This window comes from Apteryx mantelli, chromosome 2, assembly GCF_036417845.1.
Source record: "Apteryx mantelli isolate bAptMan1 chromosome 2, bAptMan1.hap1, whole genome shotgun sequence".
Lineage (NCBI taxonomy): Eukaryota > Metazoa > Chordata > Aves > Apterygiformes > Apterygidae > Apteryx > Apteryx mantelli.
The window spans coordinates 10,451,486-10,523,574 of NC_089979.1; the positions used below are offsets into that span (position 1 = coordinate 10,451,486).

At 42.5% G+C, this 72,089-nt stretch overlaps 1 long non-coding RNA gene and 1 other non-coding gene across 4 annotated transcripts; both read left to right on the top strand.

Moving 5' to 3' along the window:
• Positions 1-2,936: 2,936 nt before the first annotated feature.
• On the top strand, positions 2,937-35,949 carry LOC106496246 (uncharacterized). 3 transcript variants are annotated; one of them, XR_001294564.2, is made up of 5 exons: positions 2,937-2,981; positions 24,556-24,649; positions 30,818-30,871; positions 32,666-32,760; positions 35,640-35,949. It is a non-coding gene; the product is annotated as an uncharacterized lncRNA (long non-coding RNA). The 3 variants fall into 3 exon arrangements; XR_001294562.2 differs by lacking the exon at positions 2,937-2,981 and adding an exon at positions 14,629-14,739; XR_001294563.2 differs by lacking the exons at positions 2,937-2,981; positions 24,556-24,649 and adding an exon at positions 16,787-16,837.
• On the top strand, positions 27,389-27,470 carry TRNAL-AAG (transfer RNA leucine (anticodon AAG)). The gene has a single exon. It is a non-coding gene; the product is annotated as a tRNA-Leu (tRNA).
• Positions 35,950-72,089: the final 36,140 nt, after the last annotated feature.

A 72,089-nucleotide genomic window follows, 5' to 3' on the forward strand; every position in this document is an offset into this window, starting at 1 on the left:
AAACTGTCCTCTGAAGTGGAAAAGTAAGAAGGTAATTCAGTCCATCTAACACAGCCATCTGCACACAGGGTCCCCATCTGTCACCACTTTGACAATATAGCAAGACAAGCATCTCTTTGAGACATTTCTATTATATAAGATGAGTTGCTCTGAGATGAATCCCTCTCCTTGAACTAGATGGAGTCCAGACAAAGCTTGGACTGGGCACCTTGTTTGTAAGCAACCAAAGACAGATGACATGAAGACTGTGCTAAATGTTAGAGTTATGTGTGGATCCTGGTATGATGATCTGCTCTGGATTAGTCCATACCGTGGGCAAAATGCATGTTTTTTTAAGAAAACAGAACTCGCAGGATGACAGTTCTTTTTGTTGGCCTCTGACTAGTGAGGTGGATGTGGACGATGGAGTGGGAAAATGTGTTGTACCCATGGCAGAGAACTAGCTAGACTCAGCTCAGGTAAACTTGTTGTTGACATGGCCAAAGGCAATTTGAAAATTTAGAGGGATTGATTTCAAAGAGTCTTTCTCACAAATCACAGGGCTGATTCCAGGAATAGTGGTGTCATCACAGGGCGTGGAGGAGACAATATCATTCTGCACACTCGTCTCATTGTTGTTTTGATTATGTAACATTCCCCTTAGCCCGCAACGCTTGGGTCAGTGTATCATAACCCACGAACTATTTTTCCCCTCAGTCGCATTTTATTGCTGTTATCCTTCAAGACAGTCAATATCTAATTGAATGTGGGTTTTGTTTTATGCTCAATGAATTCCATGTGTTTGTCTCTTAGAAGCAATTTGACAACAATGAAGACAAGAAAAATTGCAAAAATAATGAAGACTCCTTTTGGAGAAAAGTAATTGAAATGATACAAGCCCAAATCATGGTTGATGCTGAGTTTCTTCTATGTGGTCCCTCGCTTGACTTGAACAGGAGTTGCCAGAGATTCAGGTAGGATTTGGCCCAGAAAGCTATGAAAATACATCTAGGAAAAACTGCATGTGTCATATAGTGCACAGCTGATTCACTAAAATGCAGACACGGATTTAACCTCTCTGTCTCCTACTTGAGAAGACCTGAAAAGAGCAAGTGCAACAATTTAATTTACCTCATCTGAATTCATGTATAAAAATATAAAACAGCCCCAAGGTACTCCATTCAAAAATGGAAATTAAATAACTGTGCTCACAAAACCATGTAACTGTTTGAGCAGACAGAGAAAAGGATGTCTAGGTACCTTTCACAAAATATCGGTTTTCTATAATGATGTGGGATGTTATAAAGCATTGTTGCTAATCTTGTCTGATCACTGACAGGCCTGTAGTGCAGAAGGATAAACACTTGCACAGACAAAAACCCCAAACAGAACAACAAAAAAGATGCAAACAAACAAAAAAGGCAGGGGAAGCAATAACCTGGAAGTTAGTTGGGGACAGAATATATTTTGCTCTGAAGAGGAATCAGTCTCATTGCCAAAGGACAAGAAATTATCAAATCTACTATTTCTCTCAATTTCTTAATTAATCATGACTGAACACAAGCAATTCGTGTATTTCTTCTTTCAGCCTTTCTTTTTTTTCCTTTTATGCACATATTTTTTAACAGGATCTGGCTCATTAGGTGCTCTATGGGCTATTACATTATGCTAACCCATGGATTTCCAGTTTCTCACATTGCTCTCCCATATCCGCTCTGCTCGGTGTCTGCACTTCATGCAGTACTTGCAGTGAGAACTCACTCATTGAAGGTGTCTTGAAGGGCTGAATGCAAAATTCTTGTTTCTTTCCCCTCTCCTCACTTGCAACCAAATGCCTCCTCTTGCTCTTTGATTCTGGCTACATTCTTACTGGATTAAGGGTTTTCTGTTTCCTAGAAGGAATAAAATATGGTTATCTGAGCCAGAAGAGTAGGAAATCTGTCTATAAATTCCCTAATGGGGGGGTTTATGGGATATATTTTCACCTCATTTAGCTTTTATTTCAGTATCACTCTTTTGTCAGCCTGAGCACCTGAAGGAAATGACAACTTTTGGGGATACAAGGAGGAATCACTGAATTAAAAGAAGATATGAAAACAGAACTCAAGAAATGGAAAGGTTTAGGAAAAATAAAAACCTAATACAGAGATCACTGAAGTCAAAATAAGTATGTTCTTTGGATGGAGCCATTCCTATGAGACTCTATGTTGTGACTCAGGGACTGTATGTGATGGTCCATAAACATGGATAGATTAGTTTGTTCACAGGTTTTGAAGTCAGTAAAGGGGCATTCATACTGATTTCTTCTCAGCAAAGAGGCCTTGCCGTTCCTGTGTCATGGGACATATTTCCTTCAGCCAAGTCATGTCATTATAGGAGATACCTAGCCTGTCAGACCTTAGGAGATTTAGGAATCTACTTCTTTCCTAGTAAGTTTTTTCAGTGGCTATTTGAACTCATGATTAGAAAGGTGTGTCTTGCCTCATTTGAATCTAACTTCAAATTCTAGCTGCTCAGACATTGCAAGCCTTTGTCTGTTAAACCAAGAAACTTTCTATTATCAGAAATATTTTCCATTCCCCAAATACAGACTGTGATCCTGTTGCCTCTTAAGCTTTTCTTAGAGAAGTTAAAGACGTTGAGCTGCTTAAGTCTTTTGCTCTCAGGCAGAATTTCCAGCATCAAATCATTGTTTCAGCCTTTCTCTGATCCCTTTCCAGTGTTTCAGCCACCTCCTTGAAATGTGCATATTATTCCAGTAATGGTCTCACCAGTGCTATATGCAGAGATAGTAGTAATATTTTACTTTGGCAAAGTATGCTTTCTATGTAACCAAGCACTGTGTCTTCTGTTTTACTGGATCATATATCAGGTTTTTGGGATCACCTACTTCTGGACCTGCTTCACCTACATACATGCTCTAAGAGTGGCTTTGCTATTTGATGCGGGAATACTCTGTTAGGCTGAAGAGTGACGTTCAAAATAGCACAGTTTACCAAGCTGTAAGTAAAATTGACCCGTTCCCATTATTGTTTACTGTTCTCCAAATGTCTGTATCCTCTACAAACTTTACCATCCTGGCTAAAGATGTTGAATAACATTGGACAAAAGGAGATCTCTGTAGGACCCACAGAAAATACCCCCTTTGATGATGATTTCTCATCAACAATTGCTTTTTAGGAGTACAGCTCTGGAAGAGACCTCCTGGGCCACTTAGTCTAATCCCCAGCTATTTCAAGTAACCACATCATACAGTCCCTATTAGAAATCTAGCTCAATTTTAATCCATTTAATATGTGTTGCAGTGGTTTTTAATGTAGTGCTGCTTTTGTAATCTGAATGCCATGTGATAGTAAGTCATTAAGTCATTATTTTATTTCTAGTAATGACAAAAAACAGCTGAACTGATTTTTGTGTATTGCAACTTTAGGCTAGAAACAATGAACAGAGGGGGGAAAAAAAGAGCCTGAGGTTTTTCTTCTTCACTCATTTCAATGAAATGCTTTTTAAAATTAGAATAACAAATAAGATGCCACCAATAACACATTGAGACATGCTGCTAAAAAAATAACACATGGGATATTTTTTAGTAGGATGGTTTGAAGTTCCAAATAGATTTTTTCCTAAGGATGTTGATTCACAAGCACAGGGAAGATTAAACCTAGATGGCAGAGATAATTGCCTTCACCAAAATTTCCTTCCTTCCATCTCCCAGAGGTTGCTCCTTTCCTTTGCAGGGAAGCTAAATTGCCTATGAAATAGCTTTTGGACTATGGCCATTTGCATCTTGCTATGCTAAAATAACCCAGGTTGTAGACGATAGTTTGGGAACTGCAGTTTGGGAACTGCATCAGATACAGTTTGACTGTATCTACTGCAGTGCAGCAATCTCTGGAAAAGAGGCTGAATGGGCAGTTGAGGGAGGTACCTCCTTTAACTGTATAAGTTTAACCTGTGAGTTCCCATGAAGCAACAGTCCTAGGTCCCAGGGTTTTGTAGGGTGTATGATGCTGGAAAAGGCCAGGCAGTCTAAAGCGGTGTCCTGTAGAAGTTAATATCTGAAAGCATGAGTATTATATGGCCAATGTCATCTCTTGCTGAACTCGGTAACAGCTGATGGTACATCAACACCCTGTGGTACTGAAGTTCTGCTTCCTCCTCATGCGTGAGTGTTTATTCTTCTGTATTACATGTTGGTCAATGATAAAACAAGATGCCTTTGTGAGTTCTGGGAGGAATGAATGCAGTGCTCAAGCCATCTGCCTGTGTGTTTTGAGGATTTTGTTGTACATCATCCTTTTCTGTTTGGTAACTGGAAACTGGAGGGACCTTATTTGCTTGTGGAGATGTACTTTAATCTCTGGTTTGCCAAGTGGATTTAGGTAATATATTTCCCTTTTAAATGATGGAGACTGAAGCATTCTGAGCTCGCCCTTTAGAAGGGAGATGGAAGAAGAGTGGGAAAAATCTTTTGTTTGTTTTCAAAATTTCCAAACTGACCAGAGCAGTGATGCTATGGTTTGAATGATTTCCCACTATGTCTGAGGCAAATATAGCTCTGGCCTATTTCTGTGGTACCCTGAGCTAGTTACTGCTTTTTGATGCTTTGGGCCATATTTCTACATGAGATTATGAGTTACTGCAGTTCTGAGCAAAATTCACAGGCACAAGGTCTTTGGCATTGTGCCAGCGCGTTGAATCTGCATTGAATCCTACCTTTGTATGAACCCGACTGAATGACTCCTCCTGGTTCTCAGTCATATACTCAACCTCATTTCTTTGGCACGCTTAAAAACTAGCCCACATTATGCAAGATTTCCCTCACTTCCTGTCATATCACATATACTCAAATGAGATGCTTTCATGTCTGTGACACGAGTCCAAGCAAAGAAAAAATGCTTGGAAGCAGCAAAAAGAGAGTTATTTGCTCCTACTCAGTAACCTCAGAAATATCAGTCTTGCAGCTTCTATAAATATATTTCACCAGGGGCCTGTTCAGTCTGAGTGTCAGAGTGGAAAACACATAGGTATGTGATTGAGCTGAGTTAGGTTACTCAGGTGAGCCGTTCAGTGCACAGATGAACGCTTGTGGGATGGAGGCACTGGTGTGATGGCGTGGAACTGAAGGCGATGGTGCATGATTGCAACCTCCGAGCATTTTCCCTTCTAGTTGTTGGGTCCATTGCTGCTCCTGGGGGGCTCTGAGTTCATCACAGGCTTCCTCATTCACCTGAAGTGAAATTTTTAAGGCAGAAATTCATGGAGGCTGCTTAGGCAGAATTCAGTACTTTAAGGATCTCTGTGATCTGCTCAAGTGGTCAAAAAATTCAGTTGTTATCTAAATCTGTAAATTCACCAGCTGTATTTTGCTTGAATTTTGCCTGACAGCAGGGCTCTCCTGTCATTGCGAAGTGTCCTAACTAAAGTGCTGTGCACTCACAGTGTCCTTCTGGCGCAGTTAATACTGTTTTCCTTCCTTTACAATGGATATGTTTCCACAGGAAGGGTGGTGTCAGCCCTGGTTCCCACACAAACTCTTCCACAGCTGGGTGGCCAAGCCACTCCAGTGCAGTGGACATATGAGTTTGATTTGTATCAGGATTGGTGGTGTTGCTGCTACAGGCCTCCTACTTCCCACCTGAGTGCTGCAACTGCTGGGCGGGTAATGCCCAAGAGCACACATGTTTTTATAAGAATATGCCCTGCTCCATTAAGAGAGGACTTCATCTCACATGGTTGAGGGTTTCATAGGCAGCCCTGACAGGAGAACTTGAATTCCAGGGGAATGTGGCAGTCCTAGGGCATTTCTTTTTGTCTAAGATAGCTCTCCCTGCTCTGCTCACACACAGCGTTTCCTATCGACTGGTTAGGAAGCTGTCTAGCTCTGGCTCTCTTAAGCACTCTGATGTGGCCAAATGCCTAATTTCTAGGCATTGCAATATCCAAATTGAAGGCAGCTAGTGCACTTTATCATCCATAGCCTCTCTGCACCTTAGTTCCCACCTCAGCTTTGGGAATGGTAGCCCATCCTCCCTTCCAGGCATGTCGTGAGGATAAATACATTAAAAAAGGTGATGTGCTCAATTATTATGGTAATAGAACTCCTATAAATATCTAGGATGTATGTGTATATTTGGATTTTAGAAGAACCTAGGTTTCAACTGTGACTTAAAAAAACTACCATCAACCCCTATATAAATTCCATCTGTGAATATTTGATCAGATGCTATGTGGGTGGAAAAGTATGTTTCATTGCTATTGTGATTGCTTTCTTTCTTTAGCTTTTCATGAGTAATAAACGTGAAGAATGTCCCAATGCTTTTATGCTCTCCCAGTCAGTAATATTTTCTCTGAACCCCTATGCGAATGTTTAATTCATTAAATGGTATCATGCAACTTTATGGTGAAATCATAAATCTGTTCTGTTACACTGCTTATTGGAAAATCTTCAACCCCAAGCAAATCCTTAGCACTATAGCTCGCTTCCCTTGATTACATAAGTCTTTTATTGGATGCTTCCCACTTTCTCTTAGGTTGCTTTCTCCCTCTGGTTCTAAATTCTTCATGGTATTTTACAGCAGCAAATCTTGCTGTTTTGAGAAGAGGACTTCGCTAATGTGCATATAGCCAGAAAAAAAGGAAGATACAGTATGTCCTGCCTTTTAGTTCAGGGGGGTCTTGTGCTCACTGCTACTCATATTTTCAGGACAAAGGTCTATTCAGTGGCACTGAAAAATTCACTGTCCACTGACCTGGCTTGGGGATGTGAGACACCTGGGACAATATCTGGGGGTGGTGGGAAGAATGAATGTGCTCTTCTTACTTTCTTGTTTTCTTAAGGTAGCTGTTTCCAGTATTATCAAAACTGTGCAGGGTAGCATGCCGCATGCTACATCTCTCCTCAGTGACATTTTTTTGCTTTTCAATTGCTCACAGTCATGGCTAATGCTGTAGGGCCCTCAGGAAACCTCTTTGGAGACCTGGGATTGGGGATCACTGAAGCGCTCCTAGGAAAGCAGTTTGATAATGAGAACAGACTGCTTCAGTCTCTGCGGAAAACTCCAGCATACAGCCTGGACAATTAATCAGCCACCAGAGTCCAAGATTTGTCTCAGTGTTTGATTATAGACCAAATACCTGGGCAGATTGATAATAATCAGGCTTTTCTTCCTAGAGTACAGCAGCTTTACATTTTGCCAGAATCCCGATGAAACTGAGTCCTAAAGCCCAGCATGCCTGTGAATGGTTCCCCAAGGGGTAGGATGATAGGACGCTCCCTCCCTGGGGCTCTTTGCAGATGGTTTATCTGTGAGAACAACAATATGAACAGCTGCGGGACAAACAGGGCAAGCTGCCCAATGCTCAGCTGTCCCAGACTCTGTTAAAAGCTACCTTTGAATCTTGCTTCCTAAGCTGCATTGTGCTTTCTGTGGTCACAGCTGAGGCTGTGGGACAGTAGTCATTACTGAAAGAGCTGGTGGTGGATCTTCACCTAGTTCTTAGCGGTCAGGCACCTACATCTCAGAAACTGCTGAGGCCACTGAGGTTAGTTGGAAGCTCCTTGGCAGTGTCAGTAGAAGTACGCACAGAGAAAAGATTAATCCTTAACTCCAGAGTTGGCTCAGGACCTCCAAGTTAAAATAAAATTGCCCTTCTCTTGCTATGGCTACTGCTCATCCTGTGACTACTACTGTCTTGGATCTTTTCTGTTGCCATGCTCTGATTTCCAGAGCTGTCAGCATTAGGGTTTCAGTACAACAAGATATGTTGTCCCCACTATGGCATCATTGGACATAGTGGAACAACTCATATGTGTATCCCTAAGAGCTGTTTTTTCAAAGTGCCTAAGTACTACCGAGAGCAATAGGATACAACAATGATTAGTCATCTGAATACACAGAAAAAAATCCTGTTTCTTCTGTCCACACGTAACTTGAAGCTCATGCATAGTTTTATTAATCCAATGAGCTCCTTAGCTTTAAGGTGGGCATGTGCTTAAGTGCTCTGCTCTTTTTTTTTTTTTAAACCCTCCTGTACTTTAAAGCAATCATTATATTTACATCAAGGAGTGTCCTCTGTACAAAGGGTGGGATTCCAATATATTTTCAGGAAAGTAAACCAGGCAATTATCTTGCAGGACCAGTGCAGATGCCAGAACGAGGAGGTGTGGTAAAAGAGAATGCATGATTGATTTCCTTTCTATTCCAGAGCTGGACGAAATGCCTGACACAGCTGTTAGCTCACACTGCTTACAAGAACGAGGAATCAGTCTCACCAGATGTTGTTCATTTCCTCTGTTGCTGTGTGGCCAGCTCTGTTGTACAGAGGATGCAGGGGGCGGAGGGGAGGGAGGGAAAAGAAAGGGGAGAAAATCTGGGCCTGAATTACACAAGAAGGGCCCGCTGTGGGAATTTAAGTGAGTAATCTCGTAAGCGAGGAACACAAGAACGGGCCATGACTGGGAAAGTGGAAGCTGGAAAGACAGAGACCACTCATTTGCTAATCTGATTCATTCTCTGGGAGCACAGCAGAATCCCTTCCCCCATGGGTCGATACATGATCATCCTATGAGTTCTCCTGAAAGCTAATGTTTTCCATTAAAAGGATGCGGGAGGTACATGGGGAGGGTTTGGTAGCGAACAAGCCAATGATTCAAGGACACATCTGCCAGCTGCATTGTGCGCAGTGTCAGCCTGGTTTGTGGAGTGCTTACTCACATGTGTATAGTCTTTGAGCAACAACATTTGGGGACGGGATCACAGTGACAGTGTGATGTGCCGCTTCCCACAGAGAACTGACTTGGATGCTTGTGGTCCTGAGTGTGCCAGCACCATTTCAAACTATCATCTTCTTTCCTGAGGCTGGAACAGGGTCCTTTGCTGGTGGATGCAGCTGGGGACCCCAGTCATGAAATGGGAGGCACTGTGGTGCTGAGAGGCTGCTGAGATTTTATGCCATCTGCGCAAACTCTTTTCACCAGGGGTTTCCTCCAGGTGGAAAGGGGCTGTGGCATCACTCCTGCTCTGTGATTCCATGTGCTAAGTATGGCTCATCAGCAGGGATCCTGGGGAGATCTGAAGCCATCGCTCAGGGTATGAAATAGGAAAGGTCTGCCAGTTCCTCCACATGTGGGAAGAGGAGGGGGAAGAGAGAGCAGGTGTCTTTGGCAGATCACTTAAAGGATTCTTGGTCTGTATAACTGGTTTATGAGAAAACAAGCAGAGAGGCAGAGGAAAGGACCCTCAAATGAGGAAGGCACTTTAGCTAAGGGTAAATATTTCAGGAGGAGAGATGTGAAAAGAGAAATGTTTGCATATGGGCTCTGTAGGTGCCACAAGCCAGAGATGGCATGCTGATACCTGCTTCCCATGGAGAAAAGATATTGTATTAAGACAATTGAACCCTTAATTAATGTTGATTGTTTGTTCTGGAATACCCACTTCAAAGCGGATCTGTTGCTGTTGTATATTCTGTTTAAAACTTTTCTTTGCATGTCTTCATTTCTTTGCAAAATGCCCAAGCATGTCTCTCCCCTGCCCCAGCGTCTCAGTGGCTCTACCAGCCTTAGCAGGTATTAGGAGAAGGGGAGAGCCCAAGGAGCTGCTGCCACTGGAGATTAGAACAAGGTAGCTACAGCTCTCAAAAAAAGCTAGAATCAAAGCAAGATGGTCTCTATCATAAGATGCAAGAGGACAGAGAACCATTAGGAAGGCACATCACATTTAGAGATGAAACAGTCAGATCAAAATTATGTTCTCACCAATCTGAAGCCAAGAATTCAAAAGAAGTCCCTGTCTTTACTCTACTCAGCAGAATTTTTAGGACATATTCTGCCTTCAGCATAAACCTAAAGTAGCCTATTGAAGACATCTCTGGATTTGCACCAGCATAAGAGAAAGTGTCTCTGCACAGTGAAGTGTTTGCTGTTCTCTGGCCTGAGCTGCGTGAGGAAGGGCTAGTGCCATGTTTTGTGACCTTTGTGTCTAACACCTTAAAATAATCCCTGTTGCTGCCTTGCAACATTTAAGGCCTTACTGGTAAGAAACAAAGACCTAAAAACCAAACTAAATGAAAAACAAACCTTAAATAGAAAAAAGCACAAAGCTGTTTTGGTTTTGCCTGAAGTGTTTGGCCTACAATTGGGTAAAAGCACTCCATGGGAGAAAAAACAAACAATCTGTCACTGCCGATATTGTGGAGAGCGACAGGATCTTGGTGGATTGACATGTTCCTCTCCTGAGATACAGTCACCACCTATAAGCGCTTGCGCTGAGGAGGGGATCGCCAGCCTCTTGATGTTGCAGCTTAGAGTGGATACGTACTTGCTGAGGTGGGAGTAGGGGTGGAAAATGGACAATAATGCTCCTGATAACACTGTTATGTTGTGTGACGTGTTGCCGTGCCTGGTCTGCAGTTATGGAGAAGGATGGACCTACTCTAAGATGTCTTCTCATGAAGTATTTCTGGTGGGAGACTGGGTTATGAAGCACTCATTTTACTTCTTCACCAGCTTCTGCGGTTTGGGTTAACAAAAGGAGTTTAAATTAATTAAGGACCACTAGGTTGAAAATAATACAAAGATTCTGTACTCCAGTTGCAAGGATGTCAAGCTCTGAGTTAATCTATTGACATCTGTGGGGATAAGCTAAATTTAGCCCAGTGCAAAATGTTGTCCTTCAAATGGATTAGCTAGGATGATTCCTTACTGGTAAGGAAATAAAATCCTTTTGTAAGGCATGTTAGAGGCTCTGATGAAGGGAATTAGTGTATGGTACCTGTGAGTGTGGATGAGAAGCCCTAGTACTCTGTAGATGTATTTGATCATATCCTCACTGTTGTTCCAGGACAATATGGGAGTTATTCCTTAAAGTGGCATCTTATTTCCTTACCAGTTACCTATTTCACTGTAATTATATCCAGCTGAATTCTACCTAGCCGTGGTAGCCATGAATAGGCTGCTCTGAATATCACCTAGTGGATCGATTATTTGCAAACTCTCTTACCTAATTTGTCAGTTTTGCCAAGGGTACCTGATCCTTCAGCGCCAAGGCTGACAACTTCTGAGAAGTCCTCCACTTTATGCAAACCTCCCACTAACATCCCTGAAGAGCAGACAATGCATGTGCAGTTTGAAGTTACAGTTAAAATTACATGGAAAAAAATGACAGGAGCAGCTGTCATATTTTTAACAAAATTTGGTCACTGCGGATATGAAACCTGAGAACTTGCACAAGAGACCCGCTCCACTGAGCGTTGGTTTAGTCCACAGAGCAGCTGCACAAAGGGGGGCATTTCAGTGCTTTTCTGGAGCTCCTTGCCTGGGGAATTGTGGCTGCAGGTTCCCGAGGGCCCCCTGGTGTTTTGCGCAATCTATCTTTAGAGAACTGCAAGTTCATTTCTGAGAAGGGCACTGGCTTTGAGCAGGGACTACCTCTAAACTGACAAACCACTTCCTGCAATCGTTAACTGAATTAAGAGCTTGCTGTCCCCTTCATTCCCCTGCAGAGACCCCCCCCCCGCCCCTTCACCACCACCACCACCACCACCCTTTGGCTTGGCATCAAGAAATATTGGTAAAGACAAGAGGGCATGAAGGGTTGAAGTGATACTAATACACAGGCCTCCTTCCCCGCTAGCGTCGTCTACAAAGAGGTCCGATATCTCTCCCATTGGGATTTCTGCAGGAGCCAAAGCCATGACATTTCCAGAGTGTTTCCTAATCCCAGGAAAGAAGGCACCTCATATATCTGTGCATTTGATGCTTCCTTCGTATATTTATCAGCACAGATTCCCTCCAAAACCAACGTGAGAAGATGTTACAATTTTTGGCCAAATTCTGGGAATCAATACAACACCTCCAACTTTTGGGGCTTTATACCCTGCTAAAAATATCCCAGATCTTGTCTGAATCAGTTTGCATTATAGGATATGGCAAAACCTTGCAAACATCAGTGTTAAATTCAAAGATATGGCCACTGAGAAAAGGAGCTGCAAAGCTACTTTAAATTCTTCCTGTCCAGTTTTGTAGTTGTCCACCTCCTCCCCTAGTTTATAGTCTTTTAACATCTACTCTACCCAGGCTTTGAATACACGTATCTCCAAAACATCTTTTGTTTATTCAAATGGGTGAGATTTACAAGCATTTTCTTAGTGCACGTTCTTCTCTCTTTAGGCTCCTGATCCTACCTGTCTGAAGGTGTCCAGAAAGGCTTATTCACTGTGGGACTTACAGTTGCAGACTTGCATTTTTTCAAAAAGATGACAGTAATTGGAAAGATAGCTTAAAAATAATTTTTTCAAGAATATTTCAATTGTGGATAAGGCAATTTATTCAAATAACATTTTTTCTTGCCTTTTTAAGATACCAGTGACATTGTAGAATTCTACTGATTCTGGACACATGGAATACACAGGTATTATGTGACTATAAATAGATCTTAGCTCTTCCACCTGATTTTTATTAGATAAGCTCCATTAAAACATGAATTTTGTTTCATATCTTGAATGGTCATGAAAGATATTCTTCCTGCACACCCGTCTATCTCAAAAAATGATACAAAGGCTTTGTGTGTATTCCCATGCAAATATATACTTAAAAGAGTTTGCTTTGCAAACAAATATTTTCTCTCAAATCAAATATTTTGCTCTTCCTTTGCCACAGATGTGATGCCAACAAGAATTATGGAAGAGTTAAATGGGGAACATATGCTATGCATTAGGATGCAGAGGCTGGGAAATGCATAGAGGGGAGAGTAGCATGAGTACAAGGAACCAAAATCAGGAATATATAGAAAGCTAGAAGAAGCCATTTGAAATTCCCTTTAAACTTTGAAGGCCACTTATTGGTGGTTCCTAATTTTACTGAGGATATTGACAGGGCTGAAGCACTATATGTAGAAGACCTACCAAAATTTGCTAACTTCTGTCCCAAAAAGAAGCCAGGAAGAGAACTGAAAGCCTATACTATGACTGTCTGTGCAAGATAAACAAGGAAAATGATCGGAGACAGTCTGTCATCCCTCTCTAACTAGTATGGGAATCCACAATTGTGCATTTTAACTCCTGCAGAAGGTAGACTGAAAAGTAAGACCACTATAATATATTCAGATGCTTTGATTCAGTACTTCCTGAGCGTGCAGAGCACCTGACTGAAAGCAAGGAACGTCTTTGAATTAGCTTAAAACATAGAACCATTAAAGAATTTTTCAACAGATCAAATTTTTTTCACTGGGAAGTGGCATTTCTTTAAAACCAAAACTTTCCCCAGGAACGCACCACTTTTTGAACGAAACTCTTCGTTGTCATTGCTGACAAACCTGCAAACTCCAGAGGTTTATTAAAAACTGAAACTGCATAGGAAATACATACAGGCACGTAGCTTAAATACAGTCTACAATGTATACACCCCAGGAGGCTGGAGTGTATAGAGGCAGGTGTTTGCTCCCACCAAAAGCACTTGGAATTTTTCCATCTATTTTAATGGAAGCAAGATCAGTGTGTATGGAATTGCAAAGAGGCAGATAGCGCGAACCCAGGGGAGTTGCTTGATTGCTTGGTCTTTGCTGTGTGTCTGTTGAACAGTCTCGCTGCAATAGGCCTTGTTGAGTAGGAAGCTGTCGATGCCAAGGGTGTCTTCTCTCACTTACACCAACATAAATTGGAGGTCTCTCCACAAATGCACTAGGACCTTCACTGGCCCCTTTGTAAACCAGTGGGAGTGAGAGTAGAGTATGTTTCCATTGATGTAACCAGGATGTAGAAAGCTTTCTAAGATAAGTAGATAAAATACGCTGTGAACACATGCAGAATTGTGTCATTTCACAGTTCGCACAGTCCTGACTGTGGCTGGTTATTGAGCTATTTCATCAGTTAGCGCCTTTCTCCCACATTCACACGTGACCAAATGGCTGGGAGTTACCGCAGGTCACGCTTGTCCTGTGGCCTTTGCCAGTCCCGGGTATTTGAACCTGCTGTTCTCACGTCTCAGGGGAGCAACCTACCCAGCAAGTCTTGAGGGCATTTGCAGCAAGGCTGGGCACAAGTTGCATTTTGAATGTGTCACTCGGAATGTAAGATTTACAGGTCCCTAAGGGAAGCAAGAACAGTGAGTGAGGCTGTGCAGCCTAGTGGTTATGGCACGGAGTGGGGACCCCTGAGTTATAGCCCCTGCTCCATCAATAACATCTGGGCTTAACACAGTGATGCCTAGTGCAATGGGTGGAAGGGAGCAGTGACAGAGACACGGAGAACAATAAGGCTGAGAACATGTCTCTGTAAGGACTTTCTGAACACTACATCTCCAAATTATACATTTATAGTCCCTTTTTGCAATTTAAATTCTAATTCGCATGTACTCTGTTTGATACCGATGTTGTTTAATGACATGATTTTTTACCTAGGGCAGCACTTAGTCAATTGTCTAATGGAAAGAGAATTGTATTAAATTGCGCTTAATTCTCTAAACTACGTCTAGAAACTTCATTTTCAAGAGGCAGATACTAAGGCAGTGATATTCCGCAGGAACGCAGTGGTTGGACTAAACGCAGTTGTGCTGACCCTCAGGTCTGTGTACTAAGAGGAGTGCCATAGTTTGCCGCTTTGCGCTTGAGCATGATGTAAAGACCTTTGACTCCAATTCCTCAACAAAAAGCACACGGGAAATAAAACCTATTAAAACATTCAGACCACAAGCGAAAGCTCAGCTACCCACCATGGGCTTTTCTGGGCCACTGCAGGGAGCAGCTGTGACTTTTGGGGAAGGTATGTAGATCTCATCCACGCTTTTCAAGAAGACAGATATGATTTCTAGCCGTCAGAGCTTGTCTCCACTGCAGTAGAGGTTGGCAATCATATGTCATCATATGAAAGTTGTACCCCTGTCTTTATTGTATAATCAGCCATGCTTTGTACTCTGCTTTTTTTGGCTACTCCCCCAACCTCTTTCTCTCCCCTCTCTGCCCCTACATCTTTTCTCTTAGGAAGGTTCAGCTTCTCAGTTTAGAGCAGTAGAAATCAGGGCCTGAAGGGACTTTGGGGGTGGTCTAGTCCATCCTCCTTCCCCACAGAGACTTCAGCTATACCTAAGTTTGTATATGAGGAAGAGCAGGGGTGGGCAAAGAGGCTGAAAGCCACTTTTGACTTGGCTCTGACTATCGCCAAGCACAGGTGTTAAGCACCTCTTTGCTGTCAGATTTTCCATTCAGTGCATGTCCTTAATACAGGCAGAAACTATTTTTGGTTACAACACAATCACTTATCTTTATCAAGGGGTTTTCTACAGTGCCTGTCTGTACAGCAGCCAAATGCTTCCCAGACAGATTCAGTCTTTACAGCATGAATGAGAAAGCATTTCTCTGACAAATGATTTAAAAATAGTAGGGGTAGATATATTAACACATTATAAAAACCTAGTCAGCTGCAGCTAAATTTAAAGCCAAGCAGCAAAATGGTGGGATAAAAGCTGGTTAATGTTTTGCAAGAGATTTTCTAAGCAAAAAGATCACTTCTTTCAAAATTTATTTTTTTAGAGAAATGATGCTTTTGAAACTTTTTGCATGACATTTACCATGCTCAGTCCTTTAAGGTATCTAAAAAACAGTTTTCATGTATTTATATTTATTTTTCTCTGTTCTTCTTCTGCATTACCACTCTTTCTCCATTCACTGATTTTCTTCTGACCAAAAGTGACTGGTGGGCCAAAAATAAATGATCATAAAAATATATTAAGAAAAGGAGGGACAGCAATTCAAATATTAAGAAGGTTTACATCCTTTCTGAACTTTTTTTGAAATGCTGTTTAGAACTGTGAACCAGACGTAATTTTGAAATATGTTTGAAAATATTTTTTAAAGGAAGTCAGCCAGCTCTGTGGGTCACTTACTTATGTATCTCAGATATTTTTCCACTCAGAATAGCAACCTGCTTAACAAGCATCTTAAATTTCAGATTCTCAGTTCAGTTTTGCTTGCTTCAGTCATAAATCTATTAATATGAAATTTCTGTAAGTAACTTTTAAGTTAATTTTATATTATTTTCAGAAAGGTTTGAATCATTTAAATCAATTTGGAAATCTGTTAAGTAAATCTGATGCAAGTTTAGTTATAGAAAATGTCTTGGCTAATAAATTTCTTGGGACCCAGTTTTATCTTTTCTTTATGCATGGATGAAACAGAAGTGCTCTCAAGGCCTCAGTGGATGAATAATAAATGATGCAAAATAGCTTTTTGATACATAATAATATCATAACTTTAAAATGTGTTTTCCCAGGACCAAAAATAAGAGTGGTGCATCCCTCTGGGAAGTTATTAAACATCAAGAAAAAAGAGCTATTTCTAGTGTTGGAAGCTGGTCAGTGCGTCTCTCACTCTGGTTCCTGGCAATCATTTACAGTCATCTCTTTCACCCAGTCAAAGGGGCTGTAAATTATTGCCAACTCAGTATGTTACACCCACCTTATCACAGGTGAAAATAAATTGCAAAGCAATGAAATATCTGGTATCTGCATGTACAGAAAGGCTATTGCTTTAGCTTATCAGACCTGTTTGTTTATCTTCATTTCATCTTAACCTCCTATTTAATCCTCTTAACCGTCTCTCAGCTGATATTTGACTCTCTGTATCAGAGATATGTTTCTCCTTTGCTGTGTGTCCTTAAAGCTTTCTCACCTGTTCCTCCCCTCAGATTAAATGGTGTTTCTCTGCTCACTACATGTCTGATGTCTCATGGTCCCCTGTGACTCTGTGGCATGTCACTGCTGTTCTTGGGCTTTTAGGAGAGTCAAGGCCTAGCCCAAGCTGAAATCACATACCTGATGTGGTCAAGACCAGTACAGCAAGCCTTAATCCATGTTTAGTCACACGTAAGTAAAACACCCCTTAAGATCACAGAATAGTTGAGATTGAAAGAAACTTCTGGAGATCATCTGGTCCAACCCCTCTGCTCAAGCAGTGTCACCAAGAGCACATTGCCCAGAACTGTGTTCAGTTGGGTTTTGAATATCTCCAAGGATGGAGACTTCACAACTTCTTTGGTCAACCTGTTCCAGTGTTCAACCACCCTCACAGTGAAGAAGCATTTTCTTGTGTTGTAAAGATGGCTTTATTATAGTCCTGATAGCCACTTAAAAATGCCCAAACACCCCATTTTTCACTCCCCCAATGCGCTGAAATGGAAGTTAGGCTTAATCTCTGATTCTCCTTTCTGGCAGGAGCCAGTGAGGTTAAGTATATTTCATTTGCTCCTCTATTTCCCTTTCCACTTGAAAGGGGAAAATATCCTTCCTGTCAACAAATCCCATAACCACCTACACAGTCCCCCCACCCCTAGAGATCTCTGTGTCTGTGGGGTAAAACTCAGAGGCAAGGAGCATTTTCTTAGTGCTGTACAGAGGTATGCATACTTCTCTGCTGCTAAACGTACCTCAACCCTTGGGAAAATCATAAGACAGAAAGAAATGGCAACTGGCCATCAACTCTGACAAATGAGACCTGTGACCTCAGTCACAGTAGTTTAGAAATATTTCTCGTAATATTTGTTAAAACCTTTAAAACAGTCCCTTTCACAAGCATTAAAAGAACATTGCCATGGTGGCAAATTTAGCTACAAATTCAAATACACAAAGTAACATTGTCTAGGCAGTCCCAACTTAATCTCTTTAGGTCAGTCTTTAATGATATGATCACAGCCCCCTGCATCACTGGGGGCTTCCATGGACACTGCTCGTTTAACGCCTGGCAGCTCAGCACAGTCAGTGTGTGAGGGTCATATCTTACTTACTGGACTTACACAAACTGTCCTCTGAGTGCAGCATCATTCATCTCCCAAGAGCTTCTCCTATCATGGTAGCAGCCAAACTCTGCTAGCTATAAAGAATGTACTTTCTCACCAACCCCCCAAAATAAGGCTAAGCTACTATTCTCATTTTCAGTGGCACAGAGAGATTTAATAGCCACTAATTACTGGTCCTTTTTTTTCAGAGCCCTTAGCGTATTGTATGTGTTCAGAGTTTAGGTCCCTCCACCTCTAAGTACAGCTGAGATTGCGGCACTTCTGCAAAACAGTGTCAAGGATTGGGAGGAAGGTTATAGTTATGTGCTTGGGAAAATAAGAGAATGTAGTGAGTGATCACTTGTTTAAACAATTTGTCCAGCACCGTGCAGGAACACTGGAGCCCAGGAGAGGATGAAATTCATGTGCTTGAACCGTGACTCCTCCTTTCTGCCACTGTGAAGCCTTGTAGACTCTCTGCCCACCTTCCGCTGCTGCACGTGTGAGAGAAGGATGTTTTGGGAAGAAGGAGTTCTTGGGCAGTTTTGTCTTATGCACTGAATGAACATGGAAAAAGCAGGTTGAGGTCCCTATGTGTTTAAAACTGATTCTGTAAAACACATGCAAAAAGTGGCTGGGCACATAACTTTTATTCCAGTGTGTGTTACTGACTTTTTAACCTTAAAAAAATTTTTTTCTTCTTTTTGAGTGTATTTTTAGGTTATATCCTTAATTTATTGAAAAATTCAGAAACACTGCATGTGACACCACATAGGAATGTGAACATGCTATCAGCTGGGCCAAATGCTGTAAATTCATTGTATAAAGCTCTGCCAAGTGTGTTAACAGGGTAACCCACAGCAGCAGCGGGTCCTCATCTTCTGTACTGCCTTGAAGGAAATGTAACATGTGGCCAGTAAGTGTCACAAATGTTTGTGACAAGCAGAGGAATGATGAGATTTGAAAAAGGAGATATTTCAACCACGGAGGGGAAGCATTTTTAGGTGAAAACTAGTAAGAATTTTGGGCTGGAGTGTAGAACTATGATGATTCTTCAGTGCAGCAAGAGATCAACAAAAAGGCACTGTAGGAAAGCACAAGGACAGGGGATCTTTGTGTGCTATTCAAGCCACTGACATCAGTGCTGACTCCCTCGACAGCTGGTTTCAACTCGAATGCATTGGAAGGGAGTGTGTCATATTTTATCTCAAGCTTCCTAAGGAGCCAATTACTCTAACAACTCCCCTCCACACACACACACTCGGAGGCAAAATTGAAATTTATAATGAGGCACCACTAGGTCTCAACCAGTCTCTGAGCTGACCACGTCTGTCCTGAGGATATCTGAAACATCTCATGAGTTTTTACTCCGCCTTGCTTAGCACAGTCCCTTGCCTTGCTCTATTTCTCTCCTTCTGGGTTTGATCTAGGGGCTTAGGCTCATTCTTTCTTTTTCTTCTTCCTTTTGTTATGGATGCTATCAGTCTGTCTTTCATTAGTAATCATCTCATGGGAGGGAGACTACTGCATGAGATACTATTGTCCTCTGCTCTAATATACTAGTCCAGTGTCCTGTGGGCCTATTAATTCGTGTTATCCACTATCACAATATTTTTTCTGTTTCTGCTTTTCATGAAAAAGCCCCAACATTTAACATTGGTACCTTACACAACCTGTGAGTCCAGGCCTACACGTTATCTGACCCAGCTCTGTATCAGGCGGCAGTCCAATTCGGAGGGTACCACTCTGAAAGTTAGCAGAGTCAAATGAAGCTCTGGATTCGACTCTTCATGTCTTTCAGGTATCCCAATAACAGTATTCTTTACAGCAGCATTAAAATGTGTATATCCTGGACTTAAAATAATGTTACTTTTACATTATACATTTTTTGTAAGGCAGTCAGACTCATAGTAATTGTGGTCTATGACACATTATTACTGCAGCTGGTATGCCATGGCTCACAGAGAAATATTTTACATGTGAGATTACATGTTTAGTGGTCATATTCTCTAATAATTCTGTTTATGGATAAAAAGGATAATAATCTAGAATGAATGTATAATTCTTTTCCAGCATGAATTGATATCAGCTTTGGATGATAGATTTAAAGTTTCTGGATTTATCACTCTAGGCTGCTTTTGTTTGACCATTTTGGTGTTTCTTTTTAAACTGCCTTTTTTTTCCATATTTTAGTCTAGTTCTCCCTTCTCCTTGTCTCTCTTTGCTTTCTCTTTTCCTGTCCCTCTGCAGTCGTCTTCTAGTCTGCACTTCACAGTGGTGTTCTGATACATTTCAGGTGCTCCATTTCCCAAATTAATTGCAAACCTCATCTTTTCAAGACTTCATTTTATCTCAGTTTATACATCATGGTGACAGGGGTATTTGTTTTGTTTTGGTATTCACGGTTATGCCTGTGATCCATTAAGGAGATTGGCTGAATGTTGTTCCCATCCCTCGACCTCTTTCTTCACAGAATGGTTGAGGTTGGAAGGGACCTCTGGAGATCATCTAGTCAACCCCCGCCCCCGCTCAAGCAGGGTCACCTAGAGCACATTGCCCAGGACCCTGTCCAGATGGCTTTTGAATGTCTGCAAGGAAGGAGACGCCACAATCTCTCTGGGCAACCTGTTCCAGCTCTCAGTCATCCTCACACTAAAGACCTGTTCTCCTTTCCTTTGGGAGCAATGTAGGGCATAGATGTCTCCAGAGGCTGTGGCGTTATCCAGGCTGCAGCTGGGCCCTGGGAGGCTGCAGCATGTGCAGAGCCTGTGATGAGTTTGGTTTGACCTCAGGAAGGAATGGGAAATCCTTCCCAGAGACCAGAGAGCACTGAGCAGTTTGCTGCCATGTAGCAAGTGATTATTTGAGCTGGAAGCAAGGACCCTCTAGAACGGCAGGGGGCTGTCGGCAGGGGAGCGCTGTGCGTAAACATTGCTCTTTCCATCCTGTCTTATGAAGTTGAGTTTTCTTAATTTAAAAAATTCTGCCTGGAATGATGATTTTTCTCAGATGTCTTGATCATAATCTCATCACTAGTTTGATCTGACACTTAGATGTGTGTTATTAAACAAGTGTTGTGCTTCTGAAACAAAAATGCTCTGTTTAGTCACCCTTTTTCATATCTTTGCTTGCCTTAATGAAGGACAAAGCTTGACCCAGTTGCTTGCTGTGGGCTGATAGGGTCAGAGCTGTTTTGGCCTTCTCGGCACTATGTTCTTCACGTGTGTTTTTTTTTTATTATTATTATTATTTATTTTACTATTTCTAGATGCACTCATCTGTAGTTATCTGCACCTCTTGTACTGTGTTGCATTTTCAGCATATTGCTTGTTTGATCTCAGAATTTTCTAAAAAATGACAAAAAAAATCCTACTAGTACCAAAAGTAGAGTCTTCTTGTGTTTTTTGGTTTGTTTTTTTTGCTCAATATTTGCAAAAAGTTGGTCAGCTTTTCCAGATTTTCACGGTGTTTTCAAAAGGCACTTCTGACACAAGCAGTTTCTCACACCCTTACATTTCACGCACTTGTTGCTAAGCAAGAGAGCACTAGGACTTTTCAAAGTAAAGGCTACCACAGTTCTGTAACTAGGATGAAATGTATGCTAACCTTGGCTTTATATATAAAAAATAGGGCCAAAATAGTATAAGTTTAGCAAAGGTTACTAGCAACTGAAAATAGTTTTCAGAGTGGGTGATGTGGGGGAGCTGAAGTGTGCTTCCAGCACACAATAAAGGGCAGCCCTCCCATAAAGAAACAGCCTTGGGGCAGGGTGTGTTATGCTTGTTGGAGTGTCAACAACTAATGCCAGTCTGTAGGAGACTGTGGTACTTCATCACCTCTCCAGGTTTTTGCCAGTGAATCCTCAGTCCTACCTCCCTGCCTTTGAGTACTATGTTCTGTTTTTTCCTGTATCATCAGTACTGCTAGTCTGAAGTTACAGCTGGGCTGCGCTTTGTGTGCCTGGTAATGGAAGTGTAGGGGTGGACTTCAGGGCATCTTGTGCTACACCCTTGTCATGGCATCCCTTTGGGCTTGAGCTTATACCCCTATTTCACGCTGAGCTGAAACTCTGAGCTAATCCCCCCACCATGCCTGGTCTGGCTGCAGTCTCTGGGATGCTGAGAAGCCAGGTGACACTGCTAGGGCTAGAGTGAATTTGAAGGTCATTTTAAATGTATTCTTATCTTATGATATTCTAGTGTTTGTAGAGCTGTTTGCTTCCTTATTTTGCTCTGGGCAGGCAGAAGTAGGAGAGAATAAAATGCTCTCAAGCAAATAGCTGTGTGAAAGGTTGTGAGAGTTCAGACTCACTTTCAGGTCTAATGCATGCATAATGCATTTCTAGTACCATAAGCAGGTAGTGGGTCACGAGGAAAATCCACATGCCTAGAGCTGGCTGGAAAGCAAAGCTGTTGATCATACACAAGTAAAGTGAGCAAGGGTCACATGTTTGCATGTTGGCAGAAAGGTTGCATCAGGATAAATCTGGAGCTGGTTCACTGTGGATCACTGGGCATTTCTAAATTTGGACAAATAGGATGAAGAAGACTACAATTCCATGGCATTTCATTCACTGAAGCTAATGAGCTCTTCCTATCTCCATCCTGACCACAGGATATCAGGACATGAGGAACTGAATCTAAGGCTAAAAAAAGTATGAAATGGAAATGTATTTGTTAAGTGGAACTAAAATCCAGGACAGAAGCTCCTATTCAGAGCTAGGCTGACCTTAATTCACCTATGTTTGACTAACTCTTAGTACACTAAGTCTGGCTCTCCTGTGGGTAAGGAAGTCCAGGTTCACTTGTTTCATAAGGAATAATATGTGGAGGACATGCAGGGTGATTCCAAGGTCCCTTCTAAACAGCTGTAGTTGTACATTAATTATATCTATCCATAAACATACTTTCTTCATACTTCAATAGGAACAAGAACAGCTGTACTGTTGTTATTAGTAGTAATGTGAGTATACATAAATCTCCAGAGACTCCCCCTCTCCCAGGACTATGAACTCAACTCAGATCTGACTTTCTGAGACAATTTGCTCTCAGGTTTTCCTGTCCAAGCGTTTCTCATTTGTTTAAAATATACATGTCTTCACAGGACTAGCAACAGCATGAAACTGTCCCCACTGCTGGGTGGCTAGGCCATTCCTGCTCTGGTCAATGTTTAGCTTATGTAATTCAGTATCTACAAGGGAAAGGTCCAAAAGTGTAAAGAAAAGTAGTTTCTGCATGAAAATGGCACTTTTACTTCCCACTAAACTCCATTCGCATGAGCCTGAGGTTGTGTAACTCGTTTGCTTGTTCTCTGTGCAGTCCTCTGCGCTGTGACAGTGGATCATCGAAGGCATGCTCTTGTCTTTGTCAGATGCCCTCCGATATTTATCCTGAAACTCTGGATTACACATGGGGTAGAACAGCCTCCTCTCCAGGGAGATGGGGAGTCTGCTGCTGTTTTGGGGCCATCTCAGATGAAGGAGCCTATGATACTGTGCTGGTCAGTCTGAATGTGGGCTCAAGTCCCCCTAGATTGCCCCCTCAGTTAGTCCCTATTTGCCTCCATAGGAGAGTGGCCTCAGTTAGACCTTTTCTACTTGTCTTAGCCTTAACCTTGGACTACTATGACAGATCACTCTAGCAGGTGTTTTTCTGTAACTGTAACTTTAGCACAAGGGAGTTACTACCTCAGTTTTCACAGAGAAGGTGATGGTTGGCTGGCATTGAGCGGAACACAATCTGCTCTTTCTGTCCAGAGATGGTGCAGGAAGCAGGAGGCAGCAGGTTTAGACAGACACGCTCAAGGTGGTATCTGTGTTGGGAGAAACTTGGAATTTCCATTCCCACATCAAAGGCTGATGTTCATTTTGATTTCAAATGTGATAACAGAGTTGAAAAATAATTACAATATAAATATGACACTGAGCAAGGGAAGATTAGTTCGTTCAGTCACTCTTAATGGCTCAAAAAGCCCAGACCGAAAGGTAATAATATCTTTCAGCTTCTTTGTCATATTGCAATACAGCCATGGTAGTAAAGTGTAACATTCTGCAAAATTCTCTAGTGAAATTTCAACATTTTTTCCATTCTGAAAACTTTTTAATTTTAATTTTTAATAAACCTTTTAATTTTTAATTTTGCCTGCAGGAAAAAGAACAAACTGAATTTCATGTAATTTTGCCAGCAAATTTCTTAAATGAAATCCACTTTCTATAGTTTTCTTTCCCTGAATTGAAGTTCCAAAACACAGACTGTTTTGATGAAAATTTTCCAGTATATTCTAATCCTGGAAAAATGACACAATGACCTCTGCAAAATTTTGAAAAGATTTGCTGCAGACAATACCATTACTTAGAATGCCCCAGTCCTTGCACAATTAGAGAATCTTAATACTATTGTTTTGAGTTGTGTGCAGCCAGTTAAATGGTAGAATTTTAATCATCCATTCAATCATTCCATTTTGGAAAAAATGTTGCCTGCTATTAACCTTATCAGCTTTATATGTTTGCATTCACACTGCCATCATGAGATATAAATCTAAGTCAGGTCAAGTTAGGTGAAGACTCTGGTCTTGAAGGAATAATGTAAGAGATTCTGGAAGTGGGAGAGTGATTTAGCAGGAAGCATTCTTTCTGCGCAGACTGACACCTAAAGTAGAAAGCTGATGGAATTGTCTGCTGATATACCAGAGATTAAAAAAGAGTCCTGACCATTCACGTTTGTAAAAGATCTCTTGGACATTTTGCAGTGGAACAGATGTGTCAAGTCTCTGCATCATGGCTAATTTGTAACTTGCATTCTCCTCCCTTAGACACCCATCTTCTCTCAAGAGGATGAGGATGCTCTGCTTCACATCTGCAACTTTATCTTTCACCTTCTGAGTCAGGACATGCACAGAAAGAAAGGTGAGAGCAGCAAAGATCCTCCATTTTAATGGTGGGGCTGTGAGGGCATGGCACACATGTCCTAAAAAGTAGGTCCCATGGTTGTGTGTGTCAGGAGAAGTTGCGTGCCATAGATCGCACATTAGGAAAAGCATTAGGGAGCTCAAGACATCTTCTTCTGTGCTTCTGGTCTTCAGGCACTAGGCGGAGTGCATAATGAACTGTAGATGCTGTTAGCCATCCTGTCCAGATTATTAGTAAGTTTTAACACTTGTTGGGCACCAAATCAAACATCTGATTGAACTTCAACCTGTTATATATTGTATCTGTGTTTTGATGCCTTGCTGCCCATATACTTTCCTTATTAAAATGGATCTCAGTGCTTGTAAGAGATGGTGATGTTGCATTTGTATATAGATATGATTCCTGTGTTTGCTGATGGTACAATCTCCTACCATCTTTTCCTTAAATCTACACTGCACTTCATGAAGTCATCACATAGCCCTTTTAACTGACCACACAGTGTTTTACTGTTAGCTAGATGCTAGAAGAGCTTTCCCCATCAGTGATAGGGAAACACTCACAACGTTATGTATCTGTGATTTGTACAAGCAGATGAGTTCAGGTGGAAATGGTTGTATGTGATCAACTGCATAAGCAAGGAGAAGAGGTCCTTTGCTTGTAGATTATAAACCTATATATGGTGAAAGACCATGTGAGAACAGGAGGAAACTGGAGAACACTGTTGCTTCCAGTCTGTCCATCTGTCATGAAGACACTTCAGGATCTGTGGACAGCACAGATATGCCCCTGTTCCTCAGATATGAGAGTCACATATTGCCTGTGACCCTATGGAGGAGCTGAGCCTGGTGGTAGGTGATTTAGGCTTTATTCTCTCCTGGGACACAGATTTCCTTTTCAATCTTGGGCAAACCACTAAAAATACAAACATGTTTGAACCTTCCCTTGTCTTCAGATAAATAGATTTTGGGTAACTATGTAACCACCCTATTTTATCTGCATAGTCAGAATGGTATGAGACCTAAGCAAATTAAAGCAGGATTATGCTGCCCATAGTTAAAATTAGTGGCTCTTGGAGAGGGATGGTGCAGTTCCATGGTTGCAAGGCTAGGAAAATCTGCCTCCCAGGAGCCTTCAGATCTCTGCATGAAGAATAGTAATGAAACACAAAGGATATGTTAAAATTAGAAGTAAGGGGAAGAGGAATATAGAATATTCAGCCACCAATATTTAAAACTGCAAGGAAATAAAATCATTGTACACAAGTGATGTTTTCTTTAGTTTTACCAAGTCAATATGAAATCCTCAAACCTTCATGTCAAACTTTCAGTCTATTGTGTCTGTCTGATGTGCGACATTTATTTTGGGTTTTATTATATTTATAATGGAGGTGAATAAAGATAAACCACAGAAACACATGTATTGTCCTGATTATGTCTTATAAAAGAATGCACTTGTACCAAATAATTTTCAAAAATTTCAAATCGTAAAAATACCCATTGCAAAACCAATTGAAATTGAAAGTATATTTGACTGAATCCTTTTAAGTTTTTCATTCCCCAACTGTTTTTGAGCCTTCCTCTTTTTCTGTTTCTTTTCAACTCACAGTAATCAACTTCTCTGCCCGGCTGGGTGAAAATCCTGAAAGGATATAAATGTGTATAAATACATGATGGGAGGGCATAAAGAGGACAAAGTCTGACTCTTCTCAGTGGTGCCCAGTGACAGGACAAGAGGCAATGGGCACAGACTGAAGCACAGGAAATCCTGTCTGAACACAAGAAAACACTTCTTCACTGTGAGGGTTGTCAAACATTGAAGCAGGTTGCCCAGAGAGGTTGTGGAGTCTCCATCCTTGGAGATATTCAAAACCCAACTTGACATGGTCCTGGGCAACCTGCTGTAGCTGACCCTGCTTGAGCAGGGAGGTTGGACCAGATGATCTCCAGAGGTGCCTTCCACCCTAACTATTCTCTAATTCTGTGAAAAAACACGAATTTTTGTCTCAGCACTCACTGCAATCCCTCTAGTGATCAGCAGGGGCTCCTCTTGGACTATAACTAACTTGGCTTTCTGTTTTCTTCCCTTTCTATTTTCCCATTGATCAGCCCATGATGGTTCCACATTTGTCACCTGTAATCATGTTACCATGTCATCACACTTCTTATCATGTAATCCTGGGGAAACACATTAGTGCAATTTTGTGTTCAGAAATTTTCTCTGATTCTCTCCTCATAGATCATCCACAGAGGGGCCTAGTTGGACCACCACAGATGTGTTGTCAAAGGACATATTGTATGTTCCAAGAGCCAGGCAATGCAAAGAGCAGCAGCAGCAGCAGCAAATTTGGGAGATTATGATCACTGATGGACGTGGACAGAACTTTGCTGTAGTTAAATTACACATGCGTGTTAGATTTCAGATCTGGCTAATAGAAAAAAAATCACAAATAGCTTCTTGAATGAAGTATTTTATCTTTACAAATGCATGGCTGATAAATTTGTTCAGTGTTAGTTCAACTGAGTCCAAGAACATTGGGACTCAGCACTTGGGCTTTACACTCCACTGTGAGCTGCAGAGATTGATTCAGATAAGAGGGGTGATGTATCCGACCAAGGTGGTTCATATGATAGGGTGTCCCAAATATCCAGGGTGGCCAAATGACTCAGGTGCTTTCCTTCACTTGCTGGGTGGAAAAAAACAAAACAAAACAAGAAAAACAAAAGATGAAGAGACCAAGGTAGTGTGGCCGAGCGGTCTAAGGCGCTGGATTAAGGCTCCAGTCTCTTCGGAGGCGTGGGTTCGAATCCCACCGCTGCCAGGTCCCTTTTGCAAGGGAAGCAACTGGGACAACAGACCCTGTGCCTTGTGGGACCACCCAGAAGAAGCGGTGAGTAGACTGTTGTGGGGGACTCCCTGCGGCAGGGGACAGAGGCACCCTATCTACCAACCTGACCTCTTGTCTAGAGAGGTTTGTTGCCTGCCAGGGGCTCAAATAGGAGATGTCATGGAATGACTGCTAAGGCTTGTCCACGCTTCGGACTATTACCCGCTGCTGCTCTTCCATGTGGGCACTAATGATACTAAGGGCAAATCGGAAACCATCAAGCAGGATTTCAGAGCTCTGGGGAGCCCAAGTCATCTCACCAATGCACCCAGCTTGGGGAACAAACAGGAAGAACTGGAGATATGTGTGCGGTCGCAGGGCCATGATCTCATTGCCATTACAGAGACATGGTGGGATAGCTCGCATGACTGGAGTGCTGTCATGGATGGCTATGTGCTTTTTAGGAAAGACAGGCCAGGAAAGCAAGGTGGTGGAGTTGCTCTTTATGTGAGAGAGCAACTGGAATGTATTGAGCTGTGCCTAGGGGTGGATGAAGAGCGAGTCGAGAGCTTATGGGTAAGGACCAAAGGGCAGACTAGCATGGGTGACACTGTTGTGGGTGTTTACTACAGGCCACCTGATCAGGATGAGGAAGTCGATGAGGCCTTCTACAGACAGCTGGAAGTAGCCTCACGATCCCAGGCCCTGGTTCTCATGGGGGACTTCAACCACCCCGATATCTGCTGGAAAGACAACACAGCTAGGCACAAGCAGTCCTGGAGGTTCCTGCAGAGCATTGGTGACAACTTCTTGACACAGGTGATGGAGGAGCCAACAAGGAGAGGTGTGCTGCTGGACCTCGTACTAACAAACAAAGAAGGACTGGTGGAAGATGTGAAGGTCGGGGGCAGCCTTGGCTGCAGTGACCATGAGATGGTGGAGTTCAGTATCCTGCGAGGAGGCAGCAGGGCACCAAGTAGGATCGCAACCCTGGAGTTTAGGAGGGCAAACTTTGGCCTCTTCAGGGACCTACTTGGAGGAATCCCATGGGTTAGGGCCCTAGAAGGAAGGGGTGTTCAAGAGAGCTGGTTAATATTCAAACATCACTTCCTCCAGGCTCAAGAGCGGTGTATCCCTATGAGTGGGAAGTCAAGCAAAGGAGGTAGGAGACCTGCATGGACGAGCAAGGAGCTCCTGGCAAAACTCAGCCAGAAGAAGGAAGTATACAGAAAGTGGAAAGGGGGACAGGCCACTTGGGAGGAATATAGGAACGTTGTCAGAGTATGCAGGGATGCGACGAGGAAGGCTAAGGCCCGTTTGGAATTAAATCTGGCAAGGCATGTCAAGGACAGCAAGAAGGGCTTCTTCAAATACATCAGCAGCAAGAGGAAGACTAGGGAAAATGTGGGCCCTTTGCTGAATGGGGTGGGTGCCCTGGTGACGAAGGATGCAGAGAAGGCAGAGTTACTGAATGCCTTCTTTGCTTCAGTCTTTACTGCTCAGGCCAGCCCTCAGGAACCCCAGACCCTGGAGGCAAGAGAGAAAGTCTGGAGAGAGGAAGACTTTCCCTTGGTGGAGGAGGATTGGGTTAGAGATCATTTAAGCAAACTTGACACCCACAAATCCATAGGCCCTGATGGGATGCACCCATGAGTGCTGAGGGAGCTGGCGGATGTCATTGCTAAGCCACTCTCCATCATCTTTGAAAGGTCATGGAGGACAGGAGAGGTGCCTGAGGACTGGAAGAAAGCCAATGTCACCCCAGTCTTCAAAAAGGGCAAGAAGGAGGACCCAGGGAACTACAGGCCAGTCAGCCTCACCTGCATCCCTGGAAAGGTGATGGAGCAGCTCATCCTGGAGGCCATCTCCAAGCATGTGGAGGACAAGAAGGTGATCAGGAGTAGTCAGCATGGCTTCACCAAGGGGAAATCATGCCTAACCAATCTGATAGCCTTCTGTGATGGAATGACTGGCTGGGTAGATGAGGGGAGAGCAGTGGATGTTGTCTACCTAGACTTCAGCAGGGCTTTTGACACTGTCTCCCATAGCATCCTCATAGACAAGCTCAGGAAGTGTGGGTTAGATGAGTGGCCAGTGAGGTGGATTGAGATCTGGCTGAATGGCAGAGCTCAGAGAGTTGTGATCAGTGGCACAGAGTCTAGTTGGAGGCCTGTAGCTAGCAGTGTCCCCCAGGGGTCGGTCCAGTCTTGTTCAACTTCTTCATCAATGACCTGGATGAAGGCACAGAGTGCACCCTCAGCAAGTTTGCTGATGATACAAAACTGGGAGGAGTGGCCGATACACCAGAGGGCTGTGCTGCCATTCAGAGAGACCTGGACAGGCTGGAGAGGTGGGCAGAGAGGAACCTCATGAAGTTCAACAGAGGCAAGTGCAGGGTCCTGCACCTGGGGAGGAATAACCCCATGCACCAGCACAGGTTGGGGGTTGACCTGCTGGAAAGCAGCTCTGCGGAGAAGCACCTGGGGGAGTGCTGGTGGACACCAAGTTAAGCATGAGGCAGCAATGTGCCCTTGTGGCCAAGAAGGCCAATGGTATGCTGGGGTGCATCAGGAAGAGTGTTGCCAGCAGGTCGAGGGAGGTGATTCTCCCCCTCTCCTCAGCCCTGCTGAGGCCACATCTGGAGTACTGCATCCAGTTCTGGGCTCCCCAGCACAAGAGGGATGTGGCACTACTGGAGCAAGTCCAGCGAAGGGCTACAAAGATGATTAGGGGACTGGAGCATCTCTCTCATGAGGAAAGGTTGAGAGAGCTGGGCCTGTTTAGCTTGGAGAAGAGAAGGCTGAGAGGAGATCTTATCAACGTGTACAAGTATCTGAAGGGAGGGTGTTGAGAGGATGGGACCAGACTCTTTTCAGTGGTGCCGAGCGACAGGACGCGAGGCAACGGGCACAAACTGAAACACAGACACTTCCATCTGAACATGAGGAAAAACTTCTTCACTGTGAGGGTGACAGAGCACCGGAACAGGTTGCCCAGAGAGGTTGTGGAGTCTCCTTCTCTGGAGATATTCAAAACGCGCCTGGACGCGATCCTGTGCAATGTGCTCTAGGTGACCCTGCTTGAGCAGGGGGGTTGGACAAGATGATCTCCAGAGGTGCCTTCCAACCTCAGCGATTCTGTGATTCTGTGATAGAAATAGTTCCATTCTACTGACAAGATCAGCTAATTGGTCATTTACCTGTTACTTACTTGCTTACTTACTGGTCACTTACATCTGTTACCGAAATATAGACAGCCTGGAGAAAATACAGTGCAAAGGTACAAGTGTAAGACCAATGCCAGTGAACTTGGACATTTGGTAACTCATGTCATTAACACAGGTGGGGTTTAAGAGAGAGCTGGCTTTCAGAAGAGAGCTGAAGGAGATTGCAGAGGTAAGTCTTTACTCATTTATGATGAATTATTTATTTCATTACTGAAGATCTGAGAGGATAAATTATTTACTTAGCTATTTTCCAGCAGACACATAGCAAGTCTAGTAATAAGAAACATTCCTGGAAGGTTATTATGATTTATCATGAAGAAAATACTAAAGATGTTGAGAGCAGTGGCTGTAAATAGAGTTGTGGACATGCTAGGTAGGGAAATGCCTTTTCCATTTTATTAAAGATATTTGAAGAGCAGTAATGATTTTTGGCTCAACCCTTTATAGCTTTTCTCTTTAGTGAGACAAAATTCTTGCCTTTTTTTTTTTTTGGAAGCAAATTTTTGAAAACCAGCATTCATGAGGTCTTGCTTTCATTCTATATATTGCCATTGTTCACTAAGACTCTGATAAGAAAAGTTTATGGGTGGGTTTCAGGTGCTCTAACATTAGGTGTTTGCAGTGTAGGTGTCCACAGCTGAGCTGGCTGGCTGTAGACTCCCATGACAGTCAGCAGACATGGGGTTAACACAGCCAGTGGAGTTCAAGGTGAGATTCGATTCCTGAATTTCAAGGGTTTATTCAAGCTGAGATGTATTGCACCTTAAACAGACTATACTCTGCTGATCAGCTCTCTACCAACAGCATGGGGAGCCTAGGGAGACGTGCTCAAGTGTGTATGTCAATATTATAAGTATCCATATTTACTTGCATGACTCCTAGCACTTGCAGTCCAAGTGCCACTTCGGGATCCTCTGCTCTTTGGAGGATGCCCAACCTGCTAGAGTGGACTAGGCAGGGGAAGCATATCCTGAATGAGCATCAGTGAAACCTTTACATACAGTCCTGGCTTGGATAGCAGTTCCGTATGATTTGCTCTTATTTTTGATGAGAATGTGATTTCATCCCATGCCATATAATGCTCAAGCCAACAAGTATGTGTCACGCACCACCTGGGACAAAAATATTGGAGGCTTTCATGTCATTGTAACCAAAAATGGGATTTTAGTGTTTAAAATATTCTTAGCAATCCAGGCTTACATATCTGGTGGTGGCTTATCTGGATGAAAGTGGTGAGTTTATTTCTGGCTTACTTAGCATGTGTGCTCTGTGGGCCAAAAGTGAGGAGGCTACTCTATGGATCTGGGAGAAGAGTTTCAGCCTGGGTCCAGGTTTATGCAGAAGCTCATCCTTCTTAATTCTCATGTGAAGCTACCGTCACCGTGCACCCATCCCCGCAAAAAAAGCCTACACTTCAGAGTATCTGGGTCTGGCTTTGCACACCCTGAACTTTACTACCTGAGATCTCAGCTCCGGTCTGGGCCAGGAAGAGCATAGTACCAGATGTCCAACAGGTGGAGAGACTGGGAAGCAGAACTACAGCCAGGAGCAACACTGCTAGACCAGGCCTTGTGAGAGCATGGCTATACAACTGGCTCTGTCTGTCACTGGCTGCATAGGTTATGCCATAAGTGAGTCATTTCACCTGTTGGTGCTTCTGCAATAGCTATCATACTGTGGCTCTTTTTTTGACTTGCCTTTTAAACTATTTGGGAGAAGTTTTGGCTCTTGCTGAGTTCATCTACTGTTCTGCTCATGTTGGGACTTGTAGACTCTATAGTTGTGCAGGTACTATCTGGTTAATAAAAGCAATCCCAGCTGCGGTGTTTATTGGAATGAACTCAAAACTGTTGTATTCCCTATTTGTACTAAATCTATGGTCTGCTAGTACCATAAATATGAATGACCAGGTAGGACTATGTTTTGACTATTTGAGGAATCACTCATGCTATTCTCCCGACAGGCAATGGGATCTGCATGGCTAATTCCCTGAGAAATGTAAGGACAATGTTCTTTCCTTAATAATAGAGAGGAAGAAAACATCTGCATGCTCTGTAGGTGAGTGTAATCAGCTTTGCTCAATCTATCGCACTTAAATGATTTCTGTGTTTAGCATGCAGAGCAAAAAAGCCATTTCACAGCTCTTCATGAGAAGTGGCCAATCATTACTGCAACCCTTGGGACTGGCTGTGATAACATCAATCATGATGAATTGGTGTGGCATCTGTGTGGCCATAATGCATAGCTCTATGACAATCCCATTGGGTTGTATTTCAGAGTACTGCAACTAGTTTATATTTTTCTCTTTGTCCACAGAGAACTTTTCTCAGTCACTAATAATATTGTATTCACAACTTATGTAGCTATTTGCTATGGGGTATTGGTTGGATTTTTGCTTTTGTAAGGCCAGAACAATGAACTCGACTCTTCTGAAATAAAATGGCTTAACCATAGGTAAACTCCAAATTGTACGATGACTGAAGAAATGCAGAAGCTAAAATCCTGAAATATTTCTTAAAACACTACAAGTGAAGCTGTTCACTCCAAAAAAAAAAGAGAGACCAAAGGCAAAACTTATCTCTTCCTGTGTGATTGATCTTTTTCTCCTGTGATTGCCCTCTGACCTACAATAAATCATTTCAGAATGTTTCAGAAAAATCGCTTCAATCGCTTTTGAGCTGGGAGTAGAAATGTTTTGTCTCTCAAAGTATTATCATACAAAAACTCCAAACAATTGCAACTTTTCTGTTACATTTCCCTCATCAAATGAGATTATGGAGAAAGGTTTTCTCTGTGTCAATGTGAGTTGATAGCATCTAAAGGATGCTGCCATCTGAAATCCATATACATGTATTTTAGCGCTGTGTGAAGCACATAAAAGGAAGACTTGACCTTCCTTTAGAATGGAGGACCTACTAGGAAAGAAGCGCACAGGGAGAGTTTTTACTCTGCCTTCTGGAGTTGGGTGGCTCATTCTAAAATATGTGTGGTTTCAATATAAATCCCTACTAAAGAATTAAAAAAAAAGAGCCTCAAACAAAGCCTAAAAGTATGTTGCTTAAACTGGTGCCATATTTAGCCTCAGGAGGCAGGAATGGGTATGAAGTCTGACTCTACTCTGACCTGTTTTCAGGTAGCCTGATCCCTCGTGGTCATTTTTGTGGGAAGTCGCTCATATTTCTTCCACTCAGAAAAGCATTGGGTTCACAAAACCACCTGAGCTACATCACAGCCTTGCTGTGAAAATGATACGCAGTAACTCCACAGAGCAGGATGGCAATGTTTCCTGACACCTGTTGGCCCCATAAAACCTGAAATTGGTGACCTCTGGTGAATCCATCTTGCACGAGGCATCCATTTGACAAGGAATTTGGAGATGCTTCCTATACTGACAAAAACCTCAGAAGGAATTTCTAGAGGGAGCTGAATGAATTCCCATTAAAGTATTGCTGAAAGTTCTCATTATTTTGGTGTATTATTAAACACATGTTGGACCATCTGTGATGAGATTCCTGTGGGTAAATGCAGTGGTGTAGAGCAGTGATATCTACATCTGGGCCAGTAACCATGCACTCTCGATAGCTACTGGAGACCAGTACACAATTCAGTGCATCCTAAAGATGTCTAAAACAGGCATCCTATGAGCATCCTAAAAGTGCTTTTTTTTTTTTTTAATAGACTTTTAATTTCTTTTTCTGGAGCTCTCAGAGATTAGCTCAAAGATACATGTTAATATTCCAGATGTCTAATGTTAGGGGAGATGGATCCCTAGGGATCCAAAGTGATTTTATAGGCATTTCAATAGCAGAATTCCCAGTCTAAATAGACTAATAAATTCAACAGGATTTAAATACTAACTTGTTATGTATTACTTATACATATATATGTGTGCTTATTATATGCTACATGTTATATATTATCCTAATTTGTTAAACTGTTCCACCATTTAAATTCAATTCCTTGTGGTTTTGCTATTTACAACCCTCACCCCCGCTTTGAAGAGCACCCCCCCCTCCATCTTTACAGTAAAACAACCCATAAAAGCCATTATGTAACTCTGATACCCTCCTAATCAGTTGAGCTCTGGCTGGGTGGGTAACACAAGAGGCAGCGAGAATCTCCTGCACCTTCGGCTTGTCCAGCTTCCTGTTCTCAGAACCAGCAACCACAAGACACTCAGAGAAACTCCTGTGGTTACTAACAGAAGAAACAAGTTCCCTCCAATCTTCCAGTGCACCTTGTCAGTTGTGGTTTGTGAGAATTGCACTGCGCTCTTATCCAAGGCAGTCAGGACCCGCGCAGGCTTCATGCTCCTCCGTCCTGAGACTTCAGGGTCCTCAGCCTACTGTTTCAAACTTTCGGGCACAGTGACTCTGTTCTGTGGGAAAGTGTTCAAATTAATTCCTCAAAGACAACAATTAGCTTGTGAAAACTACCTGAGCTAAATCACAACCATCCTGTGGTAATGAAACAAGGCTTCTCTTGAGACTTTTTTTTTTTTAATTTTATTTTTTTATCTCTGTTAATGTGTGAGATAGTCTGTGATGAAGATCTTGGTGCCTTTTTCCATCTAACACTTTCTGAATAAAATTGAACAGCCTCTGTTCATTTATGCCATTGCTTTGATACTATCTTTGCTGTGAGAACAATAAGAAATGAACTAGGTAGTGGCGGTGAGATGGGAATGGGCTGATGTGACATGACACATTTCCTAATTAAACCACTAATAATAAGAGGTGCCACAAGCTGCTTCTGTTATAACACATTGTTCCAGCAGGAAAGCCTTTGTAATGTAGTTAGTTTATCACTCTTTCCATTTCCTTGAGACTTTTATGTAGATTTGTTTCTCAATACAACCCCAAAGTTTGGGGCTTGCATAACATCCTCCTTTTTTAAAAGTTACCCTGTGATCTGTCACTGCATCTCTTGCATTGCAGCTTTATCCTGTGACTGCTTGGCTGTGATCCCAGTGGAATTACACCAGTCTCCCATGGGCATGTTTTCCCTGGTTGCTCTTGGCTATTCTGCAATAGCACCGCTCAGCTCCATCAAGGAAACAACTGCAATTTTCTCTTCCCTAATGAATTTCATAACGTAATCAGTGGCAGGCCATGACTGAGAATAAAACTAAAACTTGATGCAATGGTCAGGCAAGAAATTTGACTTGGAGCTTTGTTTTGACTGGGTCCCAAATGAGGAGAGGCATTGCTGACAGCTCTGCTTATGCTTTGTGGATGCTGATTGCTCCAGGGGCAATAAAAATGTTCACAGTTTTTTGTTTTTGTATTGTTTTCCTTACCACTGTAATGATGCTTCTTTCTGTGAAGTTTGGGTTGCCAGCTAACGATCTGGTTCCAGGGGCAGAAAAGGCCTTTGGCTCCGTGCAGAGATTAATTAAATAAAATACAATAAAATCATGCTTGGAGTTATTGTGCGGAGGCTCAGCTTCCACTGGGTGCTAGGGGCAGATTGCTAAGAGGAGGTAGGCAGCTGAAGATGTCACACAAGGGGTTCTCAAAAATATTCAGATGTTGAGTGTATTTGGGATGCAGAATACAAGTTATTTTTGTGTAAAGCATCAGGGACTAACTGATGAATGGCCACATACTTCACCAAGACAAGGGTACACCTGTGCACTATATTCATATTCTTCAGCGTGGTCCAGTTTAGGTTTGACCTAGCATGGTGAGCACATAAACAGCGAAATAGTGACAAGCCTGTTTCCTGCTCCCTTCTGTGCTTCCCTGTCAGGCAAATTTAACAGCGGCTTCTGCTGTGGCTACTTCAATCATGCATTGGGGATTGCTGGGGTAAAAATCAGGTTGGACCTGCACATCACCTTTGCCTTTGGGATGGGCCAATCCAGGACTCGTAACCAAATGTCTGCGGGAATCTGAAGACAAGCAAAGCTGAGCTCCAGAAGGATTTAGTGTAAGGAGCAATTTGACTTAGACAACATGCGGGATGAGAGATGTCTAAATGATACTAGATCAAGAAGAAACCATGCTCTCAATGAGTGGACAAAGCAGCATGACTATTCCTTCAACACATCAGCTCAAGCACATGCCACACACCCCCATAAGTACTGAAGCTTCTTTAATGTCCCTTGGTAAGTCTGGGCTTGGCGGTGAATCACGGTGATTATTGTCTCTCTGCGAACGCTGATTTCCCAGATGGATGGAAGAGAATGGCTCTCTGGGAGCCCTCTCAATGTGCAATCATAAGAACAAAAGCCACTGTAGTTTTACTGTTCTTAGTTGTGGTTGCAGTTATTGTGCTAACCTCCCCTCACGCAGATCCTGATCCAGATGCTGCGGTTCTTCCCAATGGGTTGGTGGCTCAGGAACTGGAGCGATGGGAGCCTTCTGGAAAGGTAGCTGGAGTTTCTCCTCGCTGCTGGTGAGACAGCTGCTGTTTTAGCACTGCTGAGGGTGGCAGTGAACTTTCCTGATGGGTCTTTTGCTGGCTTATTGTGCTGGTAAGCACAATCCCACATTTCTGGAGTGCTTTGGAGGGGCAGGGGAAGCTGCAGTACTTTAGGTGAAGTGCACAGAAAACTTCACAGTCATTTGTTACGACCGCTATTCTGCTGCCAAAATCTCTGCTATGGTCATTTGGCACCTGTCCGTGGAGTTAAGCACAACAGTGCCAATTGCCACCAAGAGAGACTTGGCCCTATCTGCTGGAAAATCCCAGCCTTCCAGGATATGCTTATCTTGCTAGAGCTATTTTATTTTGTCTGCAGTGAAGCTGGACAAATGATTTGGCGTTGCTGGGTGGACTGTTAAAAGCACTCGTAAATGTGAGGAACGATTCTTAGTGCAGAGAGCCCAGCTCTCCAGTTCACCTAGAAGAGTGCTTTCACTGCAGGCTAAGACCAATAGCTCTCAACAGTGCTGGGCTCTCTGCTGATCAGTCCCCAGAAAAAGGCAAATCTGCTCTGCCCCTCATGGTAATACGCTTTATTTTGGACATGTCCAGCCTGAAACCTCCCAACTCCATGCCTTGTAGCTTATCCATTAAGAAGTACCCATGAGGTCCAGCTTTGTGCTGTCCTGCCTTACTCCCCTCGGCTGGGACAATCTTCTACTGTGCCCCTTCTGATGTGTCTTCCCCATCTTTAATGGTGCTTGACTGCTCCAGTTACACCACAGGTACCACAGTGTAAAGGCCTGCACATAGGGAAAAATCCTATGAAGCTACTGATGGGCCTGAACTGGGTCTGTTTGGACCCCAAGCCGTCATATAGATGCATTAAGCACAGAGCTGCTCTACCGGGCTACTTGGGAAGGTTACATTCCCATAGACAGACACCCAATATGAGGCAGGATAACCAAAGGGTTCCTTTCAAAAAACACAGATCATGGAGTGTTTCCCCCTGCCTATGAACTGAAAAGTGAATACTAATTTTAGGCAGCGTTCAGGACCTTGCAGTTTTGGGTCAGTGAACAGAGAAGTGCATTATATGACCTACTTGGTGGTCCCTCAGTTCAGACAGAAGGAAGGAGGTTCTCTCACGTTGTGCAGAGCCCAGTGCATGTCTGCCCTCAGCCAATCGGGGTCATACCTATAAATGCCATGTTCACTGAAACTCCACCTGTTTTCATTATGATGGCAAACTGCTCAATACTAAATATGTACAATGAGATGCAGCAGGTACTATCAGTAAAGGTAAAGGTCAGACTGGCAGTGCTGTCACTTCCACATAAACCTTTTTGCTTCTGTAAAGAGGGGAGCTGAATTGCTGAAATGAATGATTCAAAATAACTGCAATAGTTGCGGGTTGTTTTTTTTGGTTGTTATTTGTGATAATGTGATTGCTTCAAGGTACATGTTGCCTTCCTTCCCAGAACCCCAGTCAAAACATGGCTGGTGGAAGTCAGCTCCCTTTTGCACTTTGGCTGCCTGATATTTACATTTTCCACTCACTGTTTGTTCTCACTTTGCTTCTGCTTCTGTACAAGTGTCTGTTGAGAGTCGTGCCATTTTCTAGGGGCAACCAGAAGATGTTGACTCTACAACCTTCTCCCCAGGAGTCTTCTGTGTAGTGATGCTTGCTGCAGCTGTGTGCGATTTCCCAAGATGGTGTGTGAGGTAAACATGCAATCAATTAGCTGTACTACACGACCAATGTGATCACATTTTCTAGGATTCATTGATTTTAAAAGTAGAAGGGACTGTTATCATGTAATCTGACCTTGCACTTTTAAGGATTCTTGCACAGGATATTAAAAAGCCCTTCCCTCCTTTGTGGTCTGCAGAACAAGGCAGTACTATATGTAAGGCTAATGCCCACATGCCAGTTTCCAGAGGCAAGCTCCAGTAGGAGACATGAAGTTGGAAGCCGAGTGAATCAAGATGGTGTTTAGTTGCAATAGCATTTAAAGGCTGACTTGAGCAACTAGTTGGGATAGTTGGATATCCTGTTTAGAAACCTTAAAAACTGCACATTTTTCACTAGAGTTTCCTGACACTAACTAAATCCTTTAAAAAACTAGGCCAATAACTTCTTATAAATCCCCAGTTTTCCTTCCATAAGCATTTCAGCAAGATTATCTGTACATTTTATTTTATGATGCATAACTTTGGAAAGATGGGAAAAAAATGCTTTACACTGTAAATTAATTTCAGAAAGGGGCACTTATATAGTAATCAGAAGTTTACACACTTATTAGAAACAAGCATTTACCTCCTCAGTTAACTTCTCTTTAGGCAACTCATTAATTCTAATTAAATCCCCACTCTTGCTGTCTCTATACAGTCAAAAGTCCTACCAGCAAGATGATCTGCTCCAAGGTGGAGGTCATGGAGTTTTCAGGAGACTATTTTTTTTTTTCTTTCTTTCAATTTAATAAGAGTCTTCAAATCAGGCAGCAGTTACTCAGGAGGTGGAGCAATGAGCTGAGCGTAATGTATAGGGCAGTTTGCAGGACAATCTTTCCTGACTGACTGAAGCCAAAACTTAAGGAGATGATAAATTTCCTAACCCATCTTAACTGAGTTCCAATAGCTAGGTGGGACAATCCCAGACCATGTAAGTGATTGATGGTCACCATACAGCATTTAATGATATAGATAAAAGTAACTTTCAGCACTGTGTAGTTGGGAACCTTGACAGCAAAAGAGGGCAAGGGTTCAAAAATCTTCTAGAAAAGCCAACCCAAAGGTTTAGAGACAAAGACTAGAGACCAATGAACTTCTTATATGTGTGAGAAGTTATGTGGGACTTCCCCAGCCAGGGCACTACGTCAGGCTCTACACATTGGTTATACTCCTCCCTGGCTATGTGGATCAAGACCTGCTGTCAGTCCTACTCTCCCTGAGGTCATTCGAAAAACTCTAGCTGATTCCTGTAGATCAAGCCTCCAGGTGTTTACCCTAAACAGGTAGAGCTCAAGAAGAGAAAATATGCATTTACTGAATCTGGATCAGTGTTAGGAAGCTGGCTCAAAAAACAGCCCAGCCTGTTCAGAAATGCTCCTCTCCAAAATATGCAATGGCCAGCCCTTCGATGCAACCACCGCAGTGCTCTCCTTCTGTTTCACTTCATCGGCAGCCTTGTTATTACTGGGACCTATTCATGTTCGGTTTTCCCTGTGTGGGTAAAAAGGGCTTCCATCAATGACTGAAAGAAAGTCAGGCCGAGCTGCTATGGCCAGAGTGAAAATGTGCACGTGCATGACTACAGCCGTTCAATCCCTAATCTGTTCCTCCTGTTAAAATACTGTTTATTGCTGGTTGTCAATAAAGACTGACTGGTAAATAAAGATGCCAGTTCCATCTGGATTCCAGATTACTGGAAAGGGAGCTACTTCATTTGGATCTTCCTGACACTTTTCCTAAATTGAAGGATCTTTCCTTGCTTCAGAATAACTCCCAGCCAACATTAGAGGGAGCTGTTGCCCCAGAAAGCCCCAACGTCTCTTTGCTCTCTCTTCCAGACTTGCTCTGAATTGCTGTGCATCAAGAAAATTCAATTAATTCATGAGTTGGCACCTTTCTGTACAGCATTGTCAATCATGTCAGCTCTTAAGGGTGCTTTGTAAGTAAATATCTTCATTTTCATTCGTTTGGCTTTCCATATGCAACGTAAGAGAGATGTCTGAGCTAAACTGTGGCAGCACTGATCTTCTGCTGCTGGCTAGGAGAGTTGTAGATTCCTTTTAGTCCTTTGATTAACCTATATTAAAAAGTAGGGGAGATTTTTGACGTAATTTTCTTCTGTCATTTCACCAGTCCTTTGTTTGAACAATCATTCTTTTCCCCCAGCCTGACCCTGTTCTCATTTCCATCACAACTGGAGTAATTCAAACCAAGCCAGGGGAAGTACATGGGTGCAAACTGCTGTGAATAAGATCAGAGTTAGACTTTTTGTGGAAAAGGACAAAGGTCTGGGACCAAATTCTTAGCAAAAAGTCAAGCGTCTTTGACTTAGCACTGCTTAGTAGTTAACCTTTGCTTTTAACTTGTACACATGTTTCTCGGGAAGAAACGGCAGACAGAGCGCCCTGTCTCAAAGCATCCAGTGGTTCTCTTCCTAACTGCGGATGGGCATGTTGTTAGGTTTTGTTTTCTGAACTGAAATGTGTGGAGATTAGATACACAGTGTCACTGACTAATTGCTCATGTTATTCCAGGGTGATTATATCACATGCTGTATTCATACTAAATGGGGTTGTAGATTGAATTACAGCACACCCAGCATGGGTTTTACACTGAGTAAGAGCATATTTTGGCTGTATGAAGCAATACACTGAATATGGTTATAAATGGACATGGACTGAATTAAAAATGTCAGCTATCACATGAGGGTTGTTTTTTTAACAGACAGGAACAATTGTGTAACCAGATCCCCATGCTTATTAAATCCAATTCAGATCAGTGGATACAATTTAAATAAGAATGAATTCGTCTTTTTGCTTTTAGTATCTTAAAGCTGGGAGTTGGCTGACTACTAGCAGAGGGACTGCGCCCTGTATACCTGTAAACCACCATTCTTAAAACTATGCAATTCATTTGAAGCAGATAAGGTTATCTCAGTATTTGCAGTTTTCCTCCTAGTCTTCTGTTCTCCCTATGGAGAGCACTTGGCACTGTCCCTGCTCTAAGGTAATATTATTTCATTTTCCAAGGCAATTTGTCAGGTTTCTAAGTGTGACCATTCAACATGTAAATCCGATGCATAATCCTAGTGCTGTCATCTTACTCATTTAAATGGACTGAACACAAGGCATATTTTTGTAATCTGTATGTGCTCTCTGGGGATAGCTTTGTAAATGACATGTTACATTCCCAAGTCTCAGCCAGGCTAAGAGGTTCATTCAGTGCCAATAAAGAGCAGTTATTTCCTAATAAGTATATTAACTGCTCAAAACGCAGTTCTGAAGATCTGAGAAAAAGCTCTGTCAGAGCAAGCAGGAGGAAGCAAATGAGTAAGCACCTCCACTCCAAATGGCTGTCTGGCTGGAGCGGCTTCCAGCACACCGCTTGCAGATTTGGCACATTTGCTTCACCAGGGTGGCCAGGACATGACACGTAGCAGAGGGTGCCCAGGAGGCAAGCGCTAGGTTTTCAGGTTCCCTATAAGCTAGCAGGAGCCAGCATTGCCACCAGAAGAAGCAGTCCTGCCTTCTCTTGCCCTTCCTGCAGCCATCACCAGGACTAGGTTTTCTCAGCTCTGCAGTCAGCTGGGTCTTGGAAATGATCCGGCTTAAAACTATCCTGGCAATGACAACAAAAAAGAGTTGTTTTAACTGATCTGATTTACTGGGCAGCCACACACTGGCAGCAAGGCAGGGTGGTACAAGAGCAGAAATAAGTGGTGGGCATCCAAGAGGAAGAGCTTTACTTCTTCTGGTTGCCATGCTGGCTTGTGCTGGTTCAAAGAAAGCACGAAGCTGCAGGATAAGCTGCCTACAGACCTGTTTAGACCCCCTGCGCAGCCAAAACCTCCTACTTGCCTCAGCTCCAGGGTGCTGGGCCATTAACTGCGCTAAGTTAAAGGGCTGCAAAGGGAGGTCTGCTCTGCCAGCACCCCTGGCAATACCCCTGCCCGGCTTAATACCTCCACACAGTCTTGGCCAGTTTGGTTCAATCAACTCCAGTATCTCCTCCAGTGAGTTCCCTTTGCTGCTTCTCCTTTAGCTGTCTGGGGCTGCATATTCACGTTCTTAAGTTTAAAGCAAGGAGAAAGAAGTATTTTTTTCACACAGTGCATAGCTGAGTTGTGGAACTCACTGCCACAGGATGTCGCAGGGGCCAAAAGTATAAATGAGTCTAGAAAAAGGGTTAGACAACACATGGAGGAGGTCTCTGTTGGGAGCTATTAAATATCATTATCTCAGGAAGGTCCTTGTTAGCTAATGGATATGAAAAAGATCATCCTGTGCATAACCAGCTCTATTCTCTTCCTTAAATATCTGCTATGGACTAAGGTTCGGGACAGGAAATTGGGGTAATTGGACATTTGGTCTGACCCAGCACAATAGTTCCTGTGCTTCATAAACAACTTTTTAGTAATCTATGAATGAAATTTAGCACATGGATGTGCATCATCACATTTTCTGTGTAAATTATCATCCGCAAATGCAGTAGCTTATCTGGCAAACTGTGTGGCCACATATTCTCAAGCAAGAATATGATCTGGGTGTTAGCTTACAAACACGAAGTTATCCAGTTCTGCACAACAAAGATAAGTCCAACTATGTTAAACTTCCGGTGCATTTACTCCAGCTGGTATTCTGCCGTGGATGCTGAGCACTTAAGAAGAAAGCAGGATTGTGAAACTTGGTCCCTTTGGCATATAGCTTTAATTACAATCAATTATTTATCCCACTGCAAAACAATTGTTTGCAACTGAAAATCTCCAAGAAAAATTTGGAGAGCGAATTTGTATTTATTTGCATGGGCATTAATAGGTTGTGATTCCTTTGCAGTTGGTGGATTTGAGGCAGTGTAACAAAGAGGAGAATCAGATCTTTAATATTTCACTGGCACCAAGCTGCTTTTTCCCCTGCGTCGGAAACGTCAGAGGGGGGGAGAGCTCCGTCCCATGTAATCTATCCCATCTCGCTGGCAGCACAGGGGTAGCTCTTGAATGACAGTTACAAACATTTTGATCAGTATGGTTTTCACAGCAAAGCTTCTCCTTAAATAACAGGAAAAGCCAAACAAAGATCCTCCACCAAAATGTTTTGAAGCTGAAAAGACCAGCACAGTTATCATGTTGCTTTTGACTTCTCTCCCTGCATTGCCCTGGCAGATTTTATCTCCCGACCGTGCGAAAGCTTTTCAAACCAGTGGCATTACCTACTGTTGGCCCACAACACGTCCCGGGTGCTAACTAACACAACCACGCTAAATAATTTAGGAGCTGTATCAGGTGAGAGAGGGTTTCCTCCCTGCTGGAAAATCCTTGGTGGTAATGCCAGGGATTTATCAGGAAAGAGCGAGAGTGACACGGGTCGCTTAGGTGATGCACCCAGCACCGTCCCCTTACTTCGTTAGTAAGAAAGTCCACAAACAACTCCCAAATATCCTTTCACAACGGCCTGTGACAAAGACACGGGAATTCGGGCGCTTAAACAAGCTGCAGCCGGGTGTGCGGCAAGGCGGGGGCTCCCGGCCGTGTCAAAGCCAGCAAAATAAGAAGTGGTTTCATTCAGAAAGGCAGTTTCTGCTTTTCAATCAGAGCGGGAAGCTTGCGACAGGAGCCAGCGAGGAGACGGAGGGAAGTAACCTTTACACGCAGTGGGAAACTGAATTCATTGAAGAAATACCTCCCCCGTCCCTACCCGTCTCCCGAGCCGGTCTTCTGCCCGGGGAGAGATAATCTATCAGATACCGACCACACTCTCGTTTTTCTCAATGAAAAGTAGGAAGCTCTAAATGCAAGGCAAACAGTTCCTGCTTCCTCCGCGCCGGCCCGAGCGGCCACGGCTTGCGAGCTGACTTGGGGGGCCGGGGAAGAAACCGCTCTTTGTGGGGTTTGGCCTTCACGGCTATCGCTCCGGTCCGCGAGCCGTGCGGCTTAATCCTCCCAAGCGGGCTGCCCGGCAGTTTAGCATTCCTCGAATTCCTGCCGCCCGCTGACACGGAGCCCCTTCAAAAGGCAGCTCCCGCGGCCCAGGGGCTGCAGGAAGCCTTCGCACCGGCTCCCGCTCGCTCCGGCGCTTCGTGCCCAGCACTCCTTTCCACTCGGGGCCGCCCGCCGCCGGGGACAGATGCGGATGCAGCGGGGAGAGCGGTGGGAGAGAGGCGCTGGAGGGCCACCTCTGGCGGCCGAGGGCTGGGCGCCCCCGGCCCCACAGCGCCCTGGGAGATATAATCTCCTGTGCTTGTGCTTGCCGGCAGGTGAAACTGAGGCAGCCAGAGGAGGGGGTCTGGGAAGACTTTTTGGGAGGTGGGGCCCTCCGGTCACAGATGGGCCTCGGAGGGGGAGCTGGGAGAAGCGAAGTCAAGAGGCCAAGCTGCGGCAGGTCTCCATGCTTCAGCAGCCATTGGCCCGGCTCCTCAGGTCCAGCAGGGCACGAAGGGCACCACGGGTCTCTCCTGAGCGTGCGCAAGGCCTCATAAAGCCTTAAAATTCAGGAGAAAGTGACAATTTTTGCTCTCGTGGGTGGGTGGAAAGCTTCATCCTAATCGTGACTCCGGGTGCTTGGCAAACCCTGGCTCCACTGACCCTGAGCATGACCAAAAGGGAAGGTAACTCTTGTGTCATCACTTCGTAAAGTGGAAGCAATAGTAGTAATTAGAAGAATTAATAAGAACGGTGCTTTCCTTCTGTGTCACACAGGAAGTGTTTTAATGTTCATTAGTACAGCAGGGTCTTGCATTTTGAGGGGAGACCAAGAGTTGCCACTGAGATGCAAATATCACTAAGGAGACTTAGAGACAAAAACATCACAAAAGTGACTACACCTGTTGGAAAGAGTGAGAATTTGGCTCGGCTACCTGGCTTTGCAAACACTTAAAGAAGCAAGAAGTCTTGAGGGTATCAATAAGATGGCTCCGCCAAGGAAGGACTGGGCGCACAGGCAAGCGCCGGGGACCCAAGCTGTGGCAGGATAGGAATAATCACAGTTATATTTTCTCAGTGTGTCATGGTTTCTCATTTTCTAAGAATTTCAGTGACAGGTAGGAATTTGGAAGCTTTCGTAGGCTGATAACAATGGCCGTTAGGATATGACAAGTTTGAAAGACAGGCATATGTTGTCCCCAAAGATATGCAACACTAACCATCCATGCATCATCTGTGGATGAATGTTTACACTTACAGCTTTCTGAGTCAACTGTCACTTTTTCTCATTCTCTCCCTCCTTTTTTTTTTTTTTATTTTATGAATGAAGTCTGAAGCAAGCCAGACAGAAAGGAAGGCTGCAGCATATTTTATAGCTTGTGTTTCCTTCTGGTAAGGATGTTACATTTGCTGAAGTGAATTTCTGAAAGAGATGTGGAAGGGTTTTCTGGTCAGGGTTAGGGGATATTTCACTCATGCAGGAAGTTGCAAAAGCTGAACAGAAAGTGTGTATTCTAGAAGTTTCAATTAAAAAAAATAGGCTGAAGGGTAAAATTGCAAAATATCAGCTGAGGCTCAGAAATCCAGTTCATTTCATAGTCTTAGTAAAGGACGAATAAAGGATTATTAGCTCATGCTAATAATAATCACAATTTTCCTTTAAATCCAAGACATCAGAATATTTTTCCAGCTAATCTCTTTTATTGAACTATTTTGAAAACACATATTTCTATGATGCATTTCTTTGACAAATAACAGTTGTCTCTTACATGAGCTGGTTCAGTCGAGAGTCTTTGGGCTGACCATGGGGAGCTCTTTGGGGCAGGGATGGATGGTGTGCTTATACATAGCCTTATTTGAGTTTAGGGAAGAAAGGGGAATGTTGCTTTCTTGTCCAGAGGGGACGCACAAGCTGATTTGAGAGGGGACTGCGCTTCACATGCCTCTGATACTGCACATAGCAGTGCCTCAGGGAGTGGAGGTTGGTGTCATAGCTTTGCTCTGGTGAGGAGTTGGGTTTTCCCGTTCATTGGTCCTAGACCCAAGGCACAGAGCTTTCTTACAGAAATGTAGCCTGAGTGAGCGAGATACCCAGGGGATGTGATGGGAGTGTTGGCACAGGCAGAGTTATACCTTATTGAACCATAGAGATTCATAGTTTTATCGATTTTAATGTCGGAAGGAGTCCATTGTGGCTGTCAGGCTGACCTCCTGTGTCACATGGGTGAAAGATGCTCACCCCAAGCTTTCTACATCAGGCCCAGGGTTTCTGTTTGAGTGTTTGTGTATTTTTAGAGAGACCAATTCAGTCTTGATTTAAAGGCTTCCAATGAATCTGCCACATTTCTAGTTAAGATTACTCATAGATATAATTACAGCTGTGCAAGTAGTTCATGCAGATCAGTTTCAGCCCATTTAACCCTCTCTTACATCAGAATTTCAAATGGATAAAATTCCAGGCCTGAGCATGAGATAGAAAATAACTGAATTACTGAAGATGCCCATCATTTGAAACCTGCTAACTGACCATGTACATGCATTAAGCTTGACCCAGTGAGAAGTGTGTTAGTTTAAACTGCCTCTACAGTGGATTTCATTTTCATTAGGATCTAAGCTATCATGATTTACTTTGCAGCTGCATTATGCTAAGAACACACACACACTGTCAGGCACCAACCATTGCTGTGGCTTAGCTGACAATCAGTAGCTTGATTAACTGTCTGAATTCACTCATGCACCCAAGCCCAAAAGGAGCTGGTGGAAAAGATCTAAATAACTATATTGTTATCTCATTTAGCTGTCCCTGGGCATATTTTATAAGCTAGAGGAGGTCTTGGATGCACTTCAGAATTCAGCTTACTGTGTTATTTGAAAGTGAAGGGCAAACAGAGGCAAAATTTACATTTATCCAATGAGAAGTGGGACCTCTAACTTATTTTTTTTTTTTTTGTTACAAAGAGCAGTGTGTGATCTTCACAGGTCACAAGCACTCACAACAGCAGCTTAATGTCTCATCCAGTAACAGAACTCTTCCTGTATCTTAGTGGTCTCCTAAAATCCCACGAGGGCACTGCTGTGAGGCCTGTACCAGCTTTGCCTGTGTGGTCTCATGAGATCAGAGCCTGGAATGGCATGTAAAGTGACAGGTTGACCCAGCAGATGGTTTCATTAGTACTGCACAGGTCATGACAGCAGTGTCCACAGCAGCCCATAAGCATATTGAGAGCTGAGTGCCAAGGGACATAGGGAAAGACAAGTTTGCAAAATGAGCAGATTAAAAGCTCACAGAAACAGCTATGACAGCAACTGAACGCTGTAGGCAGAACTGGTTCTTTTCCGGTGTGCAAACCTATCTGTCCAATACACTGATGTCCAAGTGGCTGGTGTAAGCTTCAACAGCATTCAAAAATTTGAAATGCTCAGTGGTCTCTGCCTTGTGTTTGCCTTTTCTGTCACGCATAAGCACTTGAGGGTAGGTGTACAAAAGGGGTGGTCATTCAGCAGTTCAGTGTTTCTTAGTTGCCTTGTGGCCTAACTGAACCACTGCCTTCGAGATACAGACCTATGAACCTAGTTCAGTGTGGATCCCATAATGTTTAATGGCATCTTGTGTGGATCAGGGACTGGTCCTGGCTCTGTCCACAGGATCACAGAAAGGGTGGGTGGGAGGGACATCTGGAGGTCATCTAGTCCTTCCTCCCTCTTGAAGCAGGACTATTTCCATGTCAAGAGAAGTGCAGAGCCACGGCATAAATGGGAGCATAAGGCCTTCAAGAATGAAGCATTTTAATGCAGTCAAGAAACACAGGAAAGGAAGGGAAAAGGAAAAAAAAAAAAACCTCTGTAGTGTTCCCAGAAAATAATAAAACAGAATGTTTTAATATCTAGCATGGATAAAACATAGTGAGCTGGGGAAGGAGAGGAAGGAGTAGAACTGGAGAGAAGAAACTAATTTTCTATGTCATCTGGCTGTGAAATGAAAGCTTTCCACTCTCATGGGATGAAGGTTTGGGGTTCAGCAGAACTTTGCAACCAGGACCTAGTTACACTGGAAACAAGGTTTTAACCACTGCTGGTTATAATCATAGCTCTGTCTACATGCATAGTGGAGCAGACTGGCCCAAAAAGTACATTCTAGAAAGGTTTTCCTTTGCTAAATGTGAATGCTATTGATCTGCTGAGCTTAATTAAACTGTCTGGCTATTTCAGCTTGCACAATTTAAATAAGAAAAAAACTATTCCTCCCAAACTCAGTCAGAAAGAAACCACTAACCCTCTTCCTTATTTGGTGCAAGTCTGTCGTTGTTGTGCTGCCTAATTTGTAATACTGAACTGTTTTTACTGAAATTGATAGTTGCTCCCCACCATATATCCAAATTCCTGTCTTGCTTGCCCTCTAGATGGCAAACTCTCCTTAATTTTGGAACTGTAGCAGCCGCAGCGGTTGCTACTGACTTTTATAATTGTCAGTTTGTGGTGCAACTTCAGTTTGTATTTTTGAATCAAGCAGACACGAAAAGAGCAAATCCCAGAAATGCTAATGGAAAAGGAGGGGAAAGGGGGATCTGTGATGACATGTATGAGTATCATAGGGAGATGTCTGGTGAGATGAACTGTGAAACAGCAGGGATTTATTTACCTTACGTATTTGTAAAGTACTGGTTGCTCCCCACAGCAGGGGTACTGGGCATCTCTAAGGAGTTACTCTTCCAAGAGTGCTACACAATTCTGTCTAGGTGAGTTAGTTGTGGCTGAAGCAAGAATAAAACTTAACTTTTTTTGAATTTTGCCAGTAAGTGGAGTCTCAGGCAAGGAGCCAGGGCTCCCAGTTTCTCTGTAAGTGGCAAATTTGTCTGTTCTTCCCTGCTTTCAAACCAGAACTCAGCCCTGGGTCTCCTTCTTTAACCCTCCAGCTATGCACACCCACTCCTGAACCCCATGTTCCCAAGCTGCCCAACTCCCCTCTCCCCCAAACACTCAGACCCAAAACGTGGTCCACCCCTTCACAGAGCACTGCAACAAAGACACAAATGACCATCTTTCAACTGCCCTTCAATAACTTACACCCCCAAAATGCAGATATTTAAAGTCTTATGGAATGGAGAGGGTTTGGTGGTGCAGGTCATTGCTGTCCGTCCCCCTCCTAGAAGCACAGGGCCTCCAGGAGTGTTTGGCCTTCCAGGGTGGGATTTATCTGCCTAATGTGGTTGTCTACAGTGCAGGCATCTATATCTGAGCTAGCCACCTTGACCCCCCTTTACAATCAGTGGAGAGCTGTCAACATAGTTGTGGCATCTAGGGCACTTCCTGACATGGTCACCTACATTGGTCAGATGTGTTGTGATCACTAAACTGTCTGAACAGGACCCTCTGCTTAGATGGAAATACAGACATCACAGACTAATAGAGTAAGGGGAGAGGAATCTCATTCTTGTGCCTCTGGTCAGCTGAGGTGACATTTTTATTGCATCTATTTCAGAATATTTCAGGCTTCCTCTTTGTGGAGGAAACAGAGGAGCCTGACATGACTAGTAAAACTTTCTTTCTTACTTTTTCCTTGAAAACTTTTAGAAATCAGTTCTCACCCACTGTAGTAGAGGTAAATAACAAGATATGCAAGCCTAGCCATTTGGAATATAGGAAAAGTGGGTAAATGCAGTATTTTCCAAATCAGAATTGGGTGAACACTATTTCTTATGTATACTCTTGACCAGAAACCTACAGAGGAATGCAAGGTTTCAGAAGGAAGCTAGCTTTTCTTTCATTTTTGGTATGATGAGGCGATCCAATTGACTATCAACATTCACTATCCTTTTATTAACATTGCAGTATTTTCCTAGGGCAAGTGAAACACTATTTGTCTTTTCTCAGTCATCAGTTCTCAGAACAGAAAGAGAACAAATAATTTCCAATTGATATAGAGTCAACATGGCAAATTGTTCCCCTCTCCACTGAGGTATTTGCTTGTTTCCTTTATGTTGATATCCCTGGTACCAAGCTGAGGTGTAAATTCCTAGACAGGAACATGTTAACAGGATAACAGAGATTTCAGAGCCACACACTGTCAGTGACTTCTTTGTTCATTGCTCATCTGCAGTGTTAATACAAGTCTATCCATTTTCAAGCAGCTGAGTCAATGATCTTTTATTGCAGAGCCTGATTTCTTATGCTCCATATAATCTAGTTAAAAAATATTCAATAAATAAAAGATGAGTCAAAATAAAAATTGTTTGCACTCACAAGTGCTTTCTCAGTATGCTCCACCTCCAGAATAACCACATTTGTATCCTCAGAGATTTAAATACACAGCTATGATGTAGAGCAAAGGACTTGTGAATGAGATAGCCTAGAGGTCACAATGATGGACCAGAATGCTACTGTACAGGAGCTGCAAAGACAAAGGATAAGGAAAACATCTCTTTTGCAAAATTTATGTTAACTTACACCAGCTGATGGCATCTGTGTTTTGGTTGTCTGTAGGTCTTGATCAACTGCATGTGATTTTTAGTTACAAATTGGGCTTAGTTGTTCTGTAGATAGTTATAGCTGGATTTGTATTTTAAATATTTGTTAGGACACCTACAAGCAAGATAATTCTGTACATAAAACAAGAGATATTAATAAAAGAAATGTAGTGGTGTGAAAAGCTCCAGTGTTATATCTCATTTTATTACTTGTCCTAAGCAAAGAGATCCCCACCAGAATTATACTAATTACAATATTATGAGCACACTGTAGTAGAGCTCTTATTACTCACGGGAAACTACTTTTTTTTTATTAACTGATATGTAGTTAACAGTTCCAGTCATGACTCAGTACCTGTGTCCTAGGGATTGTATGAGTGCAAAAGAAAAAGAAAGAGAGAGGGAGAGAGGCTAAGGCTGTCTTCCCCAGAATTTGTCTTGGTGTATAGAGACAGCTGGGAACTTTGCCACTAGGAGATGTTCTTTTTGCAGAACTAAAATTTGCATTGGGGAAAGTGTAAGTTTTTTATCAAAATTTGAGTTTTCTTTGAGAACTTGAAATGATGGTGGGCTGCCTACTGGTCTGGGAGTCTGGTGGCATGTTCAGCTTCTCTTACAGTCACCAAGCAAAGAAGCAGCCTTTCTTGCAGCTGAGCTGGGGGCTCAGTGGTAGGAGAAGGGATGTACAGTATAGTCCTGGATCAATCAGCTTTCAGAGAAAATGTAATGGACCATTACCACTGCATACAAAACACTCTGGGGATGAAGGGATGGGGGCAGTCAGCCCTGTGAATGGTTTCAGAGGTTATTCCTCGTGGTCCCATCTGTGAGGAATATTTTTCTGAAACCTTGCTGTTTTCTGTGGAACAGAAATTTCATTGATGTCGAAGTGCAGAGTATAAAACTTACTCCTTACAGTGCCAATTATTGCTGACTGATAGTGTTACGATGGGGCAAGCCAGCTAAAAGGTACATGGTTTAACCATTCATCTCAATTGGTTCATCATATCTCTGGGAACCTGTTTAAACCCAAATTGATTACTTTTATTGCTATCTCAGTATAAACTCTTCTCAAGTTAGTCTTTTGATGCTTTGTAAATGCATAGCTCTCCATAGGTTGTTTATCTGACATGTCATATGGAATTAATGATGTTTATTCCCAGCTGACCAATTCGCATTAGTGCCACCTTTACCCAGTTGCAAGATATACAGGAACTGACCACCCACAATTAATCACACCCATCAACACAGCCTGTGCAACCTTCACTCAGTCACATTCACCAGTTGACAGGTATTGATTCCTTATAGGTGGATACACTTGCAGAAGTCCCCGTTAAGACAAATAGAAATTCAATCTCTGACTGTATTTTTCTAGGCACAGATGTTCCTTAAAAATACTTTGGACTTAATTCAGGACCAAAAAAGGAGAAAATTTCTCCTGAGCACGGTGCTGTCACCTAAGACTCATAAGCAGCAATGTCTAGACTCATCCACCTAATTTTATATTCTTTATTCAGGAGCCAAACTGGAAGATTTTATGATTTAGACTGTCACAGTCAAGGGAGAGATGGCCTTCTCCAGGATGTGCTTTAGCTCACTGAAAATCAACTCGAAAGATGTAACTATAGCTTTCCAATGATGACTCTTCAGCCTGTAGAGACTAATTGTGAACCAAAATGGATAAGAATGGCCAAAGAAAGGGCAGAAGGTTCCTCAAGAAATCTCCATTAGCATATTTCCAAATAGGTGAAAGTTAAGCTTATCTTTCCCTGAAGGATACTGGGAGTCAACTTTGTTGGCAGGGAAAGATCTTGCTTAGGATAGGTTTCAGGTTACCTGCTTTCCATAGAAATGTAGCACTCCAATCATTAGCCTAAATATAGGGGTCTAGTGACATTTCAGCTGCCCTACCATGTCCCACCTGACCTTCAGCTGCTGGAGAAAAGCACAGGTTTCTGCAGCTTATGTGTCAGATCTAGCAGTCCTGTATTTCAGGTACCCAAGAACATCTCAAATGGCACCAGACACCTTGGTTTAACCAACCCAAATCTGCTTGAGAGTTACTATATAAAAGTTCCTTGTCAAAAGGTTACAGAATCCTTCAAACCAAAGAAGGAGAGACTGTGTTATTCACATTTTTTTTTGAGGGGTAGATTGTTTTTGTCCATCATCCAAGTTTACAGCATACTTTGGAGGAGATTACTCTCCCATAACTTTTAGTGTCTGACTGACTTCTGAGGCTCTTCATACAGTCATTGAGAAAGGTGCCTGCTGGCAAGATTCAGGGCTAGGTGGGCTGAATTACACAGGTCTCAAAGACTAATCAGGAAAAAAAAAGGGGGGGGGAGAGAAATGTGTATATTTAATCAGTCTTGTGGGCTGACTTTGTTCCAATTGCATTGTATAAAAATTGACATGGTCAAAATTTAAACAACATCCTCCCACTTAGTTAAGAACATGAAGAAGCTTCACCTAACTTTACTGCCTGAGTTGGAGGACAGACTGCCCAGCTGCCCACCTGCAGGCACACCTGGGTGGAGTCTAGGAATATCTATCTAGGCAATGGTTAGGCTTGCACTGGAGGAGTCAGGTATTCTAAAATAGATGTCTAAAATCAGTGGCTTGAATAGCGCTTGCCCCACACAGCACCTCCTCTGACAATTTCTCTTCTTTTTGGGCCAGCGTTTGCTCTCTGTCTGTAAGCTTTTTTTGATGACCTCCTCCAGACCGGGTCTGGTGCTTTTTTGCTAGTTTTTCTATCAGCCATTCTCACACAAAACATTTCTCAGTGGAAACCTCGTTGCCCACATATGCTTTCCATACACCCATGATCGGGGTGGGCTCATGCGCTCAGTGCGGGTGGAGGTTGCAGTTGTTTCATAAAGGAGCTTATCTCTTACAGTGAGGCTTAGCCCAAACCAACATATACTACCTCTCTTGAGCACGTCAGTGTTTTCCCCAACAAACATGGCTGGGCAACAGTCACTTTTCAGTCATGTTGAAACAGCATGAACTAGATTCTCCTTTTATCAACAGTGGTTTTAGCCCTCCCTCCTCACTCTCGTTAACTGCATTGAACTTAGTGGCAGTGTTCTCCGTGAGCAAGATCAGATAACAGCTAGTGTATTTTATATTCATGCATCTGTGTGTAGCATATCATTCTTTCCTCACCCCAATACACTAATTTTCTCAGATACACATTTAAACCACTTGGTTTAAGTCTAGCATTAAAGTAAGCCTTTTAAACTTGTGATGCAGAATTTAGGGCAAACTGATTTGCTAGTTATCTAGAAAAGCAATAATTTCTTGTCTACTCCCTTTGTCACAGAACCTTGTTAATCTCATGATAACCGAAGCAGGGCCAGTGGGTGAAAATTCAGTGCAGAGTTATCTGGGCAACAGCTGCTTCACTAACAGGCTCCAGTGGATTAGCAAGGCTATGGGAAATGCTCTGCAGAAGCGTTCTCCATCAATGTGTTTACTCCATCAACCTGTTTATTGTTAAAGGTGGAGTGAGTTAGGCACTAGCGGCAGCTTTTTGGATGGGAGCATGAGGAAGGACTATGGGAATGCACTCAGAGAAAGATGACTGACTGCTTTCCAGTGAAAAGAGAGAGTATAAGAAAAGAGAAGCCACCTCCTCATGTGGAAAGAGTTATGCACAGAGGAAGAGAAAAGATGGAGCTGGGAAGACTCTCAGTGTCAGGTGATGTAAATCTAGGCATTAGATAGTGAATGTAGGCTGCCAGTCCAAAAGTGTGATTTTTCTCTGCAAATTAGGAGGGAATCTAAGAGCTACATAAGTTCTTCTGCCTGTATGTGAAGAATAAATGAACAGATACCCAAAGCACTGTGATAACATTACTGCAATTTCTACGCTCATGCCCAAGTTCAAAACCTCTGCAGTGTTTAGGTGCAACGATGGTTATGCAACTTTTCATTGCAGAATTGGTGCATTTGATGGGCTAGACATGCCCGTGGCTTCTCAGTAAAAGACTGATTAATCTCACTTTGCTTTAGAGGTCTGCAGTGTAGAAACACATGCACATGATCCAGTCTCTCGTGGCTTTCTTCATAGTCGATGGAAAGAAAGAGTTACTTTCAGAACATTATCTCTCTGATGCATTTTAGATGTCTCCCTCACTGTGGCATGAATTATGCCCCAGAAGAGCACGTTTCTCTCCACTGATGACAAAGGAAACCCAGGTGGGTAGCTCAGAGGTAGACATCTACAAGTAACATACTGGAAGGCTGCCCGATAGAACATGCAGAAAAAAATAAATCCAATGGCTGCAAGCTCTATGTGTTCTCTGCACAGCCTCATTCTTCTGGCACCGGACCCGTTTGCATTTTGTTGTGATTAATGCCACATTTTCTGCAAGTAAATTTGGTCCAGGCCATTTTCTGGCCTTTGCAGCCCATCTTTGCACTTCAATATGCATTTTTAATCAGATTGCCTTTGGTCTCACTGAACTTTTCATTTGAAAAGCAGAGTTTTGACTCAATCTGAAAATATCAACTCTTTTTTTGTAGAGTCAAGTCCATTGCTGCAATAAACTTGCTCTGATCTAGTTACTGGTTAAACTATAAATAATTTTCTGTCTAATGAATCCATCTCCTAAACTGTTCATTTTCAGCTGGTTTGTTTTAGCAGTTTGCAGTAGCCCTCACGTTTGCTCCACAGCATCCACAGCATACTGTACATTTCCAGTGCCTTTGGGACTGCCACATCCAATACTGAGGAAGATTTCTGTCTGGCTAATTTCTCTGCAATAATGCTTGCTTCCAGGAACAATTAGAAAAACTGCAACCATTTCCTCTAGTTCTGTGCCTCAAAGGAAGGACTTTCATTTCTTAGATCCAAGTGACAGGGTTATAAAAGTTCACTGCTACTATCATGTCTGATACCTGCAGTTCCTTTATTTTTGAGCCCCATGGGATCCTATGGAAAGTGGATAGAAATTAACATGTGCCATTAAACACTAGTCACATTGGACAGAAAGGATCATATGAGTCATTTAGTCTAGGCCTTGGAATCACTGTTAAGGAAGGTCCATGGAGCACCCACTTTGTCCCATTCCTGACACACCACAACCATGACAGCTTCCCAGTGCTCTCTCGTTTATTCAAGACCTTTAGGAGAAAAGTCTGACAGCCATCAAAATTAGAATGCTATAGAAAGTGAGACAGAGAGGAGAGGAGCAAGGAAATGAGCAGAGGAGATCAAGAGCATCAGTAATGTTCTGAGTCTGCAAACTAACCAAGGATGTGCTTGCGGAAAGACTGAAATGATCCCAGGAAGTAGACCATACCCCAGACTAGGGAGAAGAGTAAAAATCATCAGTAGTTTCTTCCAATCTGCCTGTTGGAGAAACTCCTTCCTGACCCCAATTATTTAAATGCAGTGAGATCACGTGACAGAACCTGCAGCATGCCTTACAATATGAACAGTTTCAAAAGTCGCTGTTTCTTTCTTCTAGAACAACAAAGACAGGCTTGAACAATTAGGCTTATGTAGGCCTGGCCTCATTCTGCCCTAGTGCAGTGTCACAGCTTTTGGGCTCTGAGCTAGTATCTCTGTGTGGAAGCACCTATCCGCACAGTGCAGTATTTTCTCTGCATCATTGTCCATTGTGGTCTGCCCAGAGATTTCTTTTCCAAAGCTTTCCCCGCAGGAGACATTGCTGGCTGCTGTGCATACAAAATAGTGGTCTGGAGGAGAAGAGAAAAGTTCTTGGCTCTAGAGCTGGGCTACTGAGTGGACAAGTCAGTCCTGTGCTCTGTGCCTTGCTCTGTGTTCATAGTTCAGCTTGGCAAGAAGTCTCTGCTATAGGTTTGGGTGGAAGGCATGATACTGTCATCCAAATAATAGTATGAAGGCAATAAATCTATCAGGCACCTTTGTTTTAGAACAATAAGAAATTTAAGTAACTAAGAAATGATCATATAGAGATCACAACTATAATGTGTCTACAGTATGGTAGATTCTTTAACTTCTGCTACAAAGCTTTCTATATTAGGGAATAATCTCAGGCTTCCTTCATCTGATGTGTGGCTTATATGATACCTTCTAGGACTAGCATTCTAGGATTGTTATCAAACACCTTTGATTGTGATGATACAGATTTATGAAGGAATGGGAAAAACTGGCTGGAATGAACACTGGTAGCATTCTCAAACATGGCCCATCAGTTTTACATTGAAACCTCCCTCTCCCACCATCCGGAATAGCCATCTGATCTAACAGAGATGCATTTCACCCTAAAGGTAATTATTCTAGAAGGGATCCCAAGAGGACAAGCCTAACTCTGGGTATCTGTGGTATGGGTTTGCATGTTTGGGCAGATGTGTTGTGTCCTGCACATCCTGGACTGGACAGGATGTTCCAGGCATCTGGATTTCTGAAATGCACCAGAAAGAAGGGACACTCTCTTTTATGCTTTCCTTATCCTTTCCTCTCTCCCATGCCTCCAGCTCACATTCTGAAGCTTCATGATTTGAAAGCTGGAAGACCTATCAGAGAGTGGCAGAAAGGGATGTTAGAATGGGAGAGGGAACTGAGGGTGAGAGTTAGTGCGAGGATGAGACTGGGAACTGTGGATAGGTGGTAACAATATAGGGAATGACAAAAGTAGTGAGAGCTGAAAAGGGAGAGGCTGAGGCTATTTGGACTGCAAGATGAGGATCCAAGAGAGAAGGAAATCCCTGATTTCATCTTCTTCATGAAAGATCAGTAAGTGTGTGAAGCACTTAATGTATGAAACCACTCATTGAAGAATGAAGAGAAATCAGGGTACTGAAAACTGCTCATAATGTAAAGAAAGATTAATCTGACTTAACTGTAACCAAAAAGTTGGGCTAGGCTAGTCACATGAGCTCCCTTGTAGTCAGTGGAGAGCTAGTCAGTAGCATTAGCAGAGGTTAGGGTGCAGTTCAGCTTTTTCTAGTAGACATTGACATTTGGCCGAATTAATTTTGTCTGACCTCACTCCTGCAAGACTGCATAATTCTACTGTTCCACAGGCATTCTTCATTAGACAGCAAGTCAAGTACTGTCCTCATTGTGTAACCAATTTATAAATGTTTATTTCCTGCACTGTACACTGCACCTTCAAGTGTTCTCCAAACCCACTGACTTTAACTTTATTCAGTTGATAATGAAGAGGCACGAAACATTAAGGACTAGGAATGTTGGTAACATTATGCACTGATTTTGGCACTTCATCAGCAAGCAAACACTGGTTTTCTATGGACATAGTTAAACTGGTTGGGGGCAGAACTAAAGTCAACAAACATTTTAATTACCCTAGGTACCATATCCGCAGGTATCATGTTACAGACCATGTACTTCTGAGAAAGCCGCAGCTAGCTGCAAGGAGACCAGAGCCTTTGCATCGAAGAAGGTCAAAAGTCAGAGGAAATGCCAATAGAAGCAGTAGTCACAGTAAAGAAGCTTAATAAACCCCTCACCTTTTTGTTTATCCTTGATTTCTCATTTATTGTATAATAGAGGCAAACTTAAATGCATAATGACACAAGAAGCAGCTGGACTATGTTTGCTCAAGAAGGGGACTCAGCTGACAACATAGACAGGAACTGGATTAATCAAACCACAGTATTTTTCTGCTCATCAGTGCCCCGAGGCCAGGCATGCAGTAGCTGGAATTAAGTCCTCACATTTGCGCTGATGGATAGGATGCCTTTGACAACTCCATGGCAGAAGGAAAAAATTGCTGTTGACCTTAAGTATGCAAATAAAGTGAGTGGCTGAGATTGTTGCAATTGCATGTCTGGTGCGTATACATAGTTGCTTCAATTGCATGTGGATACCAGATAATGGTGGACATTGCTGGACAATTGCATACCGATCAGGCTGTCTTCAACCTTCTCTTAGCCAGTTGGGCCTGACTCTGCTCACATCTATGCTGGTATAAGTCTTCTCTCCTAATGAATGTAGCTGACATCTCAGATAAAGGCAGTTACAATCAGGCCCCAGATGTGCTGCAGTTTTCAAGGTTTAGCATTCTGGGCTTGGGCAGGCCTTCAAGGAGATGTGGTCAAGCCCAAATATTCCTTTTATATCTAGATCAACTGGGGTGCGAAGGGCCTCCTCTGTTACAAAGAAGGTCTAAGGCTTACAACCTTTACGATAAGCCAGGCACACAACTGTTCTGGGACAAGTCAAAGGGCAGATCCTTTCTTCTGGTGAGATTGGTGTTTATCGTATTGCCCCGGGCAGGACTGTAATGGGGCTGGGGTGACCGGGGAGTCCCAGAGGTGGGCAGGGACAGGGAGGCCCCTTTGTCTCCTCAGGTCCCTGGCAACTCCTTCAAATCCTTTTTGCTGCCCAGGGCTCCGTGGGAGCTGCACACTGGAACAGCTCTTCTCCTTGTATCAAAAGTAGCCTGGACCCTTGTCCCAATTGCTGTCCTGTGCCTTGGCTTTGTTTTATTTGGTCTAATTGGTGGCCTTCATTCCCTACCATCACTAACAACATGGATATGCCAAAACTACTGCAGTCTATTTCCATTCTGCTTAATGTGTTACAACTGGACCATGTGCAACACATCCTTACAGCAACCCAGAGCTTGGCTGTCTGGTGAACAATGGTACAGGGTCTCAAATAAAACTGCTGTTCTGCCACTGATTTCTTTTGTTCTGTACAACGGATTTCTTAACGTCTAAAAACCTCTAGGAAGCTGGGTATCTGTCTATCTATTCTTCAGACCCTTTGTGCACAGCCTGGACTTCATGCCTAGTAGTTCCTCCAGATTTAAGGGAGTGCTGAGAGAGTTGGCCTCCTCTGAGGCAGGGACTGCCGAACGGCGGAGTCAATGAAGAGAAGTAGTGACCGTATTTTATGTAGGTATTCCAAGTAAGTGATCTGAATATGACACATTAGGGATTCTGAGGTACCAAAATGCTGCACTGACTGATTTTAAATATTCAGCATTTACCAAAACCATCACAAAGTTTATCTGGGTTGAATGGTTAATTTCTACAGTAAACCCACCAATCTGACCATGTGATCACTAGAAATAGACAGTTAAATGCTATATCATATACCTGCTCTCAAGTCATTAATAGTTACTTACATTTTGTACTCTCTTAATACATGTCACTGGCACAAGCAGACCCATGCCAATAATTAGATTTATCCTGATCTAAGATTTGAATTTTCATTATTACCCAAAAGACGCTATCATATTCACATTCAGACTGACTGCAGAATTAGATCTTTAGTCTAAAAAAGGATGTGGTGGTTTTTCATCAATACCCATATCAGCTAAAGCTGCAAGTTATGTATCATTTGTTAAATGTAGTCATCCAACAATTAGTCTGGGTTTCAGAACTTGGGAGGTGGGTACTTGCAGGTCATGCCTGCCGAAGTCAAACATGAACGGGGAAAAATTATTCTTCTCCCACATTCACAAAAGGTTTAAAAGATTGCTAACATTGCTGCCAGGTCACCTGTAACAAGTTCTAGTTCCCAGAAGCATGTGGGAGAATTTTCAAGTCAAAAATCAATGGCTATGAAATTACACATAAGTCTAGGGGAGTGTACTTTCCCTGTTTTCACAGCTAACATTCATCTTGCTATTGTAATAGTGGTGCAGACAATTTGCCTTGGTAAAGTTGATCTATAAGTGTTTTAATTAAAGTTCTGACAGCAAATTGAAATCTTACTTTATTTATAGAACAGAGTTCATCTCCCTCTCATCTGAGAGCTGGGACTTTGGGGTAGACTTCAGGAATGACATGAATCTGAGAGGAATACTAGGAAAAGGCAGCCCTTAATAGCACACTTCTTAGAACCAAATACAACAATAATAATTCATTGGCAGTGTGTTACTCAGTTGCTTTACTGGCAAAGTTTTGTGTTGCATCACCTTGCAGAGAGAATGCATCATGTGTTATGAGTCTGGGTGGATTTACTTATTTAGTAAGGAGAACTGCGTGCTTGTGATGACCAAGTGTAAGAGGACAAATGCTGCCTATCAAGATGTGTGGCTTACTGCTCAACCTCTGCTGCTTGGAAGGTCTCTCTGCGCTTCAGATACTGTGCGCATTGCCTAGCCCTCATCCCTGCTACTGACTTGATGTTTAAAGGAGGGCTGGTAGAGTGCTGAGAGTTTAATGCAGAAATTTAGGACTGGGAGGGTCTTTCTGGGTTATGCTCCTGCAAATTTCATGTTGAATAATTTCTTTTATACACTTATCAAGCTCCATGTTAACACCATTATGTCTTTTTGCCTGCTATGCTGACTAGGGTCTGTAGGAACTGGGTTGTTCTCTTGGCTTGGACTTTTTTTCTAGGGTCATGAAGACTCATCATCTTGAGAAATCCTTTAATCTGTGTGTGGTTTAGAAATCCCACCTTTGAACTGATTTATGTGCTAGAGGTGCCTGTCCCTTTCCACTGACTGCAGAAGGGATGTGTAAGGGCATGGAAAGAGACTGAAGGGGTCAGGGTCCAGGTCAAAAGCTAGCATAAATTAAGATGAGTCACCAAAGCTTTACAACTCTAAAGAGAAAAATATTAACTCCAAGGGATTCAACAAGAGAATTAGGTGATCTGGAACGTGGGGAGGAAAGGCCTCATACCTCGACAACTAAGCTTCTACTGGATCAGCTGAGATCACTCAGTTTTCTGTGTTCCCAGTTTTCCCTGTGCAAAAAGGCATCCAAAACATCACAGAGGAGAAGTCTCCACTGGGACTGATGCTAATATTTTGATTGCACTTTGGTTTGAGAAGTGACCTAAGAGGGGGGCAAACCATAAGGCCATATATCTTTGCTTTCAAAAATATGCTCTGCAGGTTCTGTAGGCTCTGTATATATATATATGTGTATATATATATTTATATTTATATTTATCTCTCTTTATATATATATATGCATATATTTTCATCCAGAGCAGGAAAATCACAGAAAACCATCAAAGCACATGCTTAACTTTCACAAAGTATGAGCCAATGGAGAAGATCCATGCCCCTTTCTTGTGGGTTAACCACTAAGTCTGGCAGCTCCTTTCAGGACTCACGTAGCCACTTGGTTTTGCAATTATTTATAGAACATTAATTTTCAGTCAGGAAAGAAGTAATTGTTTACTATTAGTATAACACTCGATTTGAAATAATTAAGGAGAACTTTATTTAGCACTAATCTCAATCTAAGTATGAAATGTATCCCTAAAGTCCATTAAAAACAAAGCTAAACCCACTGTTAATTAGCAATTTATTCCATTACAATAGCTGGGAGTTTTAACAAGTTCAACTGAAGACTATACAACATTATAAAATAAATCTCCTGGTTTGTCACATTTGAGAGTTACTAATAAAGAGGGTAATTCAGCATTATAAAAGTGCTTACTTTGTCTGGGGAGGCCTAATAGTGTGTCAGTGTTATATAATTCACATGATGGTGGATCAGAAGAGAGATATAAATTGTTTGGTTGGGGAAATTAACTGAGGATTGATTCGCTCTGTTTTAATTTAGCATCAGAATGCTAGAAAACTCCTAAAAGCAGATGGGCTATTGATCCGACAAGAGGGTAATCAGTGCATCAAAACAAGAGGAAGACGAGAAATGGGAACTCTTGAGGCTCCTCAGTGATTGCTGCCTTAGACAGAAAGATTGTATTCTCAGTGAGCCCTGGGAGGAGGGAGCAGAGTACTGCAGGAAGGAGAGAGAGCTGGGGGAGGAGAAGCTGCTTTGAGAGAAACCCTTTTCTGTGTAAATGAAGCTTAAAAAATATGTCTAGGAGGGAGGAAATATAAAATCAAAGGGGAAAAATCTTAAATTATAAGAGGATTGGGGGAAAAAAAGACCTAGCAATAACTCAGTGAGGATACACAATCCATCAATGTCCATCCTGTCTGCAGGGCACTAATTGTCATGTTCATGAAAGGAACTTGAGTGTCCTGAGGGCATGGGCTCGAAAGAAGCCGAATATCTTCTGCTCTGTGAGGTCCAAGTGCTGGCACGAGCTTCCATGGCTATTTATTTCTCAGCGAAGTTTCTGAGGGAATGGAAATAATTAATGAGCTGGTTGAGTCTCTTTGGCTCTGGGAGCACAGCATTTCTGCATCCATGTTAACCACACATAAACGATGCTGTCTGATGGGAGCCTGCATTACGGCTGGAGTCAGGACGTTCTGACTCCTGGCACAACAGACAGTTATGTGCGGCGTCCTAAAAGTAGCACGAGAGCATCACTGTCAGAGGAGAAAAACTGGGAGGCAAGGGATAAAATTCTCATGTTCAGCCAATGGTACTAAACAAGATAATGGAGAGGATCCAGGGAGACCTAAAACAACACTTACATTCCCTTGATCTGTGTTGCCTTCCTGACACAGCTTTTCGCTGGAGAAATTTGGATGACCTGAAAGGAGCTCTGTCTTGTGCATGCCCTTGTATCCCCACAGCCCTATTAAACCATTAAGAAAGTGCTGGGTAAGGCAACATCCCTTTGCCAGCCTGCACACCCTTCTATGGGGTGTCTGCGTGCACAGAGGGGGTCTATGGGAGTGTGATCTGGTGAGTGATGCACCAGGATGAACCTGGTGCATCTGTGCATTTATGCACCACAGACTTCTTCAGTGACCCTAAGCAAATCATGTTTCTTTATGTGCCTTTATGTAAATCAGGATGATAATTGCTTTCCTCTGACTCCTAATGTAGCCGTTTTGATTGTAAGTCTGTCTACTCTCTAGGAGGACGTGCTCTCTAACTGTGTAGAGCATCTCATACAAGAAGGCTTGTGTCATTTAGTTGTCTCCTAAGTAGGGAGCTAATGCCATTTTACATATCACTGGGTTTCCTGCAGATTATGTCTGCTGTAGGTCCTGCATCATACCTGACAGCCCCATGTGGACATCTTGGATACCTTAGGACACCTCAAAATGCAGTGACTCATGCCCTGTTTGCTGTGATGGATCCATCAACAGTCATTAGTTCACTTATTTGTTTCTCTAAACCCTTCTGAGGAACAAATCTTAGAATTAATAATGTCAGTGAGTTAACTGACATTTCACCCTTCTTCTAGGCATTGAACTCTTTCCAAGATATTTACTGACTCACTGATGTTTTTCCACAGCTTCACCAGGTTCTGGTGGTTCCTAAAGTTTTGCTCATCATGGGCTTCTTTTTAATAGGAATGCATTTGCATGGCTATTAACCCATGCCTTGGAATTGGCATAAGCTACTCCTCACTTATCAGCATGCTCTTTTGAAATGAATACAATGGCTTATACTCAGAATATTGGTATTAGGAAGGCAGCAGAATATTTTTAGCCCTTTTGAATTCAGGAGTGTCCCATCCCTGCTGAAAACCAGCAATTGTGCCATTGGTGTGAGCCCTTCCTCTCCTCCCATCAGACACCCAGAGAAGAAGCAATCATCATATATATGACTATGGTCTCTGTGGAACACCAGCAAGTGCTCCACTGACCCCAAAGTACTGTGTTTGAGCCAGGCTGCCAAAAGCCGAGGACATATTGTCCTGATTATCTGCTGCTCTGATATTGCTGGTTGAGAAATGGCTATGTAAAGAACAAGTGGGCAGGGCTGGGGACACTCCCTGTAATTCTGAGGTTTGCCTGTATCTGGGGCCATTCGGTTTGTGGTATCAGTCGTAAGAGGAAGTGATTTCATGTCACAGGGACTCTGGAAAGAGCAAGCACTGCCCTCCATGGACCCAAGCAAAGTGCTTTTGCCTGGAACACACCAAATAGCTCTCTCCCATACTATTATTTATGTGGCAAGATCACACTTGGTGGTGTAGACACCAAAATACTGTGCTTGCATCAGAAACTTCGGAGTCTACAAGATAGCTGTAAACCCAGGGGATGCTCAGGGATTCACAGGGGAGTGGAAAAGATTTTTCAATTTGTCAATTTCTTCTGTAAAAGTCTCATAATATTACGGCTTCTTTTTTAGGTTTCACGTACAGATGTTAAGTAAACACTCAGCTTTTATTTATACTCATGCTAAAAATGCCAGTTTCACAGTTTGCAGGGAAAACTTGAGCTCTAAAAGAAGCTCAAACACCTGAAAGCAGAAAAAAATCCTATCACTAACTCAAAAACTTAAAGAATCCTTAGATTTTAACAAGATTTAGAATTGTAGGAGCTTGGAAGTAAGATGATAATGCCATGAAGTAGTAGGTAGAATATAAACTTCTCCCTTCTGCTTTTGATTGCTAAGCTAACTGAGGCAGCTTGCCAACCAGTGTCACTAAGAGTTGCTTTCTTACATGACTGACTCATCCCTTTCGATATATGGACAACATGGATGCTTTACTTAGCTTTGAAGACTCCACTAGCTGTCAGGGAGAGACAGTTCAGAGTACGGCATTGAAATGTCTATTGTCCAAAGTGATTTATGTGACAGGTGATTGTTACTACCTCCATTTAAAAGATGGCAAAGCTAACGGACACTGAAGAAGTGATCAGTGGCAGCAACAGGGATCGAAATTGCATTGCATGTGCTCCCCTGCTTAGTGATGGTTGTATTTACATCTCTCTGCCATAACTAGTTGTTATGAGGTTCAATCTGCAACATGCATTGCAATCACCAATAAAAGATGCTTGCAGAAGTTGGAACTGCATTGATGATTTTAAATTAAAGACCTTTTTTTCTGAGGGGAAAGAAGGAGCTTGTGCTAATAATTGTGTGTATTATAATGACACCTTCAGGACCCCTTCAAAAACTGAGCCCCTTTGGTCAGGGAAGAATTCAAACTCCTCCAGGGTGTTAATCCAAGCAGACTAGGCAGACAAAGAAATTATTATCCCCTCTTTACCAGTGGGGATTTGAGGGATTAAGCTTGAGTTGTACGGAAGCAGATACGACCTTGAAGGAACGAAACCCAAATCATCTAAAACCCCGTTCAATACCATCAGCAGCTATTATTCTTTTTGCATTAAGAGTCTGAAGAAAAACTAGTTGAAGTATGATGGTATAATCTCAAGCACTTTGGTCCATTGTTTTAAAAGAAAACCAGGTATCTGCTCTGCCCTCATTTTTGTTTTAGAAGACACGTGGCTGTATGCTGTTATGGGTGGGTATGAGAGCCACAAGTAGCACATTTTATAGTGAGAGGTAAAATCTTTTCTTAGACAGGCTGAGAGGGCTAGAAAAAGCACACAGTCTTTCAGGCAGGCTATCCCTTCCACAGGTCATCATGTCATAATTAGATGATAATGGTATCGCTAAGTATTCTTTAATGGCTTTTAAAATGGCACAAGTCATTCACTCCCAGCTAAACAGTTTGTTTCCAGCAATTGCGTAGGCTTTGTTTTCAAACTGTAATAGAATCTCAGTACAAAAACCTCTCTGAATACAAAACCTGACACTATGGCAAGGAGCAGCTGGGGGGTTGCACTGGCTTATTGGTGTGGGGCTTTCTGGGAACATCAGGAACTGGTACTCTTTGGCTTTACACTCCCAGACCATAAGAAAAATTTATTCTGCTCCTCTTGAGGGGTGGAAAAAGGATAGATTTTGGAGGCTTCTAAAACCCAGTGCCCGTTTATATGGTTCAGCGAAGTATTGGCTCTATATGAACCAGTTCATGGTCCTGTGGCGGTATAATCAGGTTAATGTGGTGTGAACTGGGGTGAATTACCCTAGCAAAAAGAAAGCACTTCAGCATGGGAAAAGATGATCTGAGCGTGATTGCTCTGTTTCTTATTCAGCACTGACTTGACTGTCTCCTCACAGTGCTGCATAGTGCCTTTGGGCTGAGTGACCACTCTGAGGGAGAGAGTGGACTCAGGACCCTGCAGGCTGCCCCAGCAGGTCATGTCAAACCCTCCTGAGAAGGTGCCAGCTGTCTTTTCTGCCGGGCATCATCACCACAGGGGCACAAGGGAGAGCTGGAGGCCCAAAGTTCAACTCCGCCGTAGATAAGTGACCCCTAAAAATTTCTACAGAATCACTCTATCTTTTCATCAAGCCATGCACAAAGGTACTTGTGGCCTGTGAGTGACCCTACAGACTTCCTACACAGTAGTATGAGAAGAGACAGATCTACATTGGATATGGTAACTGCAGGTGAGATGAATCAAGCTACTCCAAGTAATAGACCCTAGATTTACACCGTCCAAAGAACAGTATTTTCCCTGGCAGATACTTAACTATAGCACACTGTCTTCTTCTTGGCCTACCTACGTCATAATATCGTGACCTTCAGCTTGAAGGACAAGGTCAACCCTATGTTACACAATGCTGGGAGGAAAAGTTTGTCATGACGAAACCTCTTGGCTTGAGATCTTGGTGCCAAGTATCCTAGGCCTGACACAACACCTGAACTTCAGCAAGGTTCATTCAAACAAAATTATTCACATGTATAAAATTTGTGTGTATGCTCAACTGCAGGTCCAGATGCTTCTTAAATGTCTGATTGAGGAGGGTACAGTTAAATTCCTTTAAATATCAGCTTGTTATTAACCTAAGAATTGCCAATTTGTTGTTAGGCTTGTCATTCATTAATAAACTTTTTTTTTTTTTTATAATTGGAACACATTATGGCCTACTTGTAAGGGACTCGAACACATCTCAAAGAGCATAAGATCTCTGACAGCAAAATTCCTGAGGTTTGTACACATCTCAGGGAAGAAAATGAAAACTTCCTAGGTAAAAAGCTGATTGTGTACCTATGGGATTCTTGAACTAGTTGTTTTGAGCATCAAGAACCTCATAAGACTTACCTTATTTGCTATCTACTAGCCTGTCTCTGCTCCAACACCTCAGCACACACTGGTGTCTGTGGTTTACTTCCCTCCCTCATGAAGTGGTGCTTCACACCTCAGAAACTCTTTTGAAAAAAGAGGCTGCTGGACAACTAGAAACCAAAAGCAGAAGAAAAGGTATGGATCTTCTACTGTTGTAAATGGCTTTCTCGGTTGATGAAATTGCAGAGGATTGCAGCAGCTGCGGTGGTAGCTTCCGATATCTGGTGGTATTTGAAGTTATTTTCCATTTTATTCTTTGTTCAGCTCTTTAGTGTTCAGTGGCTTATATGACACGTTCACAAAGGAAATAAAAATACTATCAATTGACTTAATGAATCTAACATAAATTTTATAGCAATTCTTTCAGTAGGTCTATGGAGTAAGTAAAAGTATGAGTGTATTGGCTGACATTGAAATAAGAAACAGTGTTTGATTGCTAAATCATAATGCATCATTCAGTCTGGTGACTTTGTAGGTGTCCTGACAAATGCCACTGTAAAACAGACCGTGTGGGGACTTTGTGGTGTGTTGCTTACATCACAGGTCAATGTTTAATTGACACCGTAGTCAACTATTTAGTTACATGTATGTCATCACCAAGTCTCAGGCTTCACAGAAAAAACATCCTAATGAAAGTTTAATGGAAGCAGTCCACCTGTAGAAAATATTGGCTTCAACAGAACAGTATATTCTGTTGAAAAGCCATTATGGTCAGCTCTGTTTGCTCCTTTGTGCCATTATTTCTCATTTCAGAAGAAGACTGCTCTAAAGTAACTAAGCTGTCAAGGGCTTGCTCTATCTATGGGAAGGAGCTATGGCTTCTGACTAAGGTTTGGCAGCACCAGCCTTCCACCTGGCATTTCCATTTCAATCTGTCTCCGAGGTGCTGTAGAACACTTCCAGAGCTGAGAAATGCCATGAGTGAGGAGTACAGGGGTGGTCATATATGTTAATCCCACTTTAGTTCAGTCTGATGATCTCACCGGAAAAACAAAACAAAACAAAACAAAACAAAACAAAACAAAACAAAACAAAACAAAAACAAATAAACTCCAAAACCCAAAGCAAAAACCCTGACTCCAGACTGTAAGATCAACGCATTTAAAGAAAGAAATAAAAGCAGTGCAGTGCATTGCACTTAGATCCTCAGGGTTTTGGAATAGTATATTATTTTTAAAAGAAAAAACAAACTAATGGAATTCCTAGTCCTTTTTTCTCCTTTCCTGGGCAAGCCTCAAATGGAGAATTTTTACCATCCTTTTAATGAAGCAATGTCTTGTGGGAGATCCTTGTTAAAATCTTGGCAGTGTATCATTGCACTGCACCTTCCAAACAAAACCCACAAACCTTATGATTGCTCCATGGTGTTTAATGTCTAACAAAGAGTTCTGCTGGTATTGTAAAAATACCAGCTGACTATTAACAGGACCATTAATTGATACTGTATCTTATTAGAACTCTTGTTTAAATGGCAGTAAAATGTTAAACATTCTTGAACGTATTAATAAAGAAGGTAATTAGACATGCTTGTTTCAGGAGTCTTGATAAATTAATAAATCTTGAGTTAATTACAGAGCAGGGCACAGAGATTTTTCTCTCAGAGGCTGTAATCAGTACAGTTTAAAAAGGACTCATCACAGTTAAGTCCATATATGTAACAATAGTTAACCGGCATAGTAAATCTGGCAGAAATGTTTGTGAAGGATGACGTCTCTTTTTACTTTATTCTGTTCATTATCTAAGATTCATTTAGTTCAAAGTTTAGATGAGATCACATTAATGCTGCAGTCCGAACATCTCCAGGGTGTGGGGCAAATTTCTCCATTTCTTTTATCCTCAGATCCTTGAGTACCCTTCTTTACCGGAGAATTTTGGTCAGAACTAAGACACGCAGAACAGATAACTGACACTCCATTAACTAAAACCATCTTCCACCTGGCATTTCCATTTCCATCTGTCTCTGAGGTGGCAGAGCAAACAGATTAGACTCATGGCTGAATATGAGCCTGACATGCTTATTGCTTTCCCATTGGAACCACTTGTTTTAGGACTTTACAAGTAAATATAGGAGGTGTTCGCTTAAATCTTGGAATATACATGGTGACTCACTTTTCATTTAGCACTCTCTTTAAGAAGTACATGTATTTTTACACATAAAGACTTTGATATAATACACCCTTGCTAACATTCCTACAACTGCTGCAGTTTTTATGCCTGTCTGCCTGAACATCTGGTCCGCTGTAATTGGTGACAATGTTCGAGTTGATTTTTAAAGGTGCTTATTGATTTAATCTATACATTTATGGGTATCCAATATCCAGTAGTAACGCTTAGTAGCCTTTCTACTTTTACAACTCTTTCACTCTCTTTGAAACATTGAGTCATTCTCTTGAACTTTGCCTGTACTGGCCGAGACCCAACGGGACTATTCTGCACAGTATAGGGTAACTAATATGTGGATTATTTACTTTTTTATTTATCTGTTCAATAACACCCTACTCTCCCTCTGATCCCCATGAAATTCTCCAGAACTCATTGCTTTTCAAAGCTCGGTTATTTAGGTGGAATGTAAATAAAACTTGATGAAAATGCGGAGGCAAAAGACTTCTGCTGGCTCCAGCTGTAGGACATGAGAAGCCTGGACTCCATATCAGTATTCCCCAAACTCAAAAGAGAGAGAAGTCATGTTTCACGAGGATGTGTGGGGTTAGTAGCACAACAGTTTCAACAGTGTAACTTTTACATAATGCAAACTGGAAATGATCCCATGCTGAGTACAGCTCAGAGTGTAAAATTCAGTTTAAGGACACTATATTGTGCGACAGTCATGCTATTTAAATCGTACATGTTGCACCCTCTTGTTGTACTAATGATTATTTTCTGACCGATGAAATATCGGTTTGAAGCTTATATGGAAATCCTTAAGAACAATACAAGGGGGAGACATCAGCAGGAGGCTTTCTTTTTTTCTTTTTTAAGGCTGTGTGAAGAGGAACCAAAGAGTTTTATTAACTCTACATAATTCAAGTCATGGTGAAGGCAGAAAAATTTTATTCCTCAGGAACAAGCATGGCAAAATTGACCCACAAGCGATCACATGAACAATATCCTTGAGTTCCAGAGACGTCATAGCATATTAATTCTGCCTTTTACTAGGCAACTGGCACACAAATATAAATGCTTATGTCAGTCCTTACTTTGACTGACTACTAAAAAGATAAGATTCTGAAACAACCTTTTTTAATAAAGGGCCTTACGAATGGCAATCAAAAGCAAGCTTGAAAATCTTTTTTCAATTTTTCATAGCAATATTTCTCATCCGTTCCTTTTAACCAGATAGCTATTCAAGTTAGTGTTTGCATGCAATAAAGCCTGTGGATTCATGCTATATTTTGATTTTGGAAAGCTATCATTTTACCTGGGTAATTCAATTTATTACGTCTCCAAGTTGCAGATTTTCTTTGCTGGATTCCTGCAGAAACTGACAGACAAATCTAATAATAAACTACCCATCTATGTTAATTATTAATAAAGAAGGGCCAAGTGTTTTTGAAGCCAGCAGAGAGATTTCTGCTCTCCCTCTCTTTTAATACTATGGTGTTGCATCAGTTTTACAGCAGTCTCACTGAACCTGGGGCTCTGTCCCAAGAAGTTTACCTTTGAGAGGGGTGGATGAAGAATGTTGCTTATAACACTAAATTCTAAGCATTATAACCTGGCCTTGCAGAATGACAACAATGTGGATAGCAACAGGGTCATTTCTGTAATGAGAAAGCCAGTGTTATTTGTAATTTGTGGGTTTTTTTGATTAGAGAAGCAAATCTAAGCAATTTGTAAGGAAGTTAATTACTTTACAAATGTGCTCAGATTTGCTTGTCTGCAAAGCTGTATGCCAAAAGATGTTTAGCCAGGTCTTGCTTGAATTAATGGTGAAAGGCCAGGCAATCAACACGGTATTGGTGCAGTGCAGTGCTGCGGGAGGGAGCTCGGGACTCAGGGATCAGCAGGAGTACACTGTGCAATACTGTCTCATGCAGAGACGCTGGCTGGAGTTCACTTAAGTAGGCACCTTGCTTCTGTGAGGGGACACATCCCCTGTTCTCCTGACTTTCTAAAAGGTGGGATCAGGGAACCCTCGCCTCATTTTGGGACAGGATACCACCTACT